This window comes from Astatotilapia calliptera, chromosome 11 (genome assembly GCF_964374335.1).
Source record: "Astatotilapia calliptera chromosome 11, fAstCal68.1, whole genome shotgun sequence".
Lineage (NCBI taxonomy): Eukaryota > Metazoa > Chordata > Actinopteri > Cichliformes > Cichlidae > Astatotilapia > Astatotilapia calliptera.
Window position 1 is genome coordinate 10,611,284 of NC_137432.1, and position 71,507 is coordinate 10,682,790.

The following is a 71,507-nucleotide window of genomic DNA, read 5'->3' on the forward strand; positions in this document are numbered from 1 at the left end:
TTCAAAAGTGAGCAAAATTGTTTTTCCTCTCTTCTAAATGTTTAAACTTCTGTGTGTGAGAAAATAGTGACATGAAGCAATTTTATGGAAAGAAAGAGCATTTTAAATATTTAACTCACTCTCCAAAAAGATCATAGAGATGAAGGTCAAGTTTACTACCAGCATCAGCATTGCGCTGCAAACTTTCTCCTTCTGTTTCCTAACTCTCCTTGCTGACGCAGCCTTGCCTGTCTGGTTACTTTAGGTGTGTAATCAGACGAGTAACTGTTGCCCTAACTTTGAATGTGTCTGAGCATGTTTCAGTAGAATACATTTTGAGCACGAGCTCACTTATTCTGAATATGTCCACTTCAATATTCCATCCTCAAAAGGCTGAAACTCAAAGTGTCCTGACCTAATCTGCTCACTACCAAGTAAGTTAAACGGAAAACATGAGCACAAGCACTTGACATGTCCTGTTACTCAGCAGAGAACACTCTGAGTTCATGCAACAATTTTCCATCTGCAGCATCATGCTGAAACTCCTTGCACGATGCCAAGAGTAATGCTGCATGATACTGAATCATCACCACCAACAAAGAATGGCTGGTTATACCCAGACGCAGACAGATTCCTTATATTTAGTGTGCAGAGTTGGGTGAATTAGTCAGCAAACATCAGGGAAATTTCCCATTAAGAAGAGGAGGAAAAATACCGTCTATAACAAACCCAAACACTGTAAAAACCTGCAGAAACTGTATTTAAAAGTGGTTCCAAGTCTCTGTTAAAGACATATATGTTTAACAGTTCAGGGAAAATGTAAACAAAATAGCTCAAATTAGATAAAAGGTCAAGTATGCAAGAGTTCCACTGAAATTCCTGCAATGTAAAATTACACTCTTTCTGGCTTCTGTCCTAACTGGAGGCCAGGGTACACAGAAAATAACATGTAAAAACTGTGTTAGGGATCTATAGTATAAATGATACACGGCTAACACGTGACCTGACAGCATTTTCCTAAAAGCCTCCTTGACATTCTCCACTGCTCCTGTGTCTGGCAATGAGAAAATGAACCCTGCTTGAGATGAATGATGAAGTTCATCCAACATTACACCTGGATGTCAAAACCTGACCTACTTTCTTAAACAGAAACCCTGAGCTAAGGGGTTTCCAGACTCACACAAATGAGGAAAGGGGATCATGAAAACAAGGGTTAGAGTAGAGCAGCTACCAAGAAGGCTAGAGATGCTAAAGTGGACCAGGATGACTGTGAGTTAAAATTATGTGCAGAGGACTGACAGGCTGACCACACACATCTCAACTATCTGGCTCTTCTCCCATGTAAACATTAACAGAACAAGCACCTTGTGGCAGTGCTCCGCGTATAAACATCTCCAAGCTTAACTGGAGATAAAGAATTTGCAGTCTCTTAATAACAGCAGTCTGCTTTAGGGAGAAATCTGTTTAGTATTGCTATGATATTGAAATGAATGAATTTAAAAGAAAAAAATAACCCTGTATACATATTTTTATACTGTGGTTGGATATTTGTGCCTTAGCACTGCACTCCAAGTGTGGCTGCATTATAAACACAATAGATTTTATGGTTACAATACTATCAGTAAAACTTGTTACCATGCGGAGCACATGCACGCTGTGAGTTAGGAGGATGAGAGAGAGGGTATCGGTGATTGTTCCAGCCTGGACACACAGCCACAAATCCGCTTTTGTATCTTACCCAGAAGCTCTTTTGGGACCTCCGACACTTCCTCGCTCATTTTGCTGAAGATAATATCCAAAACAACGATAAGAACTGGCTCAGCGCATCGAGAAGCCTTAAATTATGAGGGGAAATCGTGAGCGGAAAAAGAGGAAAGAGTCAGGTGGTTCCTCCGCCGCCGCTGCTGCTGCTGGGATTCTCCCGGTTACATGCTCCTCTTCTCTCGCAGTGTCCGGACAATGTATCCGCTTGTGTTTAGGCGCATCCCTTTTCAGTTTGGAGAGTGGTGAGGTAAAGGCTGATGCTAGGGAGGGAAAATCAGCTAGAGTCCTTTTAAAATCATGCTGAAACCCTGCAGCCTGAGCGCCTGGCCGAGATAAAAAAGACCACCGCTTACACGCTCTCACACACACACTCTACCGTAAAGCTGTCGGTAATGGGCTACAGTAGGCTACCAGCCAATGGTGGGAAACGGGGCCCCTCCCCGGTCGGTGATGCGACAGCCTGGGAGCCGATGCGATTCCCAGAACACCGGCATGGCGTGGCAGGAGGGGGCGGCGGCGCTGGTGGTGTCAGACCGATATTAATGAGACTACAGCACCAGCTCCTGGAAGACTGGGACCTCTAGCGGTGCCAATGTTTAACATCTGACACACAAGACTCCCGATGCAGAAGTAGCTAAAGCGCACAGCTTCGTTAGCTTTAGAGATTATGTATATATATCGCTTGGAAGTACATAAAAAATATATTAAAGCTTTGTTTGATGGTTGTTAGAGTCTTTTGAGGAAAAACAGCTATAGCATACGTCAAGAGTGGCAGGCTACATTTTATTGTGTGAAAGATTTAATTTGTAGGAAGTGGTTTTTCCAACAGTAATATAAACGGAGTGAGGGCGACACCATGTGGTAGCTCGTTGACAGTACAGATTGCTGTAGTGGTTGCACTATGTTGGATTCATATATATATATATATATATATATATATATATATATATATATATATATATATATATATATATGAAAGTGGAGTTTTGCAGCACTTTTTTTTAGTAAACTATAGTTGAACTATAGTTGAAATTTGAATATTTCAGCTTTTTGAGATTGTGTCAAACAATTTGGAGAATCAGGTAGAGTGCTGTAAAAAAGTATTTGTCCTCTTTCTGATTTCTTCCACCCTTGCTAAATCATAAGTTACATGTAGTTAACAGTTTTTGGAAGGCTGACCGGTCACAGTTAGACTCTTCATAGCTGCCCATACTTCCTCTTTACTTGCACTTCCTAAATCACTGTCTTTATTTCATCTGTTCTCTCTCATTTGCAACACACTCTTCACTTCTTATCATATATTTATCCTTAACCGTCAAAACCTGCTGCAAATCATTTCCAGCCCAATCTCTCCAGTCCTCTTCTCCTTCATGTGTAGTCTCTCAGTATTCCTGTCTGCTTTCATAATCTTAATCTTTGCAAACCTCTTCCTTCAAATACTTTCCTGAACTTCCTCTTTCCACCACCAAATCTCTGATTCCCAGAAACTATACCATCTGAAGTTAAGTACAGCATATACAAACAGTAGCTTTAGCAATGGAAACTCAAGTTTATAGAGTACATATATACTTATAAAATGACAAACGATACAAAGAACATTCTGCTTTATCACATAACTTTGTAAAACAGGTATACAGTTTTTATAAATGTGTAACGGACTGCAGACTAGAGAGCATTGTTTACTTCATCTATTGTTAAGCTGCAGTTTGGGTTCTGCTGCTTAATCTCATGGAGTCTCTTCTTTAGTTTTTCTGCCATGGAGTTAAGATCTGAAGCTGTTAGCATGTCGGGAATCTTCCTCAGCTTTTCCTCCGGAGCCTTTGCCAGCCAGTCTATGATGTGATCCATGAGAGGCTCTCTCTGTTTGGGGAGACTGCACCTCTCTTCCGACGAGGTAAGAATGTATCTGTTGCAAGGAGACAATGGTTTAATTGGCATCTTTTTTGAATTTAGAGGTGAAGGAGTGCTGGAAAATAATCAAACAGACAAAGAGTGTGCTCACTTGGAAACAAACTTCTTGATTTTTCCTACACGCATCCTGTGTGCATGGAAGAATCCTGAGAGGAATGTCCTGAGAGTCTCACCTGAGAAAGTTTGAAATAACTTTGTAAATTTGGTTGCATTAAAAAATATTTTGTTTTTGGCAGATAACATTAATAACATACCTCCGTTTGCAAGACTCTCACAGGTGCCACACACGGTGTCAGAATAGGCTGAGCCAGTGAGGAGTACGCTCTGCCCGCTGGAGCACTCCTGATGTTTTACACACAAATCCACTGCAGAAGATGAGCTGGAAAAATATCCCTCTGGACACGTTTCACAAACGGTGTTTGTCTGCTGTGTACCTAAGAGAGGACAACAGAGGACTTCAGGTCACTACATTCATTGGAAGTGTAAAGTGAGTTAGACATACTGATGTTTTGGATAAACAGAAGAAGATGGATGGATGGTTTAGTAGTTCATATTTATTAAATGAATACTGTACCTTTAGTTTGAACCCCGTATCCGGGGCCACACTCTGTGTGCCGGATACAGAAGTCATCAGCCGAGTAAAAACCTTCTTTGCACAGACAGATCCTGTTGGTTGTCGGGGAGCACTCTGTTTCCACCTCCAGGTTACCTGTGCAAAGGTCGTTGCAGTACAGACACCTGGGCAGGTAGTTCCACAGATCGGTGAAGTGGCCATTTTTGCACGGCTGACACTGTGTGGGTGTGGTGGCAGTGCAATGAGCAGACATGAACGTGCCCGGTGGACACTTGGGACATTTGAGGATCTCTCCGGTTACCGGGTCTCGGTGGTTAAAGGTGGGAACAGGATCCACCACTGAGGCACCACAGAGTGAACCAGAGAGCAGGAACAGCGCTGGCACGATAAACTGTGAAGAGAAATGACACGTGACATTATGCGAAAAATTAAAAAAACAACAAAAAAGTACGCTCCCAATATTACACCAGAGATAAGACATACTGAGTTCCCAACAAACATGTCGACGATGAACCCGCGTGTCTTGAAGTCTTGATGTCTAGTCTTAGGTTTGTGTTGATGTTTAAATCACGGGAATTCCCCACATCTTTACCGCGATGACGCTATCCACGCTTGGAAAACATTGGCGCACGTACAGACGTTAGGTACGGTTCATATGCGGTCGCTATTCGTTTCGCCTTTAGGTGCACCTCGTAAATTCAGCCATCTCTACTCCCAAGGACATAAGGCTGTTTAAAAGGCTTTTTGGGGTCAATATGTTTCCGTTGTTGGGATAAACACGTGTCTTTAATAACTTTGTTGTTCTTGATGCGTTGTTTTATATAATTCAGTGCTGAAATCATAACAATAAGGTAGCTTCTAAAAGTGAAACATGAAAGCTATCACAAGGGTCTTGGTAATGTGTTAAATAAAAAAAATATTATAGGATTTGTTGAATTACAAAAATAGACTTGTTTTGAGATGAAACTTTCAGAAGTTTTGAATTATATACAACATGGCATCAAAAAGAGTAACAAAGTCATTAAAGGTATGTTTATCCAAACAAAGGAAAATTAATCCAAAACAACAACCTTATGTCTTTGGGTGTACAGATTGATGAACTTACGAGGTGCACCTGAAGGCACCATGAATAGCGACCTCATATTAAACCGTACATAACGCTGTAGATGCGCAATTGTTTTTTCAAGCGTTGATGACATGACTACAAGTGGTTGAAAAACAGTAGTGGTGTGCGGATCGATACTGACATATGGATTCCTCCAATAACAGATATTTATCCTCTGGAATTGATTTTCATATTAAAATATCCTCATTTTATCAATTTAGGGGAAATTTGCAGTTGATTATCAGGACCATTGTGTCGATTGCTGGGAACTACTTCTTCTTCCACCTGTCATAGTTATATGCGAAACACCGCTGTTTAAATACTGAAAAACATTTCATACACAATGCAGTTAGATAATAATTTGCGTCTATAAAATGTTTCTCAGCTATAATATTTTCAGTCATACTAGTTAGTGATTGTTAATTTAATATTTTAAAATTTTGGTATTGACTTTTCAAGTTTTGTATTTATTGTTTGATAATTCTTCATAATTAAACAATAACAACAATTAGTCTGATGACTTTTCATTAGGAAAGTCCTATTCCTATTCATTAGGAAGGTATAATTGGAAATACACTACTTTGTATGGATCCCCGTGGTCAGCCTCCGGACCTGCTCCATCCCTTCCATTGGTCACTTGGCCAGCCACCTGAACCGTTTTGTTTTGCACTCAGTTTCCTTAGATCACGGCCAGCCTTCAGAACTGTTTTTTACCATGTTCTTGGACTTTTGCTCTTGGTTTTTGGACTCGGTGTATTTGTATTCTATTTTTGTGAGTGTTTTGGTATTATTATAATTTAAGTTTAACTAGTTAGTTCTGAGATCATTCTTACTATGTCTCTGAGGTTGCTTGTGATCATTTGTTTCTTAGGTTCCCCTTTGTCCTCTGTGTCCCTCTCTGTGTGTTTGTGTGTGTCCTTGTCTTTTTTTCCCTCTTGTGTTTACGTGTTCCCCTCCTTGTGTTTCCTTCCATGGCTCCCCTGTTTGTCATGTCAGTTCATGTATCTTCACCCCGGTAAGGTTGGCGATATATCGACTATCTGAGTCTATAGGCTGAGGTTATTGTCAATCGTTTTTACAAGGGAGATTTTTTTATTTATTTGCCCATGAGTAATTTTGCTAATAATGTTGGCTGATGACCTCTCCTGGACTGCAAATACCATGGCAGTGGTAAAAAAGGCCCAGCAGCGTCTCCATTTTTTGAGAGTGCTCAGGAGGAACAACCTGGAGGAGAGGCTGCTGGTGACATTCTATAGAGCCACCATAGAGAGCATCCTAACGTACGGCATAACAACATGGTATGCAGGGTGCTCAGTTGCAGATAGGAAAGTACTGCAGAGGCTCATCAACACAGCCCAGAAGATCACTGGCTGCTCTCTGCCCAGCCTGGAGGCCATTGCAAACTCTCGGTACCTCAGCAGAGCTGGCAATATCATTAAGGACTACTCTCACCCTAGTAATCAACTGTTTGAACTATTACCGTCAGGCCGACGGTACAGGTCACATAAAACCAGGACAAACAGATTCAAGGATAGCTTCTTTCCCAGAGCTATCACCGTAGTAAATAAGCACAAAACAATTGAACCTGCTTAACTATACCATACTTGCCACTGTCACTATATTATGCTGCTGTTCATACTATCATTAAATGAATGCTGCTATTCTGTGTATATCGTACTTACTATTGTTTGAGTACTTCGGTACTTTTTATATTTTATGTTTATAGTTATTATTGCATTTTGCACCAAGGGAGTGGCACTCGTTGTACCTTGTACAATGACAATAAAGGCTATTCAATTCAATGAAGTTAACAGAAGCAGATAATAAATAATAATAATAAATAATAGCGCTGTTTTAATGGCACCCTCCTTTAGCTGCGAGCAAATGCACCCTCCTCAGAGTGTGCCCAAATACAGCAGTGATTCATTTACTGAAACTCATAACAGAAAGAAAGAACGGCAGTAGCCTATGTTCAGAAAAAAACCCCAAAAACATTTTATTTAAATAAAAAAACCACAATGGTGGGGAGGGAAACAACGAGAAACTGGCTTCTTTTTTCCACTATAATGGTGTTTACTGGCCGTTCCAGTGTTTATCTGTCTTACACACTCGACCAAACAACAAATAAGTTAAAAATCAAAATGTCTCTTCCAGTGAATATAAAAAAAAAAATTTGTGCGATTTGGCGCATCTCAAATAAATAAATAAATGAATGAATGAAAATATTCCCTACAAACAAAACTTATAAACTCTTTGACAGGAAAACAAGCATGTTTACTTTAACAGGTTTTAGCAGTGATAACAATATTACCAGCAGTGCTGAAAACGTGTTCTGAAGGTGTGCTTGTGGCTTGTATACACAGATATTTCCGTGTCATGTGTGGCATCAATGGGGAACGTTTTTCATGCATTTTCCACCAAACCAGTGGATTGTCTTCTCCGTCTACAACCTCCTCGCTAAGGTAACAGTCCACTTCTATCTATGCCTTCTCCTCCAGTGTACAATTTGGCAATTAGTTCGTCCATGTTTGGACGTCTTCTGTGTTCTAAACGCAATTCAGTTTGTGCATGTTTACACTGCTCCGCCCATCAAAAGTCTCATGCGTGAATACATCGCCTATTGACGGTTATTGGAGTGATGATTTTTGGTTGGAAAATTCTTGCTCCCCGACCCATTATCTCCCTCTATGTCCCTTGTTTCCTCTTTGTCCCTCTCTCCGTGTCCCAGTCATGTCATTGTTTTCGTCTCCCGATTCTGTTCCCATGTCTGTTTCTTCCCTGGTCCCAGTGTCAAGTCCATGTGTCTTAGTCTGCATGTTTCCTGTTTTATTTTGACAGTCTCTACTCTCGTGTTCAGTGTGTTCTCTTTTGCTTCCTCCTGCCTCGTCACGTATTAACTTTTTACAGCTGTAAACTTTTGCAAAACTTTTGCGAGATCCCGAGTTTGTTTTGCGAGATCTCGCAAAACTTTTGAGCTGGACGAAGGCAACGCTTGTTTGCCAATCCTTGCCTTGACATCTGCATCGGTTCAACCTTGCTGGTCGATGATGCTGCCTAGGTAGGTAAAAGAGTGTTCTTCCTCCAGAGGACTCCCACTAAGGTGATTGGGTTGTTATTATTGGACTTGATCTTAAGGATTCTGGTCTTCTCCTTGTTGATGATGAGTCCAACCCTTAGCTTACAATAAGGTCGTCATGTGACATTATTTTTTGCCATATTATGAAAGGGGCTGCGGTAGGCTACCTGCTATTTAAAAGCTGCATGAAATCCTCTGCAGGTTAGCGCAGGATAAACAGGTAAATCTGCACTACTGTGATGAGTTTAAACTAAAGAGCAGTGTGTTGGACTGGTGCACAGGGACGGGTGCACACCTTAACTGCTTCCCTACTTACTTTGCTGTTTAGACGCAAAGAAACCCACTATAATGTAAACAACAGAAGAGTTTTTATTTTCCTTCTTTTTCTCTGCTCATGTTCTACTTCCCTTTTTATCTTTGTTAGAATTCAAATTTAGACTGAAGTAAAGTTTTTATTCCTACAGTGATTATTTTATTATTACATTAATGTAGCACAAGGTTCAGTAAGGTTTGGAAAAAAATAGGTGGTAGAAGGTTGTTCAAGGAGCTAGTTTTTACTTTATTACTTTTCAAAGTACATTTCAGAGCCTGTACTTTTTTGCTTTTATTTGAGTAAAGATCTTTCATTCGAAAATAGAAAATTGAACCCACACTAAAATAAGGAAAAATAAATATACACTTGTTGGGTTATTTAACTTGAGTGGTGCTTAGGGGTCTGCAATATGTTGAGTATACTTGATGTAATGCAAGTTTTTCCACATACAATGGTTAAGAAGGCTTTATTGTAACATTCGAGTATAAGAGATAAGAGATAAGATAAGATAAAACTTTATTAATCCCTTGGGTGGGTTCCTCTGGGAAATTCGATTTCCAAAAGCACAGCACCGACAGAAGTTACAGAGTTACAGAATATTATACACACACACACACACACACACACACACACACACACACACACACACACACACACACACACACACACACACATATATAAATACAGAGACATATATAAATAAAATATACGAAGGGGATAAATAGAATAAATAGGAATAAAAATAAAAATACAAGTGAATTGCACATTTCAAGTATTGAGGTCTATTGCACCATTGACTATTAACAAAAGTATTGCACAGTGAAGTGAAGAGGCACTACAGCTTAGTTGTTCCCCCCTCCTTTGTCCTCCTGTTTCCCCTCCCTCCCTTTAACGCCATCAGTTAAACAGTCTGATGGCGTGTGGGACAAAGGAGTTTTTAAGTCTGTTGGTTCTTGTCTTTGGGAGAAGCAACCTGTCACTGAACAGACTCTTCTGGTTGTTAATGGCCGTGTGCAGAGGATGCCCAGCATTGTCCATAATGTCCAGCAGTTTTTTTTAGTCTCCTTTTCTCTGCCACTGACACCAGAGTGTCCAGCTTCATGCCGACCACAGAGCTAGCCTTCCTGATCAGTTTCTCCAGCCTGGATGAGTCCTTCTTTGCTGTGCGGCTTTCACTGAAATTGACCTAACTTATTCAGTCTTTTCTACCGACTGGTTTACATCTGTAATGCCAATAAATTCCACCAGAGGGCACTGTGGATGCAAACGGTTGGTTCTTCTTATCCCTCTCCCAACCAGGAAGTCAGAAACAAAAAACCATCCAACATATTTTGAGTGTTTTTGATGAAACTAAAGTAGGAAGGTATCATTTTCTGATATAGTGTTAGAGGACTTACAGGTCACATCTGTTTAGTATGTGATCAATTGCTGTTGATAAATCACATTAAGTGTTAGCACAGCAAGAATATGCTGAAATAATTTCCTCAGTAAATAATTTTTGTAACTTTCTGAGTAAAATGTAATCAAGAGTAGCATGTGGAAATCACAAATATCACAACTAATCACCTTTTAACCAATTTACAGTAGCTGGAAAATTAATATTACTAAGTTGTCAAAATTATAATTTCATGTTCAACAAGTACTATATGGCAATTACATGGCTAAAAATCACATGGTCCTGTGGCGGATTCGTGACTGGTGTCTCATGATACCATCCACCTTCAACCACAGTGTGTTTGAGGTCATGGTTTCATATGAAGCCAACAGGGCTGGCACCAGTATATTGCCAACAAACCAGATGAGAAGGGCTTTAAATTGTTCTGCCAACCAAGTTCATCTGGCAACATTCACGACTTGCTGCTGTATCAACGGGGATCTACATTCTTCAATGCTCCCCTCCGTGCAAAGGAACAGAAGCTACCTCTAGGCCAAAGTTGTAAAAAACACTTTTGAAACCCATAAAAGAACCTCAGCTCTTCACAAGTTTAAGCTTGGTCCAGAACTTGAACAATTCCTTTGTGTCAGGTGCATTAGTACTGTGTGATCAAACTGCACTGGTGGAGCTCCCCTGATGAAGAAGGGCAATGGAGCAGTGATTACAGGTCTGATGAAGGTCTGATTGCAGTAAAATGATTTGACAACAAATGTGTCAACCTTCTTAATGCCTGTGGGTTCATGCCTCTTTCATCGGTCAAATGGTGGAGCAAAGAGTCCAATGCAAAGATCACCATTCCATGCCCATCACTCATCCCTGTATATAATTAGCATATGGGAGGAAGAGGTAGAGCTCAATATTTTAAAAACTATAGGGTCTATTGAAAAACAAAATGATTGGTTGTGGTTATTACTTACCCAAGTCAATAAGAAATGCAAGAAAATCATTTTTCCATTGCTGTTTTGGACCTTGAAGGGTTAAAAGCACATTTTTACTTTCACTTGGTTTTTTGTTTGTTTCTTTGTTTTGTCTCATGAATAATTTTTGATGGACTTTTTTGTTGCTATGATCTTTTGGTTGATAAAGGTCTACTACTGACCACAGAAAGAGACTTACTGTGACAGTATTGTCATTTGTGGAAAAACCTCTGTGTGCAACTTACATAAAAAAAAACAAAAACATTTCAGTTCGTTCAGATTTTTCAATTCAAAGTAGAAAAAAATATTGAATGGTCAATTTGAATGAGTATACCAGTGCAATTTGAAGTACTATATAGTTTGGGAGGTTATTTAAACATATCGTGATATATATTGTGTATCGTGATATACCCAAAAATAGATTTTCCTGATATCACTCAGCCATAGTGGTGCTCTTTACCATCTCGTGTCAGCAGTGACATATGTATGCAAATGAATATAATTATAAAAAATAAAAGTGGAAGGACACCTGGAAACATGCAAAAGGTTTCTAGTTATAAAGAAGTCAGTGGGCTGGCAGTAACAGGCTGCGAGCCAGTTCTCTGGAAGGGCTGGTCGTACAGCTCAACACTGTTTCTGTGAAGACTAGGTGCAGTTTGAATGTGGAAGCTTCCCTTTGTTCATGTAAAGTTACTGTCTATTGTGAGAAAATGTGATAATGTTTTGAGGAAAGTTTGTGTTTAGTCGAAATTAGTCTTTATTTACTTTGATTACAGTTTAATAAAGGTTACATAAATAGTAGGGGTGCAACGATATTCGTATCGATATTGAACCGTTCGATACAGTGCTTTCGGTTCGGTACGCATATGTATCGAACAATACAACATTTGTAATTTATTTTATCAACTTTCCTTCTGACGATGCTGTCAGTGTTGAGCGCTCAGTGAATCTGCGTTCGACTACTCCGCCTAGGCTGCACTGTTGAGCGCAGATCCACTGAGCGCTCAACACAGACAGCATCGTCAGAAGGAAGAGCGCAGGGCAAGCTAGCAAGACAGAAGTTAAGCTCTCCTTGCAACATGGACATCCCCCACCCTCATTCAGATCTGGCGTTTGGAATTATTTTGGTTTTCATGTGACGTATGACCCTGAAGGTAAGCGAGTCATGGACTAAAGTAAAACAGTATGTTGGATGTGCCATGCAATGCTCAATTACATGGGTGGGAACTAGTGTGTTAGCGCAGTTAGCTCGTTAACGTGTTGGCCGTCTAGCCCCATGCACGGGGCGATCGGCGGTAGCTCGTTAACGGAGATTTGCCGTGTTGTGGCGTTAAGGTCATTTCAACGAGATTAACCTGAAAGCACTAGTGGGAACACAACAACTATGACTGCACATTTACGCCGACATCATCCTAGTGCAAAGACAAAAACAACAAGCATGCTACTAACTTTAGCCGAGTCATTTAGACAGCTGTTAGCACATGATTCTCCTTATGCTGCTGAGAATATAGCCCAGAAGAAGCGGATAGTATAGCTTTTATTTTGGAAAGAGCCATTTCTCTGTAATAAACTCTCTTTTCCAAAGATGATGATTCCTCAATCAGATACAGGGCTTGCAATATCGCTAGCCCGACGTCCCGGGGCCAGCGATTTTTTTCAGCTACCAGAATCTATCTCTTCCCTGCCCGTCGGGCTATTGTAGGAAGGAAAAATATATGTCAATGCTTTTGCATTCTTTCAGAAATGTAGCTGGGTAATTATGTCATTGGCATCGGTGAGCCACTGTCAATATGTGACATATTGAAATCGCGTTTGAATTTGCGCTTGTTTTTTTGCTTTCACTTTGCAATCGTGCGAACTGTGTATAGAGAGCGACAGCACTGATCTGTGAGTGATGATAATTTGTGCACCAATTCCTCTGACATCGTCTTATTAATCGTTAGCTTACTATGCAAACATGACAAGTGAAATCTCCCGCAGCTTAAACATGTCAGAGGTTGATCGCGCAGAGAATCGCTGAGCTTATGTGAGTGCGTGTGTAAAAGCAGCAGGATTTATATGTCATGGTCCTGGGTCGTGCGACCCAGTGTTTTGTGTTTTAGCCTATTTTGATGTTTATTCTTTGTTTAGGGTCACTAAGGCAGTCCAGCCATTTGTACATACTACCCGTGTATTAAGTCTCCCTTGCCCTTCGTGTGGTTATGTCATCTCCCCTGTACTACGTCTCCCCGGTTCATGTGTCTTGTCTAATCTCCATGTTTCCTGTTTTACTTTGAAAGTCTGTATTCACGGTCAGTGTATTCAGTTTCACTCCTTCTGTCCTGTCGTTAAGTTCATGTGTGTCAGCTGTGTTCCCATGTGTGGCCACTTCCCCTGATCATCCCTCATGTGTATTTAGTCTCTGTGTTTCATACAGTCTGTCTCGCGTCGTCTGTGTTATCTCCCCTACCCCTTGTCATAGTATCCCAGCCATAGTTTGTATTTTGCAGTCTAAATCTCATTAGAGTCATAGTTTCCCAGTCTATGTTCAGGTTTTCCCTCAGTTACTTTGTTGTTCTTTTCCATGAGTTTTCAGCCATAATAAAAGGCTCGTTTTGGTTGGAATCCACTCCTGCATCCTCGTTTGTGTTCGCACCTGGGTCCACCACACACCTTTCCGCACGGTCTGCCTCCGCAGACCTTGACAGTACGACGCGAGCATGCCGGACCCAGTGACACATGACATGGAGATCGTCCGGACAGTGGAGTCGCTATGCGACCGATGGCTGCACTGCCCCAGAGAGGGGGAACGGGAAGAGTTAGCCCGCCAAGTAGGGGTGTGCGTGTCCGTGTTCCCCTGGTTATGGGAGGCGCTGCACCCCCTCGTTAGCGACTTTCTCGTCTCCACTCTCCGACTCCGCCCGCAGCAGCAGCGGCCCGGCGAGCGTGAGTCGTCACCAGAGCCATGCTGTTGCGGTGTTTCCCCGCTACCTCATGAACCAGTGGCGGTCAGAGTCGGAACGGTGAGGCTCACCACCGACACACACACTTCATCGGCTTCCGCATCTTCGCCACCGCCTGTCTGCACGGAGATGCCTGAGGCTATTAACTTCGGTGAGGAGGAGCGGCAGCAGGTGTTGCGGGCTTATCGGGAGGACGAGCTCCGGCGGAAACCCTGGCTCATCCCGGAGGAGGACCTCTCACCTGCTGCACAGCCTACCAGCCGCTCGCCGTCTCCGATCCGCTTAGGCTATTTTTCGCCTGCCTCATTTCTGGCAAGGATGGGGGCGGACGACGGGGAACTCACCACTACGTCACCCTCTGTGTTGGCGCCATCAGCGCCCATCGCGCCAGCTTCCTCTGCTCGAAGGAGGCGGCGCGCCCGCCGCCATAAACCGGACAATGCTAAGACTACAAAACATGAAGTGGACGGCGGGTTCATCTTTGATAGAGCTATTTTTGTCGACCCTGAGCCTGCCATTTCTCGGACAGTTTTTTCTGAGCCTGCTCCTTTTCCTGCTCGTGTTTCTCCTCCCAGGTCAGTTCAGTTAGCTCCCTCGCAGCCACCCTCAGTTCAGTTAGCTCCCTCGCAGCCACCCTCAGTTCAGTTAGCTCCCTCGCAGCCACCCTCAGTTCAGTTAGCTCCCTCGCAGCCACCCTCAGTTCAGTTAGCTCCCTCGCAGCCCTTCACAGCTCAGTCAGCTACCCTCCTGGAAGCCCCCGCTGCCTGGTATTCTCAGCATCGGCATCTTTTCCCGTCAAGATTTATCGCTAAATCATTCGATCCTCCCTTAAGAGAGAGACTGCATCCTCGCTGCCTTCACCCCAGTACACCAGTGTCACCTGGGTCTCCAGTGTCACCCCCAGTTCAGTCTCCAGTAGCTCCAGTGTCACCCCCAGTTCAGTCTCCAGTAGCTCCAGTGTCACCCCCAGTTCAGTCCCCAGTAGCTCCAGTGTCACCCCCAGTTCAGTCTCCAGTAGCTCCTGTAGCCCAGTCCCCGATAGCAGTACGGTCCGCTGGTCAGCTTAACATTCAGCCGGGGGTCTTAAATCTCTCTGGCTCTGCATCAACTCCTGCTGGGAGCTCGGATGAGCTCATCCAGGACTCCGCGGCTCCCACGCCGCCTTCTACCTCGTCAGCTGGAGGGTCCGAGGGGCCCGTTCAGCCTCCTGTCTCCGCTGGAGGGTCCGAGGGGCCCGTTCAGCCTCCTGTCTCCGCTGGAGGGTCCGAGGGGCCCGTTCAGCCGCCTGTCTCCGCTGGAGGGTCCGAGGGGCCCGTTCAGCCGCCTGTCTCCGCTGGAGGGTCCGAGGGGCCCGTTCAGCCTCCTGTCTCCGCTGGAGGGTCCGAGGGGCCCGTTCAGCCGCCTGTCTCCGCTGGAGGGTCCGAGGGGCCCGTTCAGCAACCTTCCTCGTCAGCTGGGGGTTCGGGAGAACCGCACCAGCCTCATGCCACATCAGCTGGAGGGCCCGAGGAGCCCATCCAGCCACCTTCTGCTACGCCGGGTCCAGCCTGTGCTTCGTCAGCTGCAGCCTCAGAGCCTTTGTCAGCTGCAGCCTCAGAGCCTTCGTCAGCTGCAGCCTCAGAGCCTTCGTCAGCTGCAGCCTCAGAGCCTTCGTCAGCTGCAGCCTCAGAGCCTTCGTCAGCTGCAGCCTCAGAGCCTTCGTCAGCTGCAGCCTCAGAGCCTTCGTCAGCTGCAGCCTCAGAGTCTTCAGCCTCGCCTGCCGCAGCTCCGGCCTGTGCTTCGTCCTCGTCTGGCCCAGCCTCGGCGTCTTCAGCCTGTGCTTCGTCTGGCCCAGCCTCGGCGTCTTCAGCCTGTGCTTCGTCTGGCCCAGCCTCGGCGTCTTCAGCCTGTGCTTCGTCTGGCCCAGCCTCGGCGTCTTCAGCCTGTGCTTCGTCTGGCCCAGCCTCGGCGTCTTCAGCCTGTGCTTCGTCTGGCCCAGCCTCGGCGTCTTCAGCCTGTGCTTCGTCTGGTCCAGCCCCAGCGTCTTCAGCCTGTGCTTCGTCTGGTCCTGTGCCCACCAGGCCATGGCCAGCACGCCTGACACTGGAGAGCCGCCGTTGCCTTCCGCACGGCCGGCCTCCTGAACTGCTCCGTCGTCTCCCTCGCCGCCGCCGCTGCCTTCCGCGCGGCCGGCGTCCTGAACTGCTCCGTCGTCTCCCTCGCCGCCGCCGCTGCCTTCCGCGCGGCCGGCCTCCTGAACTGCTCCGTCGTCTCCCTCGCCGCCGCTGCCTTCTGCGCGGCCGGCCTCCGGACCGGCTCTGTCACCTGTGCCGCCCGCCTGGTCGGCCCCCCGACCATGTGACCCGGGTACTCTTGTGCCTGTGGGCTCTGGGTCGGTCCCCTGAGCTTTGTTTTGACTTTGGTCTTGTGCTCCTGTGTGTTCTGTTGTTTGTTTTGTTTCCTGTTCTGGTCCCTCCGTCCTGGTCCCCCGCCTCCCGCCCTGGGTGGGGTTTTTCTGTTTTTGTTTGGGTTCTCGGTTTTGGGCTGTCGGGAGCCAGCCCTTGAGGGGGGGGTATTGTCATGGTCCTGGGTCGTGCGACCCAGTGTTTTGTGTTTTAGCCTATTTTGATGTTTATTCTTTGTTTAGGGTCACTAAGGCAGTCCAGCCATTTGTACATACTACCCGTGTATTAAGTCTCCCTTGCCCTTCGTGTGGTTATGTCATCTCCCCTGTACTACGTCTCCCCGGTTCATGTGTCTTGTCTAATCTCCATGTTTCCTGTTTTACTTTGAAAGTCTGTATTCACGGTCAGTGTATTCAGTTTCACTCCTTCTGTCCTGTCGTTAAGTTCATGTGTGTCAGCTGTGTTCCCATGTGTGGCCACTTCCCCTGATCATCCCTCATGTGTATTTAGTCTCTGTGTTTCATACAGTCTGTCTCGCGTCGTCTGTGTTATCTCCCCTACCCCTTGTCATAGTATCCCAGCCATAGTTTGTATTTTGCAGTCTAAATATCATTAGAGTCATAGTTTCCCAGTCTATGTTCAGGTTTTCCCTCAGTTACTTTGTTGTTCTTTTCCATGAGTTTTCAGCCATAATAAAAGGCTCGTTTTGGTTGGAATCCACTCCTGCATCCTCGTTTGTGTTCGCACCTGGGTCCACCACACACCTTTCCGCACGGTCTGCCTCCGCAGACCTTGACATTATATTTGACTACGATGACCTGGATGACTGAGAACCTTCACAGACAGATATATATTTCAGTTCTGCTGAGCCAAATAAGACAGGTCAGGGTGAAGAAGTGACAGCCAAAGAAAAGCTTACCATAAAACGGAGAAGTTATGACAAATCAGACTATAAGGCAAAAAGAAAGTGCAGCTTTATGGTTTCATGGACAAAATAATTTCTGTGGCTCCCATATGATGAGCTAAATAACCAGGGCTGCACATAAGTGGTCCGCAGGTGCGCATTCGCTGTCAAAATAAAAAACACGCACAAGGGTTAGGGTTAAATTTAAAAACTGTACTTTTGAGTTAAAATATATATTTATAATTTTAATAAATGACAAATTAAAAAGGCATGAACATTTTTTTTGTATCGAAAAAATATCGAACCGTGACACCAAAGTATCGAAACGAACCGAACCGTGAATTTTGTGTATCGTTGCACCCCTAATAAATAGATACCTTTAAAGAAAGGCTTGTATGAATTTCTAATGAACATTTGACACACCAGATGCCCCTAAGCTGAGATGAGTTATTTTGTCCAAAGTGGCTATTGTTTCCTCCTGCACCGAGCTCTGACTCACCTGGAGAAGCCTGGAAGCACTGTGAGGATCATGTTTTTTGATTTCTCCAGTGCTTTTAACACCATCCAGCCACGACTTCTGAGAGACAAGCTGGAGCTATCAGGAGTGGACCACCACATGTCCCAGTGGATACTGGACTACCTCACAGAACGTCCACATTATGTGAGGACACAGGGCTGTGTCTCTGATATGCTGGTCTGCAGTACGGGGGCCCCACAGGGAACTATGCTGGCACCGTTCCTCTTCACCCTCTACACTGCAGACTTCTCCATCAACTCCCCACGCTGCCACCTACAGAAGTTCTCTGACGACTCTGCCATAGTTGGCCTCATCACAGGTGAGGACGACTCAGAGTACAGACAGTGGACTCTGGACTTTGTGGACTGGTGTCAGCAGAACCACCTGCTGATCAACGCCGGGAAAACCAAGGAGTTGGTGGTGGACTTCCGGAGACGCAGACCCACCACACTGACACCGGTGAACATCCAGGGAGTGGACATTGAGATAGTGGACTCTTATAGGTACCTGGGTGTTCACCTGAATAATAAACTGGACTGGAGCCACAACACTGATGCTCTTTACAGGAAGGGCCAGAGCAGACTCTACCTGCTGAGGCGGCTGAGGTCATTTGGAGTCCAGGGAGCGCTTTTAAAGACCTTCTATGACTCTGTGGTGGCATCTGTCATTTTTTACAGTGTTGTATGTTGGAGCAGCAGTTTATCGGCAGCTGAGAGGAAGAGGTTGGATAAACTCATCAGGAAGGCCAGCTCTGTTCTGGGATGCACCCTGGACCCAGTGCAGGTGGTGGGAGACAGAAGGACTCTGGCCAAAATAACATCTCTGATGGAGAGTCTCCCACTCCATGCATGTAAATGTTGCTGAACTGCAGAGCTCCTTCAGTGAGAGACTGCTGCATCCTCGATGCATGAAGGAGCGTTTCCGCAGGTCCTTCCTCCCTGCAGCTGTCAGACTGTACAATCAAAACTGCTCCCAACAAACATAGATGTTTGCATCTGCGCTGTAACTGCAATAATTTAATCAAACGATTCGCACTACAACCTGGTTTGCCTCTTATCTGTAGTTATTTTTATTTAATTTAATAACCGTACAGCACTCTGTTTATAGTAACCATTGTCCTTAATGTAAATATGTAAGAAAAATTGTGTATGTTTCTGTTCTGTGTCCTGTGTACTGTTTGTTTGTATATGTGTCTTTCTGGCTGCTGTTACAACCAAATTTCCCCTTGTCGGACAATTAAAGGATTATTCTATTCTCTTGATAAAGAAATAAGTTTTGGATGGCAGAAATACAAACAGGGTATCGGCACACCTACTTACTTACAGCATCATTTCCTTAGGGACTAATAAAGTATTCTGATTCTGATTCATAAGGACACAATGTCTGTACTTTTGCCACCTCCACTTGTTACTATATCAGGTGTTTACTTAAAGTTGCCACTAGATGGCGCATAACGCTAAGGAGGAACGTAAACCCTCTTACAGGTCAGGGCTGCAGCACAAATCCTGCAGTCAAGTGTAATCGGTGTGATTCTGTGTTGTGTCTGATAAAAAAGGTAAAAGAAAGAAAGACCTCCAAGTAAATAATTTGCCCACTCCAGCTCCTCTCCCACAGGGGAATTGTAGAAAAGGGGAGAGGCAAAAGGGGTACACTGTATTTATAGGATTGCACCAAAGAAGAAGAAGAAAAGAATGAGGAGGGGCTCTAACTGATAATGAACATAACTACAGGCTTGGAGGTCCTGAAAGTCAGGTATAAAAGGAACGGTTTGGGGGTTTAGAACACATTTTGGGTAATTATAACAATGTGATTTATGACCCTGTTACACAAGCACTGAACGAACTTTTGTTTTCTGTCTCTTTGTGTTGATGGACAGTTGCAGGGTTTATGACTACACACCTCCCACCAGAGATGGGCAGTAACGTGTAATCCGATTACTTTTTTCAAGTAACGAGTAAAGTAAGGGATTACTATTGCAAAAACGGTAATTAGATTACCGTTACTTTCCCGTAGGAACGCTGCATTACTGCGTTACTGATTTTTTTGCGAGAATGTCTCACGACAGTGACGTAAGCAAGTGCGACGTTGGTGACAACAGCTGTGTGCAGATCAACAATGGATCACATATCAATTGTGGGAGAGAGTATGAGCGTGCAGTGTTTAAAGCGTGGAAGTACTGACCTTACTTTGAGTTTGATTGCATAAAAAGTGACAAAAACATTAGCGTCCGTTGTGCGTGGGAAGAAAACTTCTTTTTACAGCGAAAAAAAACCCCTAAACTTCCAAGCAAGCACCGAGTAGCTACGACGTGATGGGAAATTCACAGAGAAACTCGCGGATTCTTCCACTGACTGCTGCGGCACACCTGCACCAGGGTAAACCTCCGCCTACCTTACTCCCGCCTTACAGGTGAAAATAGAGCAAAAGGACCGCTAATCTTTGACTTTATTTATTTTCTGCTGTGTTTTACTTGCATCTATTTGAAAGACTGAGTGTAAACACAAAAAATATATATTTTATGTGCTGGAATGTGCAGAAAATAAGTTTAGATATTAAACAAATTTCTTCCAGTCAGAGAATGTTGCATATAATTAAATTTTTGCTTGATGCATAAAGTTTAAAGATTAAAACTAATAAAACAAGTTTTAAAAAGGGACTTTTTCATTTGATTACATTTTGTATGATGGATTGTGTAGAAAAAGTAGAATTGGGCTGAAAGATCTATCACTTTATCACCTATTCAGGTTGTAAATCGTGTTTTTAAAAAGTAACTAAGTAGCTAAGTAATTAATTACTTTTGAAAATAAGTAATCAGTAAAGTAACGGGATTACTTTTTGGGGGAAGTAATTAGTAATTAGTTACTGATTACTTTTTTCAAGTAACTTGACCAACACTGCCTCCCACATCTGCCAATTATCACAAACGCTCGATTGCACTACTTGCTGCAAAGGGTGGCACAAGCAGTTTTAGAGGGAAATACTTTTTCACAGAGGGGCAGGTGTGGATTACGGAAGCGTAGAGCTGCCACCCAGGCAAAAGAAAAATACAAGTGTATCACGTTAAAACGTGAAAAGTTTATTGTTCTAACAAGATACTTTTCCTGTTTGTACAATATACTTTTCACGTTTGAACAACATAATATCACGTTATTACAATATACATAATTATCACGTTCGTACAATATAAATATTATATTGTATTATTATATTGTACGAACGTGATAATTATGTATATCACGCTTCCGTAGTGGATAGCTTTTCTCCCTTAATGAATGAAATGATCATTGGAATACTTCATTTTGAATTTATTCAGGTTATCTTGGTCTAATATTACTGTGACAGGAAGGGGGCAAATACTCAAACAATACTGTATTTTTGTGAGTTTAAAAGGATCCTTTAAAACAGTACATTATTATACTTTAACAAAACTTTGATGAGCAATGCATTCTAAGTTCTCTTGACATTAGGCTGAAATCGCTGCCAATTCTTCATTTTATTGTCAAGTAAATGATCAAATAATTAATGCAGTTATAATTACAATGAATTTACTAATGTGCTTATGCAATGATTAATTCATGAAATTGTCCTATTGTTATATCCACGACTGTTACACTTTGGGAGTGAGAACGTGTTGGATCTCTAACAGTTCCTCACTCTAACTGTAGTACTTTGTAATACAATTACAAAGTATGTGTTTTACTCCAGAATCATGATAAGAAGAAAGACGAGCTACATTTTCACTTGTTTGAAATAGTTCATTCATAGGAAGTTCATAAGGGAGGAGGCGATACAGGAGGTTGTGACTTTAGGTTACAATGTGCGCGATACTTTGTTTGGTTTTTACACTTGGCAGGTAAAATATTTCAGTTTGAATGACATTCACACAATCTTATAAAAATCCTTTTATTTAAAACTTTAAATAACATCACAATGTCATGTTTAAAATATTTTCATATTTCAGTTTTTTTTGTGTGGAATTCCTAGTAGTTGTTGTTGTTTTATTTTCCACCCTTAAGCTCTTAACAATGTTTACAAAAACAGCTGTAGCAATGTGAATATATGTATTTAATAGCTTGTTCATTGTGGCCCTTATTTCATAGGAATAATTCACAACTCTTCTGTAATGGAGTCATGTGTCTTCTAATCAGAAGCCTCAATGTATAAAAATAATATTATTTGTTTTAACATTTGTCTACCTTTATTACAATGCGTGTACGCCAATAAAATGGAGAATGGTGTAAAAATATCCTCTTATAACACTTATAAAAAAATTTTCAATGTGTAACGGACTGCAGACTAGAGAGCATTGTTTACTTCATCTATTGTTAAGCTGCAGTTTGGGTTCTGCTGCTTAATCTCATGGAGTCTCTTCTTTAGTTTTTCTGCCATGGAGTTAAGATCTGAAGCTGTTAGCATGTCGGGAATCTTCCTCAGCTTTTCCTCCGGAGCCTTTGCCAGCCAGTCTATGATGTGATCCATGAGAGGCTCTCTCTGTTTGGGGAGACTGCACCTCTCTTTCGACGAGGTAAGGATGTATCTGTTGCAAGGAGACAATGGTTTAATTGGCATCTTTTTTGAATTTAGAGGTGAAGGAGTGCTGGAGAATAATCAAACAGACAAAGAGTGTGCTCACTTGGAAACAAACTTCTTGATTTTTCCTACACGCATCCTGTGTGCATGGAAGAATCCTGAGAGGAATGTCCTGAGAGTCTCACCTGAGAAAGTTTGAAATAACTTTGTAAATTTGGTTGCATTAAAAAATATTTTGTTTTTGGCAGATAACATTAATAACATACCTCCGTTTGCAAGACTCTCACAGGTGCCACACACGGTGTCAGAATAGGCTGAGCCAGTGAGGAGTACGCTCTGCCCGCTGGAGCACTCCTGATGTTTTACACACAAATCCACTGCAGAAGATGAGCTGGAAAAATATCCCTCTGGACACTTTTCACAAACGGTGTTTGTCTGCTGTGTACCTAAGAGAGGACAACAGAGGACTTCAGGTCACTACATTCATTGGAAGTGTAAAGTGAGTTAGACATACTGATGTTATGGATAAACAGAAGAAGATGGATGGATGGTTTAGTAGTTCACATTTAATAAATGAATACTGTACCTTTAGTTTGAACCCCGTATCCGGGGCCACACTCTGTGTGCCTGATACAGAAGTCATCAGCTGAGTAAAAGCCTTCTTTGCACCGACAGATCCTGTTGGTTGTCGGGGAGCACTCTGTTTCCACCTCCAGGTTACCTGTGCAAAGGTTGCTGCAGTACAGACACCTGGGCAGGTAGTTCCACAGATCGGTGAAGTGGCCATTTTTGCACGGCTGACACTGTGTGGGTGTGGTGGCAGTGCAATGAGCAGACATGAACGTGCCCGGTGGACACTTGGGACATTTGAGGATCTCTCCGGTTACCGGGTCTCGGTGGTCAAAGGTGGGAACAGGATCCACCACTGAGGCACCACAGAGTGAACCCGAGAGCAGGACCAGCGCTGGCACGATAAACTGTAGAGAGAGACGACACCTGATTATAAGTGCTGAAAATACCTCAGAACATGTGATTTGCTATGCCTGTGAGTTATAGCTCCCTCATCCTGTAGCTCTAAAATTTCACCTAAAGTAGTGGAAATATTTACTAGCTTAAATTGCACAACTTGAAAACGCAAGTCAAAAACAGTAACACAGGAACATGCATCAAAAATATGGAAGCATTTGTTTGTTTTTAATCCTCTCACATTAGCTGTGTTTTGTTTTTAAGTTGCCTCTTGTCTGATCTGACCTGATACACTGACTTTTCAGGGGCCAGAATGAAACTAACAAGAGGAAACCTCTTTAACCTCAATGCAGCATCTAATGGATAAACCATCTGTACACTGTAAGCACAAAAGAGTCCACTGTGGCAAACGTCCTCTACAAATCATTGATAAAAGTGATTTAAGTATTTAACTATTTCGCGTTACATAATCAAATGTAATTAAACATAAATGCATATCTCTGTTTATTCTTTTTCTATTGTAAAATATTTCCCCATTTCTAGAATTTGTATACTCTGTAAAATAAACATAAATGAGTTTTAAAATTTTTGAAATGTTAACCTATCACGTATTCCCATTTTAAGCTCTATAGTTGTGTCAAATACTCACCATGTTCATGATGGGATGTCTGTCAAAGAGGATTTGACAGCACTCGGCTTTATAGGGACCATTCCTGCGTGGGTGATGTGGTTTGTCTAATCAGCTGTAAACTTCATCTTAAAGGTCAAAGTACTTCTGTGTAGTAAAGCAATGTTATTGAAAAAAGAAACTGTCAGAAAATGGAAGGAAGTATTTGGAGTAATGTGTGATTTAGTTTCACTCGCTGCCTGTTGCTAACTTTTTATGCGTCATCTTAATCAAGTGTTGTGACAGAGTTTTTTGGTTCCTCCTTGTCTGATAGAAATAATTCACATTTAAGCTCATTTTCAGATTTCACCAACTTGTTGCTGGGAGGCCACTGATATGAGATTACATGAATAGAGCATATAGTTTACTGTTTACTCTTAAAAGACCTTAAATCTTCTGTAAAGTGTAGGGTCAAATATACAGTGTCTTGCAAAAGTATTCACCCCCCTTGAACTTTTCCACATTTTGTCACATTACAGCCACAAACATCAATCAGTTTTATTGGAATTCCACGTGAAATGCATGATTACTTTGTAATGTCATTGAATACACAGTGGATTGTGTAATATTGTATTCAAAAGTCCAAAGCTTGCACAGTTTTAAAAGCTCAGTTGTTTCTTTCATTTGTGGGAATTTGATGAATATAATTTATAGCGAAATAAAGAAGTCTACAATGTTACAGTAATATATCTTATCACACATGAGTCACAGGTTTTTGAGAAATATCTGCCTTTGCACAACTTGAAAAACTTCTAAACTTTCAGGGAAATGTGTCTGTGCTGTCATTTGCATATGATGTGCGGGTTAATACAAATTTTTGATATTTTTTTTCTACGACCTGGTTCTTGAAACAGGCAAAATCATACGTCACTATGTGAGTCCCCCTTTTAATTTGCAGAATACGTCAGTGAGTCACTGATTGGGGTTTACAGTCTGATGACTTAGCAAAACGAACTGGTCAGTGAGTCACAGCAGGATCTTCATTTCTCTGTTCTCTTCCTGTTTCCACAGAATATGAGCATGACTCAGTTGTGGTAGGATGTGTTTCACTGTACTTGTTCATTGTATTTAATAGGTTAATTTGACCAATTTGTGCATTTGAGTTATATATTAAAAAATAAGGATTTTTTCCCCCCCATAATGGTCATGAGCTCATCAGGAGCCTTCATAATATTATTCCTTTTTTATCAATTAAGAGGTGAAGGAGTGTAAGGTACGGAGCCCCTCAAGGGACACGGGAGAAAAAAAATTAAGATGGACTTTTGCGAGATCTCGCAAAACAAACTCGGGATCTCGCAAAAGTTTTAGACGCATTCTTCGGAGGCCGCCAGCTCGAAGCCGACCGGGAGGTCGAGGCACGATGTGCCGGGAGAGTGGTGTTCCTCCTGGCTGTAGTAGGTCTCGACCTCCCGTTAGCTTCGAAATGGTGGGTGTCAGACATCTCCGAAAACGTCGGAGCACTTTTGCAAATATGTGATGTCTTGTAAACCGAGCAGCTATTTGACGTTTACACAGCTACATTCACGCCTCAAAATATCTTAAAAGTTTATTTTGTGACCCAGAAAGAGTAACATTACAACTAAGTAGCTGCCGCCATTGTTGGAATTCAACTTTTGCGAGATCCCGCATTTTTTTTTCTCCTATGTCCCTTGCGGGGCTCCGTAGTAATGGGTAAGTAAGTAAGGAGCAGGCTCACCTGGCAATAAAAGTCCTCCCAGCAGGCATCCTGTGCACGCTGAAGAATCCTGAGAGGAATGTCACGGAAGTCTCACCTGGGAAAGTTCCAACAAAATTTGAATCCACAAACTAAAAACACACCTACACACACCTTTTAGACTCTCACAGGTGACACACACGCAGAGCAGGTAGTTCCACAGGTATTGGGCACTTCTGCATGGCTCGCACTCTCTGTACACAGTGATGATGCAGTAATTGGACACGCGGAGCCTGTGAGTGTTTCTGTGGTTAATGGGTCTTGGTGCTCATAGATGGGATCAGAGTCCTCCACCCTGATGCAGCAGATCTCATCAGAGAGCAGGAACGGCACTAGTACAGAAAGCTGTGGAGACGAACAGTACCTGCTGATAAGTGTAGCTCACATACTACAGTTGTAATCTAGTATAACTATACTTATAGGCAACTAATTATACGATTCTGTAATAGTAATACCTCGATACAGTAGATGGTGTTTTTTTCCTTCGTCTCATAATGATCATCGTCTTGCATTGATGGCGATCCTGCTGAGGTCTGTATCCACTCTGACTCAGAAAGGCCTGAATTCTGAATTTTAAATAGGGGCAGGAATTTTCACTGGGAATAACTGGAAATAAGATCTAGGATATTAAAATCAGCAGCAGGAGGAAGGACAACGTGTCTCCTCCCTATTTGATCCTCCCGAATCTCCAACATTTAAAGTGCTGACGGTTTAGGAACCAGCTGGTTTGGTGTGACTAACTTACAGCATCTCCCTTAAGCTCCTAACGACCAAGGATCCATTAATGCAGTGTTTCTTGTTTCCTGTGTGATGCTGTAAAACAAATGAAACTTGAGTTTTTCACTCAATCCTCAAGTGTGCTGTTTATTTTGGGATGGGCTGGTAAGGAGTTTGAGGGAAAAGGGTTCAAAATTATCCTTTAGAGCAGCGGTCCCCAACCTTTTTTGCGCCATGGCCCGGTTTATGCCTGACAATATTTTCACGGACAGGCTAGTACCGGTACAGAAAAAAATAAGATTTATTCATAACACACGTGAGAAGACCCAGGAAAACCGAGTTAACGATAAAAACGATAACAAAATAACACTAAAAACCAATAAAACCCCTGAAAACCTTTACAGCCTGCAATAAAATGTCACATTTACTGCTTTGTCGGTGCAGGAAATGCTTTGTGCCCACAAGTACGACCTACATTTATCAAATGCCCTTTATTTCTTAGGTTCTAACTGACTTTGTATTGCACGATTCATGGTCCTAATTTTGTTCTTTAAATTATTATTGCAAACATGCCAGAATCCACAGTTTAAAAACGCTGTGTAGTCTAAAAAATGCAAATGATACCATATTTAAATGTGCTGATTTTCATATCTTTTTTCAGCTCTTCCGATGTGGCCATATGACTTTTTCTTTTAGTTGAGTAGCACTTATTGTGAGTCCTTTTAAGATGTTATGTATCGTGCTGGCTTTGCGGAATTTACACGAGGTACACGAGGTTTAGAAGATTGCGTAGGTGTGTCGACTCAAAATCAGGTCAACCTTTCAGTCACATGCTGAAAACTGGCACTCGCTCATGTGAAATATGGGTTTCAAAACCAGATGATCTGAAATGTGACACATCCTCTGTGCGTAATTCAGAATGTATCCTGGCCATAAAAGGTTTTTGCACTCTTCACTTCTATGCCATTCAATCACTGAGTTCTTAAGTCCTCACCGCTACAGAAAAATGATACTGCCTGTGAGATATACATGAAATCAGCATCAAGTTATGATTATAGTACACATTACATGCACCGTGATCCTTTAACTTCAGACATTTGACCCACCATGAAACGTCAGCTGCACTTTCATACTTAGAGAAATCATCAAGGCCTATATCCAAATGTAACTGCAGTGCCTCTGTTTCTAATCCTGGCAGGCTTCATGTGCACTTTGGTGTAAATAGAAGCTACACTGACATCTTGGAAAAGCTGATCTAATGTAGGTGACTCACATCAAAGTGGCTCTGTCAGGAAACTCACTGTACGCCTTGATCGCTAAGCTGGGAAAGACCAAATTCTTCTCAGTCAAGAGATCAGAAGTACAGATTGTTTGATCCAGTCAGCCATTCAGTCCCCTTCCATCTCAGGGAAGGCACCCTTGGAGGATTTTAAAACTAAAAGCATACAATATAGTTGATTTACCAGAAAACAATGTTTTTTGGGGGGGGTTTCTCCAAAATTTAACACTGCTATGAAATCACAAGACTAAAATCGTCTGTCTGTTCATTGCATATTTATAATGAAACAATACATCTTTACACACTGAATTTAGTCAGATCATTTGTTATCAATGTTCACAACTTAAACAAGCTTAAAAAGGACCAGTCAGGCACATATACAACAAAGATCATACACTTATAGTAAAAACGCGATACAACAAAAATATAAAACAAATATCACTTCATTAACTTGCAGCATTTGGAATCCAGTATTTCTAAGAAGTAATAAACATAAGCCTTTACATGTTCAGAAAGTAAAAATTACTTTTTTTAAATAGAAAACAATTGCACTCCTTTGTACATTCATACAAGTAACAACTACAAAATAATAACGATGAGCTTTGCTTGTCAGCAGTCCAGAACAAACACACCAACAAATGAGAAAAAATATTTCATTATGAAACCAAATCCTTCCTCTCAAACAGCGAGAAAGCAACAATAACAACATCTGCCGGACCATTTTCTATAAAATAGTATTAATATTTACATCTTAAATAACATTTTTTTTTTATTTTTCACAGACTCCAGTCATGAAGTTCTAAAAAATCTTTTTTTTTTTCAAAAACCTTTTATTTTACATCCGTATTTAGTACACAGATGTGTGAACACCTCTTTTTTTTGTCAGATTCTTCCTTGCGGACGGTTACCGTGGACTGAGGATGAAGTTATTAGTGCCTCGTTTAGGTCAGAAAAAAATCAGAGAAGGAAAGACAAATTTATTTTTCCATCTTTCCTTCCATGTTAAAGTTAGGAAAACCCATTTTTAGGCAGTATATGCATAGCTTTGATATTATAAAGCCCTCTCACTATTACAAAAAAAATGCACCTCCCTGCTCATTGTGTATCTTTTTAGTGTTCCCTTTTTTGTCAGTGAAATAGTGTTTATTTATGCTTTAGGTTGTATCTATTTCTATTTGTACCTGTGTACTGCTTATTCATTTAATGGCTTATGGGCTTTAAAACACGATCCATCCTGAAGCATACTGACAAACATCTTCTGAAACATCTTTTGTGCCGAGGTGGTTCCAATGATGCGGCTGATCTTCTTCAGGCCTTTGAGCAGATAACGTGGTGCCTGTTGGTTGCGCAGGACCCTGAGACTGTGAGACAGAGCATTTGGTAGGTCCAGGTTGTGGTTTGCTTTTTTCCAGAGGTGAAGAAGCTGCAGAATGTACTGCCTGGGGAGGCAAGAAGAGACCACGGCCTGGACATCCGCCTCCTTAACTTTCACTCCCGGCAAGCTGTTCGTTACCTTCATGAGGTCGTCGAGCGTCAGGTTTTTTAGACTGCTGCAGCGGGAGACCTTCCTCTCACAGTGGTTCACACCTTCAAATAAAGTATGTTTACATTAGTACACCAATGCAAAAATTAAAATAGCAAACAGATATGTTAAACAGGGCAAAATAGCATGTGAGCACAACACTCAGACGCTGCTCATATGTGTGGTCAGTTTGTGCGCTTGATTTAAATATTCTCCTCCCTGTATTTTGCACCTTGAGAAAGAAACTCACAGCAACATATGTGCAACTAGGTCAGTCTCTAAAATCTCTGAGTCTTTTTTCCTTTTTTTTTCTAAACAAAAACCCAGTTTGTGCTGGTGCAGCATTCTTGTAAATCTTATTTTATACCTTGTATGAAGCCATACAGCTTGTCCTGGTCTTTGTTCTGCTCTCTCCACAGTCGCAGAAGGTGGAGAACCTGCTGCTGGGGAGAGCAGGTCTTCTTCAGCCTCTCCAGGCTCTTGCGATCCACCCTCTTCCCAGGAAGACTGTCCAACAGTCGTTCCAGGGGCACCGAGGAAAGTCGCAGCGAGGCTAGCGACTGGAAAACCGCCTCTTCACAAAGAGTCACATCTGGAAAGAGAAGCAAAGTGGGCTTGAAAACACACACATGCACAAAAGTTCTGGATAGTGATGCTTGATATCCATTTGCTTAAACCAGAAGGAATTAACATATGTAACATATGTAATATTTGTAACAACCTGTTACAAATGAGTAAATGTTCACAAGTAATAAAACAACTTTAGTAAATTCCAAACCATTGGCTGTATGTATTCCAGTATGACAAGCGGGCTGGTAGAGTGACACCTGCCCAAACATGGCCCAGCTTTTAGTACAATGCTTGACATCTTAGTGCGATCAGCTATGTTAAACATATTTATGTCTTTTAGATCTTTTATTTTTCACCCCTTGTTTAAATCGGTATCTGTAGATAATGCCAAACTAACCTTAGAGGTTCCCACCTAAGTCCCAATTGCACATTTGTGGAGTGATTCCACGACAGTTTGTGGTGGCACGTTACCGCATGTTTGCACACTTTAAATAGACATCGCTGTGTAACTGACATTACACACTATGTTTACTGACGTAACAGTTTCACTATGTTTTGCTTATTCATCTGTGTCACTGCAACTCTTCAACCATAAAATCAACAGTAAAGACTCCATAGTCTCCACCTTAATAACGTCAATCTGGGAATCTGGGATAACAACATAAAGTAACTTTAATTTCTTTTTTTTTGTTCCTAATTGAAGGCAGTTTAAAATGAGATATAACGGATTTTAACATTTCAATATTTCATCAGTTTACTTCTGCATATTTTTTGTGTTTGCATGTGTTTTGCCTATGTTTAGAGTGTTGCCTTGTAATTTGACCACGAGAGAACCACAGCTGTCTTTTCTTTCTGTTACTCATTGGGATCACTCCTACTAGCCGAGCCAAACTGTAGCCGAGCCTGTTGCGCTACATTTTTTAAGGCAGCCAAGCGAACATTCTTCTTCCTGCTTTCGCTGAGGACACTCCCAACCGGACACACTTCATATAATGTGCAATTTCACATCCTTTTTATTAAAGATGATGTGAAATTACACCAAATTTCATGTTTCATGTTGATCATTTCAGTAATTTATGAGTGATGTAATTGCGGCTCGCACCACAACTAACAGTGACTTCCTGGTGGCTTAATACCGACTTTGGGAATCCCAACTGCTTTCAATTTTACATTTTTTGCTCAGAAACACTGCTAAGCTGTTCCAGGATTTGAAGCAGGCACTCTGCGGTGGTGTAGTTACCAGGAAGGCAATTTGTGAATGAATGTTTGAGGAGAGCATCACCCTCCCAGAGGGACCACAGCTTTGTGTGTTTTCGTCTAAGTGTGGCATATGAGTGCGCCAGGGTCTGTACATCTGCATGTGTGTGTTCTCCAGTGTCTGTGGTTTCTCACGGTCTGGGAATTTAGTGTCATACTTGCGGCTTCTCATCTCAAATTATCCTTCAGCATCTGTCACAGTCAAAGTCTGAGTAACAAAGAGCAACCAGCGTGCCTTGCGTCTCCTTTGACTCAGTTTCCTCTGTTATTGTGTTTGGGGATGTGACAGTTAAAGGGGGTAATTGATCCATCATGGGTCTTTTTGACAACAATGCCATAAACATCCAGCGTTCAACCCTTTGGTTTTCACTGCTGTGTTGGTTTTAAGGCACGCAAGAATTTGCAAAAGATTGGAATCTGGACAGCGAACCTGACCGAGGAAATCCCCTGCCTTTAGGAGTGAAAATGACCACATGTTTGAAATAATTCACTTCAAGTTGATTTTTAAGTTGTTGACAGCTGAGGTTAACTCAACAACACTGGTGCATGTGTGTGTGCGTGCGCGCGCGTTTATGTGTGTGTGTTGGATAAACACTGCGCTAATGATCAACCCAAATTCCAGGATTAGTCCTAAAACGTTCCATATGATCTTTTTCTGCAGCGCCATGCCCAACATGACAGCGCGTATGTTCTCACCAGTCTGGCACAAAGTGTGATGATGAGAGCACTCCAGCGTTGCCTTCTTGTCCGGAGTGCCACACTGGCTGTCTGCAGTGGACGTGCCCCATCTCAGTGTCTTGAGGCCCAATTCTGAGCAGTTCGTGTGAGGCTGGCACGGCTTGGTGGAGGAGCCACCCGGGGAGAAATGACCATCAGGGCAAGGTTCACACACTGTGTCACTCACTGGCGTACCTGGAAGAGATTTACAGAGATAAGTTTTGCAAATGAAAACTGATAGAAGTGACGCTTCTGAGCATGTGAGAAAGCACCTAACCACAGATTTTTTTTCTCATCTAGAGCTTTAACTGAAACTCAGCCATTTTCACCATTTAGTGCAAAAAGAAGCAGATGTGATTCTAAGAACCGCAGAGACATGTGAAAGCTCATCATACTGAGAGCGTGTTTCAGAGAATGACTCATATCAGTCGTAGTCACTACACCGCCCTCATTCTGTATCTTACATGCTCTTACTATGATGTCATGTGACTTAGCTGCAATGTGATTTGTCAGCTGATTTTTTTGCAGCCAAAGCCACTTCTAATAGTAATACGTAGGCATGTTTTGAGAACTTTATTTTACAGTTGATTTACTATAATATGCTGCAACTTTAAAACTATATTTAGATACGTGATCTTTTTTTTTATAATCTCATTTGACAGTTGCCACAATACCATTACAGGAAACCATCACAACTTCTGGTATATGACCATCAGCACGCATGACAGTCCATGAAGTGGAACTAGTAATCACATCCTCATTTTATTTTGATCTTGAAGTGAAAGTGCGTGGGACGACAAGCCATGCTTATTTCAGATTTAACCTTTGATTAGTTTCCCGCTACCATGGTACAATGCGTCCTTTCTTGAAAACATATCGTCAAATAGGAAACCATCGCCTTATATGCATAAAAAACAATCAAAAACGTTTCCTCTGCGAGTCATGACAAAGCATGTACTCTGTCAGATGACAACGTGACAGCCTATAACTTTAGTATGACGGTTATATTTTATTGCTGACTTTAATGTCAATTTCTCAGAATTTCCTCTGCGGAAAAAAATTTAAAGAATGCATGTCAGCACTTTGCTAAAAGAAATTGCTTTAGATCTGATTAATGGTGCACATATTATCGTTAATGTTTATGTAATACAAGGTTTACTAGTTATTGACTAAAGACTCTAGACATGTATAGATGAAACACATTGTATGAATCATTGATTTGTTGTTCATCAAAGTTTTATTATAATGACAGCTTATAATAGTGATAATATTAACTACTACTATTGTTAGTAGTTGTAGTTGTAGTTTTGTGTGCAACTTTCGATGCTGCTTGTTCAGTCTGCTCTAGAAAACTGGTTTCCAAGTTAATTACTGCTGATTTATTTAATCAAGGAAGTCGTCACCTGACTAAATAAATGTTGAACAAAAATAAATCTTGGGTATTTTGGAAATTTTGATGATCTAACACTTGTTTGCCTAACAATATAATGATCAAACAAACATGGAAGAGGCAAAAAAAAAAATTACTCACGAAAACTTGATTTGCACGCTGTTCCCCCCTCCCCCCGTACTGTCTACCATATCGATCGGATTCCAAAAACACAGATGAACCACATAGCAAATCCCATTCGGAGAATGACAAAGAATTCTAACCAGAAACAAACAATCAGGAGATCAAGGGGGAAAGGACGGAGTCATAAAAGGCTTGTGTTGTCAGAAGACTGACCCAGCATCCTGTGGTTTAACCACAGCTCGAGGCATTACATAATAAGTTTTTCAGCTTCAGTGGGGGGGGGAGATCCCCTAAATTGCTGTCTCATGTCTGCTGATTGTGGATTAAGGTCAGTGGAATTTATGGAAAAAAGTATTGCAGGGGTCACATGATAACCACAATCGATGGAAAATGTTGTTTCATCCTTGTGATTTCTGGACTCTGGTCCAAAGTTTAACATGAAGTCATGAGAAGGTTGGTGTTAGTTTATGCTGTGGTTCCAGTACAAATACCAGATTCAGTGCACTGGTATGCTTAAAATCAGACTTTCTCACCAACAGTTCCTACAGACACACTAAGGAAGGAATCTGAAAAAAATATCAGATTGGATATCCACTATGTTATTGGCGCATGGTTATTGTATCAGGTGTTGATGGACACAATACCTCTTAAGCATGAATGATAGTTGCATGGACTCACGCAGCTGCAGAACATTAAAAACTCACCAGCCACTTTATCAGGTCTTTGTCTAACTGCTTGTTAACAGAAATATCTGGTCAGCAAATAACATGGCAACTAGAGTTCAAACTAAACATCAGAAAGGGAAAGAAAGGTGATTTCAATGGCTTTAAACGGTTGGTGCCAGGCAGACTGGTCCAAGTATACAAAAAACTATCTCTAGGGTTTATAGAGAATGGTCAGAGGAGACTGAACAAATGGCTTTGAGCTTTTAGGAAGGCAAGAGGCATATCTGATGCTCTTCTGCATACCTCTTACGCAGCAGAAGACCACACCGGGTGCCACTCTTTTCACCTAAGAGCAGGAAGCAGAGGCTATCACGAATCCATGGATCCGTCCTGCTTTGTATCAGTGGCTCAGATTGTTGTTGGTGCTGTTATGTTGTGGGGATATTTTCTTGGCACAATCTGGCTCCCTTGGTAACAACTGATCATCATTTAAATACCGCAGTTTATTTTTGATGACCATGTCCAGGGTTAGTTGTAGTAAACTGCTACTATGCAGAAGTCCATTTGGAGCCTCATGCCAACCAATAGACCTGCACGGACCAGCGCATATACAGTACATATACACAGAAACTACAGCGTAATTTTAAGTCTTTGTAAGGTCTGAGACATCACACTGACTAAGTTGAAACTGCCGGAGAAACTAGAAACTGTTGCATCACATTATTTCTAAGAGGAAGCACAGGAAGGGCGAAATAAGTTGATGACTCATCGCTCAAGTTTCCTCTTTATGCTTTACAATTTGCATTATCAGGTACAAAAGGAACAAATGAGAAAGTGCTTTCACTCTTTCAAAATGTCACATTATCATCTGTTGCTTACTTTTAAAACCGAAGACAACAATACTGTGCAAATAATAATTTATCTGAGGGTTGTAGACATAGAAGATTCATAACACTCTGATTTAGCTTCTCTGATTTACATAAAAACCTTTCAACACTACAGGATGTGATAAAAAAAAAAGTCACAGATAAAGCTACATGGCTAGCTTTGAAGGCCTGGAATCAAAGGAAATGAGTTATAGCTATTATAATGATATATACATTTGCTGTGGTTCATTTGGCGCACACTGAATGACACAAAGTAACCTGAATTTTCTGAGTGATGCCAGTAGACAGTTTGTTTTCACGGTTTGATGAACTCTGGAATGGACAGGCATTTCTATAACTAGTCTTGCTGACCATTCAAAGGACTTCATATCACTAACAACACAGACTAAAGTGGAAGAGACTGAGTCAGGTCAGACATGCTGTATATCAGTGTTAGAACACTGATATACAGCATGTATCTAATACAGAACGCCAAGTTCTGTATTAGATACATTTTGTGGAGAAAGGCTATAGTTACGTATTTCACACCTTCAGGACATACGTGACTGTTTTATTTGCACAGACACTTTATGATGTCAAGACTAACTTTTCAAGTTTTCCTGTTGACTCAGAAACAAGTTATCAAGTTATTTTGTTTTTTCTCAACATGGACAAATGCATTTATGCGCCAGTTACTCAGCTTAATCGTGCATATGTAGCAATAAAGTTGTTAAGATTGTTCTTAGCTACAACTTAACTGCCCGTTTCACACATCTAGCGCTCTAGTTCACAAGTACAACAAAGCATGCTTTGCATGTTTTAACAGCTACATCAAAAACCCTGATAGCCTCTCACTGCCAGGAAACACAGAGCAGGAGATGGTGAAAATACCTCTGTGAGGAAGAGACACAAACAGAGAAGTAGGACATTTCTAAGAAACACTTTAAAAAGGTTTTTTTCTGTGAAAAGGGAGATGCTCATCAGGAATGGGTTTGGTTCACATATTCGGAAGAAGAGGAAGAAAAACCTGGTGTCTGGTAATATAATTAAGAACATATCTGAATGTGAAAATGTAACTGACGCATCTCTCTGCTTTATCAAAGTTCCTGACAGGCCAGTCCAGTGTAACCCGCCCGGGAAATTGGTGAGATCAAAAGAAGATCAAAGAAAAGATACTTGTTACAGTGACACGCAGACTGAGTGTCCCTTTGAGCACACATACTGCACTTTTCTCATGTTTACTCACTAAGATAAACCACTACAACTGTCTAGTCTACATGCAGACTGAATTTACTCTTGCGCTATTACAGACACCTGATGTCAGCAAAGTCAAATTCCATTGTACACGGTGGGCTTCATGCAGCCCACTTAGATTTTAAATGGGCTGGACCATTGAAAGCCCTTTCCTATCAGTTTAACTATGCATTTGATATGTGAAATAATATAATAATATAAAATCTGATTATTTATTTTTAAAAAGTATAACGGAGTGTTTCCCCCTGATAAAGGAATCCTGCAGTAAATGAAATAAACTGTTTATTTACATGTATTTCCTACTGCCTACACTGTAAGAAATAAAAAGGTTCTGGCAGCTTGTCGCCACAGAAAGTTTTTGTTCATTAAAAAAATGCCTATTTTATTTATTTATTTATTTATTTTACTGTGAAAAAATTCTATAGTAGATCATAAAAAAATGAATTGTTTCTGTCATTGAATTGTTTATCTGTTATTTCATTACTTTTGGTGCCTCTGGGGGAGCGCTTTATCGGCAGGAAAAGCTGTAAAATGTATTAAAAAATACAATTGAAATTAAAAATGTATCTCCTTTTTACACTTTCTAAAGATTTCCAGTGGGCTGGACTGCAGTCTTTGTTGGGGCAAATCTGGCCCGCGAGCCTTATATTTACACTCCTGCTTCTGGTAGCAATCTACTCATTTAAGTCCAATTTACACAAAGGTTTGACGTCACCCTGGAATCTCCTTTCTTTAGGAGGAAAAACACATTTGTTTTATTTGATATGATATGGAAATAGTCAGAAATGTTGTAAATGATTACCCTTAATCATAAATTATTGATTGCTTTTAATATACATAACATCTGCAGAGGCCCATTTTTCCACTTGAGTGGCCTTTTGTACAGCTGGAAACAGTTTCTCTCCCTAATCAAGCAGTGAATTTGGCTACTTGCAGGACCACAGAAATATCTTCACAGACCGCTGCCTTAACAGAAGTAGCCTGAGTTAACCACAAAAAAAGAAAGCAGGAGGCGTCAGTGCAGAATGCCTCCCAGGTCCTTGACTGGCAGCTTCAGGAAACGGTGGTTTGTGAAAGGAACGGTACTCTTGATTTTTTTTGTAAAACAATAAATTTGCAAAATGTTGCACCGGAACAACAGCTGCTGAAAATGGGCCTCAGTAGCAATTTGATTAAAAATCATTATCTATTTATGATTTTATTAATTCTTAACTGCCTTTTGCAGAATTTCTGATCATCATTTTCAGTTAAAAAAAAAAATCAAAGCATTTTGTGCTGCCCAAACCAGCTGTTTTCGTTTTTCAAACAATTCCTATAGAAACTGCTCAGTCTGAATAATATTCTTAATGTGGATGTTACTCTTACCTAAAGCTGCCACTCCATATCCAGGTGAACAGGCCTTGTGTGCGATACAGAACTCTATCACTAGGTGGAAACCTGGAGCACATTCGCACAGCTGATCATGAGTGCTGTTGCACTGCTGCTTCACTAGCTGTCTCTCCTTACACACCTAAACGGGAACACAGAGAGGTCACACATGTGAAGCTGTAAAGCTGCACACGCACAGAAAATGTAGGTAAAAGTTTATTTGCATGTGTTGCTATAAACAACACAGCAGTTCACAGCAACGCAGGTCATAAAGAACATCATGCTTCCGCTCTGCAACTTGTCTCAAATATCATATTAGTCTGTTGGGAAGACGAAAACTGAAATTTAAAAGCATCACAAAGCAGACATGTTAACAATACAAGGATTATCATGAAAAAGTGGTGATTGCGTAATTTATCTGGAGTTGCGGAGGAGAAACATCAAAACTCTGGGGGAAGATCATTCTACCACAATGAGCAAACTGGGACTTTCATTTTTAGTAACAAAAACTGAAGTGGAAATACTGGCTTAAAAAAAAGACAAATGCAGCACCAAAACATAAATAAACAGTAAGGTCATGCATCTTGGGAAAAGACACCAGCAAAGCCACATAAAAGCACCACTGAAAAAAGCTGGAAGACAAAAAACTAAAGGTATGTGCATAATTCCTGACCATACTTTGATTTCAGCTCTGGGAAATTCTTTTAGGTATGAGACGATACATTGATCTTTTTTTACTACAAAATCCAGTAATTGTCACAAAAACCAGTCAGTTACGGTCTGAACACACAACAAAGGAACCATTATCGGCCTCATGAAACATGTAGCCCTAGTTTCTATTAAGAAGAAAAACTAGAACTGAATGTTAGGTTGATGGCCTCATACGTACCGAGGTGCAGTACTGGCATTTCTCCCCCCAGTGCCAGTTCTCGGCGAAATGCCTGTCAGGACAGGGCTGGCACTCTGTGGGCATGTCGGCAGTGCAGTGTCGTTTCACCGCTGTGCCAGGTGGGCACTGGTTACACGTGAGGAACGCGGATGTCGCGGGGTCACGGTGCTGGTACGTTGGTTGTTCAGCTTGCTGCTGAAAGGCCCAGGAGAGAGAAGCTGTCAAAAGCTGCAAGAGAAAGAAAGTAAGTCGCTTCAGGAACTGACTCAACAGCAGTGACAAAATCTCTAATGAAACCCATCTCGTGAACAGCTTCACTTTGGCAAAAGAATCAAATATTTTTATATTTTGGAGCACTCGCCAACCCAAAGATTCCAGTAAGAACGAGTTGACTGTAAGGTCAGAGCAGTAAAGCTCCTGGTGGACATAAGGTCCTGTTCTTTCTGCTGCTCTTCAGAGTGCAGTTCAGAGAATCAGAATAGACTAGTTTCCCTGAAATTGATAAATTGATTACTCTATAGGGACAAATTCTCAGGAATAACACAAGTGTATTTTAAACTTTTGGGGCAGTAACGTCCCTTTTTGTTTTGCCTCAACTCGTCATTATTTTCAGTAAATGCTTTTTGTTGATCTCAACTTTTAGGATTAATAAAGGGATCAAAATGATTTTATTGGCCTTCTGGCATCATTTCTCATCTGTTTGACTTTAATCCAAAGCTTTTTAAATGAATTCAGATGTTTCAGTCATGCCAAAATTTTCTACACATTGAAATAAAAGAAGTGCATGACACAGGATTACAGGCATTAGTTGTGCAGCCTTGTGTTCTCTGCCCTCACTAGCAGTTCCCTACCCATGCCGGCAGCCCCGTAAGCTCGGCTGCTTTGCAGCTGAAAAGCATCTGATGTGATTCAGAGGTGATCTATCGCACTTTAATACTGTCCCAGATTAAGATCCACACCACACCCACACTCTCCTCAGCCACCCAAAACCAGCCCATCGTTATGGATACTCTGTAAAGTGGGTGGTTTTCAGCGAGGCTCTGACAAGCCTGTGTAACTAATGACAAAAACAAGCCCATGTATCATCGCCTAGGCAAAAACTGAAACGCTTGGTTCATTTCTAAAATATGAGATATCAGTTGGTGAGCATGTTTAACATGGAGCCAATCTAGCTGGTCGAGGGCACATGCAGACCAGCTGTCACACATTAGGCTTCTTCCACTCAAAGGCCCTTAGCCATTGGTTCTTTGGACTTTCCCGTTGGCCCGGATACATCCTCACTGCTTGGACGACTAACCAACAATAGACCGTCTTGTATTGTCTGTGAGTGTGTGTTTGCATGTGGTTTCTTGCTTCATATCATGTGTGCATCTTCAAAAATAAATGAATTTGTATGACAAACAACTAAAAAAAAACTCCCATGCATGTGTGTGCAGGGGTGCGAGCATGCAGGAATGCGTGCGCGTGTGAGTGTATATGGGTGTGTGCGTGTTAGTCGATGTTCATGTCCAATTACCATCTTCCTCAGAGCTGGTTTGCGCGCTCTGTGGTCTCCTGGCTGCTGTTCATAAAGAGTACTGTTGGAGGTTACTGGGCTTTCCCCATTCACCACCAGAATACAAAACAGTCACCCACTCTGTTCTACAGATTACCCGCAGCACACCACTGATCTCCTTCCTGCGTGCATGCATTTGTACTTATCCCATTCACCTTAGAACTCGGAGCCACAAAAAACAGTCGACTTTGTGCAAATGAACATGCAACTAAAGAATGGCTGGAAAACCAGAATGTGTGTGTGTGTGTTACATGATGACTGCCTCTGTATCCTTTAATCAATATTGAAGAATAAAAAGAAAAAAGGTCTTTTCACCAGAAATCTACGCGTGTTTATGAGTGGGTGTGAGTTTGGGAGAAACAGTGTGCAGTACAGCTGCGACTTCCCTGTCCTGCCACATGTTACTGAACAAACTGCCCGTTCTACAAATGACTACAAATGACGTGTTTTTCCTAAGCGTCACTGCGTTTACGTCCACACTACTACTTTACGTGCACCCTGCATATACGTGTTTTGTTATTTGTGTCATCTTATTCTGTTTCCCTTTCCAATGGTCATCACCGAGGAAGACGGCAAAAAATAGATGAATGGGTTTCGCACACCATAATAGAAACCTAACATCAAACAGCCTGGAGAGCGCAGTGCTTTTCCCGGCAAAACCTATCGACCTCTTCCACCGAATGTTCAGTGGAAGGCTTTCATCAGCGACTTGCTGAGCAGTAGCATGACTTTGTTTGTAGTCTGGGTGGCCCCAGCAAGATTCAAACCCATAATCATAGTCTTACTCCTTAAATTAAGAAATGTGTATATATATTAAGCCCAGAGACCAAATCCAATTGATTTAGAAACAGGAGAGTGGAGTATGCTGAGTGACTAACAGAGGATCACCTGGATCATCCAGGTGTGGTTTACTGGCAGGACAGTCCAACCCTCGGTCAGAGCCCTTGATAAACGTTTGCCCCTTTTGTTTTAGAAATCCGTCAAATGGCACAATAGCTTGCCATGTGCATGCTTGTCCCTCCCTCTGTCTGTCTATATGTGCTTTCTGCGTCACAGTTAAAGTCATGTCCTGCTTTATTTTAGCAATCTGCTTCATTCTGTATCTTTTTTGTAGTTGCTGTCTTTGCCTTTATTTTACCACCTCTGTAACCGATTTCCACCTCCCTACTAGTTCCACCTGCGTTCTCTCATTTAGTGCTCTTTGCATGTACACTGTATAATCCTGTCTTTCCCCTCTGTATCCCTATCATGCCTTTCATCTTGTTTCAGTTTAGGTTTTGATGTCTAGTGCTTGTACCTAGTTTTGTTGGACTCTCATGCACCTTTTGTTGATTTTAATCTATCAAAGTTCATTTTTTTTATTGTCAGCCAATCTGTCCTTGTTGTCCTGCCTTTAGTACTTTTTGTGAAACAAGTTTGATTTGCCTAAATCTGTGACATGCGAGCACAAAGCAGTGACAGGAAATGTATAAAAGGTAATAAAAATGAATGAGTACAATGATGCTTTTTAGGTTGGGTCTGAGAAATGCCTCGGTTGTGCAGTGTTCGGTGCACATATGCTTTCGTCATCTTCAAAGTGAATGAACCAGAGGCCTGAGAAACAGATGTAGCAGACTTTAAAAAAACAAAAACAAAGTAAAACTCAAGGCCAGCCCTCATAAAGTATAACAAGTGTTTGACAACAAGTAGTGTTGTTCAACAGATGTTTGACTCCATATTGAAAGATTATTGCATATACAGATGTTATCTCTCAGATCATCTGACTGCATGTTTTTCAGAGAAGGTTCTAGACATTATTTAAGGCCCTTCCTGCTTTCTGGTGACTTTCTGATGGGCAGCACTAAATTATCCCAACCACCCAGCACGGTAGCTTTCTGCTACTGAAGAAGAGAAAATGTCAACTTTTTAAAAATTAACTCACTGGGATGGACGTCCTGTGGAGCATGTGACTCCATCTATCAAGAGCTACGAAAGATACTGAACTTTTCACCCGTCTGTCTCCTTAGAAGCTGCCATCTGACGACATCATGGACGACCACGGGAAATCTAAATTACACAGCAGCTAGGGGCCACTGACAGCCATAATTATAATGTTAGCATCATCAGAGGAGTGCTTAGCAAGGGACATATCCTATTTGGAGCTCAGCCAGCTCAGAGGAGAAAATCAAGGGTGAAGGTACGGAGATGGTGATAATTTTCTAGCATTCCTGTGCAAAAGCCCTTGAGCAAGGCAGAGCAGCTGCTACATGTAAATAATTGCAAGCGACGCTGGAAAACGGCTTGCTGGAAAAGGAGGCTCAAAAAGTTCCCACATTTCTGTGGATTAAACTAAAAAGTTTGAATAAAACAGTCTATATTTATACTGGATAAACCCGCTTCATCAGATATAGTTTGCTTATATAACCTGTGCCAGCGAATCCCGTTTGAACTGAGCTGAGCAAAAAGCTTCGTGTTTATGAGGAGAAGTTTCTACCAATGCTTTAACAGAGAACATGTGCTGCTTTAAGAGATGTTTTCTCTTTAATAAAGACAAAACAAACAGCGGGAGTGGGTTCCATGCTGTAGAAGGTGGTGACAGACATGGTTATATTGGATCAATAGCGTCTCAAAAGCGTCTCACTTGTGCTAGCTACCCACAACATTCAACACAAGTGATACCCAATCCAGTGAGCTATTTACTGGCTCTGAGATTAAGCGAGCAGAGGCACACACTTTTCGTTTTGTTTATCTGTCACTGATCTATCACTATGATGACATACTTTGACTGGAACTATGTGCAAATCTATTGCGCTGACATAAAGCAGTTTATTGGGGCCTTTTTTACATCCCCTCTGACTGAATTTGTTTGTGAAGAGGTCAGGTCAAACAGGTCAGCTAGTACGAAAAGGCAAAATATCAGTGTCCTATCGCTAACCGAATGCATTTCATTTGTGTTGATGTGTTCCGAAAGGTTAAACTACAGGATAAAATGATTCAAATGTTTTTATAAAAAGAGCTTGGGAAATTTTAATGCAATTTAGTAATTCACAACTGCATTATGAAACAGAAACACAATACTTTGTGTTGCTCGTGGAAAGATAGAGTTTGGACTATGCTGAAATGCAGCGCAAAAAAACAGACTCCGTGCTCGGTTTGCTTGAGGTCAGCTTTAAATTCATGGCATGAGGAGAAGAGCTGTGGCACAAAGGGATCAAACCACGTTGCACCAGCTTATCCACCAGGCACATGGATTCAGTTAACTGCAGAGCGCAGGTGGTCTGAGGGGGGATTCCAGCCTGTGCGCGTGTGTGTGCGTGTGTGTGCGTGTGTGCGCGTGTGTGCGCGTGCCTGCGCGTGCATGTGTGCCTCCGTGGGTGTGTGCGCAGGTCAATGTCTTTTTTCACTTATGCGACACACGATGCCACACCACATCAAGCAGTCTCTGCTCGGTGCGCTCACACCATGTTCTCACGCTGGAGAAACTTCTAATCTCTAACTGGCTGCTAGAACATTTTACAGATTAACCTAAATTACTGAGTCGTTTATGCACGAGAGCTAATGTTTATTGTGGATTTTGTGTCAAGGCGCACTAACCCAAAAAACGTGCTGCCGTGCAAAAATCTTTCTCAGTCTGAAGGTGCCTTTCTTTGTGATTTTTGCTGGGTTTTTCTCTTTATTGTAAAAATGTTAAACAGAAAATATTTGGGCCGTTGGATAAACACACAAACATGCAAACTGTCCAAGTGATGGAGCTGTTATTTGAGAAAGTGCTTTATAGTTCTTTAGTTAAAACTCTGCAATAACTGAGCTATTTAAGACCAAATCTGATCACTTTTCTGAATTGCTACACCAGCACAACATTTGGATACAAAGAGGAGATCCTGTAGTTTTATGCTGTGATCATATTGAGGGGCCGAAGCTTTACTTCTTCTGCTTCTGTGATCACGCGTCACTGTGATTATCTGGACTGTTTTACTAATTTAAACGTTTGTGGTTGTTTTTATTTCTCTGCTTGCTGAAACCAAACCAAATAAATCAAACTGTTCTCGTGTTGTTACACATCTAATGTCAGGTAATCTTTTACTACAGAAATTTGCATCATATCAGTCATGCTGTTTTTAGAATGAGTCATACAGTAGTAAGAGATAAACAGCAGGCTCTCTTTCTCCTCTTTGTATCCATTAATTGCTCCATCCCACTCGCCCCTCCCTAGCCACCCCAGGCTCCCACACACAAACTTCTGCTATCAATACCTACTGTTGATGGAAACGGGAAGTTAGGTGTATGGAAGTAACCTTTAGAGGCAATTGTTGCTTTCTGAATAAACATTTGTGCTTGTTTGTTTAAAACATGTTGCTGTGATACCTTCCTACCCGACTCTGTCTTTTCCCGCCATTCCTCACCCTTTCTCCAGTGTTTGGCCAAGTGAGCTTTCTGTAGCTTCTTCAGCCTGCATGTGAACCTGCGGCTAGTTTTGAGGAAGTTGCTGTTGCTAATGCCAACGGCCACAAGCAGAGCGTAACGTGGAGGCGGCGTAAAGATAAAGAGAACACAGATAGTAGATCATGGATAATAACAAAGGGGGAGAAAGCATGTCCATGCATGAGGATTAGAGGTAGGATTATCCAACCATGCTGGTTAACAGTCATGTTGACACACTGACAACAACAACTGACTGACTACCTGCTGCTCTGACAGTGGTGCGTTATTTTTGCCCTTTCAAAGAAAATGACTGTTTACATATTGAAACATGTGCCTTCATAAAAGCAGGTTGACAGGATGAACTATTCCACTGGCATCATGCTGGGCAATGACCCAAACAGATTTTTCTGGAGCCAACACAAGCACATGTGTGAGGAGTATGCAGAGCAACAGGAACAGCACACAGGTGCTGGAGGTGTATTTAAGATCCAAAATTGCAGTTTCCATTTACCACAGAATTGTTTTTCAGACAGACTGCAACCAAGCCTGGCTGACAGGCAGACAAACAAGCATATCATGTGGTGGATTCAGAGGAGATGGAGATGTTGGCTGGATGTTGCCAGTCAAGACTGACTGAGTAAACAGTTGCCAGAAAGTTGCCCGTCTTACTCACCAAATGACTGATGTACTGGCCGACTAACTGAACGATGCATAAACAAAAGAGCAGAATATTTGCCTATTTTAGGACAGGCTACACTGAGTTAGAGGAACTAAACTGTACTGAGTATCACATTATATGGTCATATAAACTACTATTTCACAGCCGTGTTCGCTGAATTACGCACAAACAACACGCATCTTCCTGACTGACCGTGCTTGGCAAAAAAAAAAATCTCTCTTTTTCCTGCACTCTCACACAAGGCCAAAAGGATATTAGATCAGTGTTTTGGAGCTACAGAGTTTTATCTGTTTCTGGACTGATACCCATCTTGAGCATACATGAACATATGCAAAACCAGAAAAGGCCCAGACACAGGACGGCATGCAAAACACACCAATGGAAACAACATAAAAAAAAAAAGGAGCAAATTGGTGTAAAGTCAGACACACTGTACCATCTGCTGGGAATTCACCGTGCCACTCTGCTTTTGGAGGATAACATTTCATTCATTTTAATCATGCAGTATTAAAAGCAATGAAATACTACCCAGAGTCAACTTTAATTTATCTGAGAAAACTATAGATCGTGTTTGAAGATGTAGAGGCTGAACAGAGCAGTGAATAAAACGAGCTCCATTCATTACCAAAAGCAAACAAATCCCCAGCATAAACAACACCGGACAATTTACTTGAATAGCTCTTTAAAAAAAAAAAAATCCTAACATAGCTCTAAAACGTACTACTAATATATCTGACTTTCTGCTATTAGTATAAACTAGATACAACACACCATAAAATGATATGCAAACTCGTGCAGCAGATACACAAACTAGATTGTCATCTGTGTCTGATATGGAGAATGGCAGCCGAGTCTGAAAAGCAACTATATGCTCACATATTAATGCATCTATTAAAGCCCGATATAGCAGCATCAAATACCAGGACCGAACAATATTTAGGGGTACGCTTCGATTGTGGCGCACAGCCTAAAGACTGGCCCCTCTCATTAATGGGGGATCATCAAAGTACCTGAACAGAGGCGTGCTGCACAGAGGGAACATGTGGTTGGCAAATATTTAGCTTTTCCTTATCTAGCCCTTAACGACAATACATGCAAGTCACTGTATTCAAATTATGCCAAAGATCTCCAGATTTATTCGCATTTCTGAAATCTATGTATCGCAAAATCCAACTAAGGATCAGTAATTTTATATATAAAACACACACACACACACACACACACAAAAACGAAGGAAAAAGAAGAGATGAAAAAGTCATTCCTTCAGAATAAAGTGCTGCTCTACTGCTGAGCATATCCAAGGAGCGGAGCTGCAAACACTTTGGCTACTCACCACCATCAGTTTCATCGCCGGTTTGGATTTGGCTATCCGTGAGCTCATCTTCTCTGCGTAAAAGCGAACTGCGGTATGATGGAGTCTCCATCAAAGAGCCTTTACTATATACAGGAGAGAGCGAGAGGGAGAGCGAGAGAGAGACCATGCGCCCACCCACGTTTTCCAAGGCACTGCCTTCTTCCCTCCTCATTCTCCGATCCTAAAAATAAAGTGCAGCATCCATCGGAGCTGCGTCGCGATTAACCAAAACAGTGGATGGCGTAGGTGACATCAAAGAAAACAACTTCCAAACGTATCTTGCATGAGGTGGGTTCATCCATCAATTAAGCCAAGTTTGCTGGGTTTCTTAGGGATACAAATATTCCCCAAAAATATGCCACATGTTGTAAATTGAAAGGTCACCCTGCTGCAGCCAGGTTACACCTAGCTAGGCCCAGGACATAATTACATTCTGGAACAAAGGTGCAAAAGTATGTTTCCATATGCACGTTGTGCAGAAGTGTTTACATGTAAAAAAAAAAAAAAAAAAGGTTAAGCACCTAATTTGACAAGCTAAAAAGCACCAAAAAACCCCACATAGCTTTAATCAGTGTGAATAAAGAAGACTCTTCCAGAATAAATGTTTTGACTCCTGGTTTGACATAATGTAAACATGATGATTGACGTGTGTTTATTTGGACCAGCCAAAATCATTTAGCTAGAGCGGTAGCGCTTATTTGAACATCCCACTGTGGAAAAGGACAATTAAACACCAAAAATATTGTTTTTCTCAGAAGGTTAACCATCACAGCTTGTGTAGAGTGAGCAGAAAAGCACAAAGAACTTCAGCTACCCGCTTTAAACTTCATTCTACATAGAAAGCAAAGAGGGAGCTCTTGCAAAAAGATTGTGAATGGATGATGTCACTGGATGACAAACTAGGGAATTAAAGATTTAAAAAAGAAAAGCAAATGAAGTCCTTAACCAGACAGAAGTGCACCCATAATTCAGACAAAATCCATGATGAGTTACGTGTAACTCACGCACATAGTAAACCCAAAAGGCCACACACCCACGCTGTGATCTCCGTGATGCTGAATCGATATCCATCTTCCACTGAAAGTCCCAAAACAGATCTGGTTTTCCATTTGTCATTTTGTATCCGCTTAGCATCCACCCCATGCAGAAGGATGACAAAATGTCCCAGCCCGCTGCCGTGACGTAGAAGCGCAAGGTTTCAACGTAAGCAGAGAAAATACACACGGCACACCCACTGACTGGCGTCCAAGGCATGTGAGCGAAATGTTAGTGGTGAGGTCACGGCTCACCACAATACGACCAACGCGACACACACAAACGCACACTCGCACATTCAAATGCATACTTTAAGAAAAGGATACAAAAATACACATGCTGTGCAACTCTTTCAGCACTGAGGTAAGGGTACACCACAACAATAGTGGAGCAGGAGCTGGACGTCCAACCTCTCGAGCACAAACACACAGGAACGCTTGAACGGCGAGCCTTTCTGACGTGCTAGTTGGCGCTGAGGTGTGCAGTGTATTCGCAGTGTAAACGTGGGTGTTAAGAGGTGAAGTGGAGCATGACCGCTCCACCGACACACATACACACACATCTAAGTCACACAAGTGCAATTCGCTGACTTGTCCTATGCCCATAAATTGCTGGCTGGTTTTGGCCTGTCAACGGTTGTACTACAGTTATTTTTAATAGCCTGTCAAAATGTACTCAAGGCTAGGTCTCACTATGTGTCTGTGTTTCTGCATGCATATATTGCATATGAATGTAGAAAGAGTGCAAATACTTTTTTAAAGGGGGGAAAAAATCAGTGTGTATGCGGATAACAAAGGACAATCTGTACAACACGCACAAAGTTTCAAGTAACTCTAAAGGTGATGCTTGATAAGCACAAACAAAGATGTGGTGATTACTTAACTTTATCATCTTTTTATCAAATCTCTGGCAGGTGATCCACTTCTCACAGCAGCAGTACCACTATTGTTTAGGACCATGGCAACTTCTCTTTAGCAAGTACTGTCTGGGTGCATGGCATACGATGCTGTGTGTGCCTGACCTGACTAACTCCATGGATGTCTGAGTGAGCTGCCCAGTGCTGTACCCATCTCAGACCAACTCATTTCCATAACAGATTTCATAAACGAATGAGTAAAAAAGGGAACTTGTAACTGTTATTGTGTCGGCAGTGTCACCTGAAGGCTGAAAGTTACAAAGAGCTCTTTTAATATGTGCAATGAAAACTTTTCACCTAATCATGCAAATAAAGGATAACTGCAGGTAACCAGAAACAGAAGACAATCAAAACCCTGGAATTAACTGTAGCAAAAACCCCACCTGCAAAAAGTGCACAACACGTTGTTATGGTAGCAACTGAAGGGTAAACTTGCAAAACACCTAAATGCTGATGTAGCAAAAGCTTTGATTTTAATTAGATTTTAATTTTGATTTTATATGTGTGCAGATTTGCACACTAATTGCATGCTCAACCATGCCATTAGAGGCCGAACCACTTTGTGATTAGAGTCCACAAAGTGTCTATATGCAAGACAAATGGATCCCTAATTTGACATGTCAGCTCACTGCTATTGGTGTATGTGTTTGTGTGTCTACGTCCTTGAATAAGAAACACATTTCAAAGCTGTTTTTAAAACCTAGCTACGGCTGAACAAGGGCAATATAAGTCCAAACCATTTTAATAGTCTGTGAAACTATGTATTCAGTCAACCGTGGTAAATTTAGTTCCACACTTCATCATATGGGGGCCCTGGTAAATTAGTTTCACCATGTTCCTCACAATACAACACTCACTCTCAGTTGTTCTGAGCATTTTTCGCTTTCCTCCTTAAATAGAATTTTCCGCTGCTGTGACGAAGTCTGCAAAGCTTCATCCATCCATTCTATTCCACTTATCCTTATCGGGGTAACGGGGGGGCTCTAGCGCATCCTAGCTACCGTGGGGTGAGAGGCGGGGTAAACTCTGGAGAGATTGCTAAAAGAAAGAGACAATCATTTGCACTAACTTTCACACCTACAGGCAACCTAAGTCAGGGGTGGGCAACTCCAGGCCTCGAGGGCCGGTGTCCTGCAGGTTTTAGATGTGTCCTTGATCCAACATAGCTAATTCAAATGGCTAAATTGCCTCCTCAACATGTCTTGTAAGTCATGTCCGAATTCATGAGCTGAATCCTCCTGAGGACCTGGCCTTTGTGGTCTATGTGGGCAGATTCAGAAGGTCGGGTTGGCCGGAAGTAAACGGCTGTGAAATTGGACAGTCTAGCTTTCAGATTTGCGTCACCGCTGTCTCGGTGGAGTTTAATAAACTCGGCCGTCTGCTCCTTGCTATCTAAAATATAACAGGACACTGGCGTAAATTCTCGACCATCTCACACTTCTATTTAATCAGTTTTCTGTTTGACGTTTATTCAGCTGTGTGAAAACCCCGGAGGAACCCTTAATTAATAAAGTTACATTTAATTTAATCTAATCTAATAACTTTAATCTCAGCCAAAAACCGATTTACTCACGAACAAATAAAACACTGAAAAAGCCAAACAATAACATTTTTAAATTATCAAAGTGACTTGTATATCATGTTTAACCCGAGTAGCGAAAGACCGCGGGGGTTTGAAGACGATGTGTCGGTCGGCTGAGATATTTAAGTATACACAGCTACATTCTCTCCTGAAAATATGTTAAAAGTTTTTTTGCGACCCAGAAAGAGAAATAAGAGTAATATTAAAACTAAGTATCTGTCGCCATTGTTGGAAACTGGAATTGGCTTTGGCCGTGCTGTGAATTCTGCGATATGGTTTTTCAATTTTGTTGTCCGGGTGGACAATCGGGAGAAATTCGGGAGAATGGTGGCTCCGGTATTCTCCCGGAAAAATCGAGAGGGTTGGCATGTATGGTTGTGGCAACATCACTAACCTTGTCAAACACCTCAGAGTAAATCATATCACAGAATATGACGAGCGTATGTTGAGGTGAACTGAAGAGGAGGACAGGGACAGGTGCTGCTAGGGCGAGACAGACGTCTCTCACGGAGTCCTTTAGTGCGGCAGGCAGGCAAGGTCTTCAAATAGCGCATAACTTCAGGTTTTTTTTATTTCTGTATGATGAACTCTGCATTATTAAGTGATAAGAACAAGTAATCTGATGTCCTGTAATCGTTATGACGCTATAATTTGAGATACAATAAATAAAATACGTTTTTGTACAAAGTATCGGTATCGGCTCAGTATCGTCGATACCACCCTGAATATTACTTGGTATCGGATCGGAAAGAAAATCAGTGGTATCGCACATCACTATTATCTAAGTGACTTATATATTATGTTTAACCTGAGTAGCGAAAGACTGCGGTGATCTGAAAATGATGTGCCGGGAGTTGTGCCGTTCTCGGCGGCTCTAGTAACCCTCGAGCTCCCGGCTACGTATCGAGCTAGTGGGTAACAGACGTCTCCGAAAACGTCCGAGCACTTTTGCAAATATGTGATATCTTGATAAACCCAGCAGATATTTAAAGTTTACACAACTGCATTCTCACATGAAAATATGTTAAAAGTTCATTTTGTGACCCAGAAAGATTAATAAGAGTAATTTTAAAAATTAGTAACTCCAGAAACTGGAGTTTGGCTGGGCCATGCTATAAATTCTGGGATATGGTGGGCCACGAAGGACACACTGGCCCCATCCTGTAAATTTGGGGAAATGAAGGACGCATTTATCAGCTGCATTCAGAGGAGTCTACGAATTTGGACAGCCTTCGGCACGTCGCTGTGACGTAATCGGTCTACAAATGGGGCCTCAGGAGGATGCAGCCCATGAATTTGGACACCCCCGTAGTTCTGCAGAGGTCTGGTAATGAACTAATCATTTGATTCAGGTGTGTTGACCCAGGGTGATATCTAAAACCTGCAGGACACCAGCCCTCGAGGCCTGGAGTTGCCCACCCCTGCCCTAAGTGCATGTCGTTGGACTGTGGAAGGAAGCTTGAATATCCAGAGAGAACCCACACAGACACGGGGAGAACATGCAAACTCCACAGATGGTGGTTTCCAACAACCATGCCACCGTGCTGCCAAGTCTATAGAGTCGAATTATTGAATTGTGTCACTGAATGTCCTTTTTGACCATTACACATAGTTAGTGAACAACATTCAAATATTTTTAGTGCAAATATTGATTGAATTATGAAAAGAAAATGTTTATTTTTTATAAAAACATCCTTCTTGGTGGTTAATAATAGTAACATGAACGCGTTATAATAATAAGTTTCATTAGTGAAGGTGTGATATGGTTTAGATAAGGTTTGCAGCATCTATTGAACGGTGGTGTTTAGTCATACTGCAGACATCTAAAACTATTCGTTTCACTTGGGTCATCTTAGCTCTGCTCTAAGTTAGTGGGCTAAGGTGATGTTAATGCAAAAGGTTTTCAGGAAAGCCTGGCCACATCACTTTAATCTCTGTTGTTGTACAGACACAAAAGAAGAAGCACGTTGCCCTGTTAAGGATCTTGACCTTCTCATATTCTACCCTCTGCCTTCATGCGGTCCACCTCAAAGTTCTTATTTCAGGACATTTTATACCTCTCACTGCCTGGGCCCCTCAGATGGAAATCACAGTGGACAAGACTTTATTTTACTAACTGATGCAAAAGCCTCAACAGGATACTGAAATCATCAATGTGGAGCAGAAATGCCTACAGAAAATGTGGGTAGCGCAGGGTTGTGAGTCAGGGCACATTATAAATAAGGTCGAGGGGGAGGGGGGAAGGGAGGGTGAGACTGATGTAGCTGGGCTTTCGATGGCTTACAAGCAACACACTGAGTGTCTGTAAAGCGAATGAAAGAAAGCAGTAGCAGAAAAAAACAGCGAGACAGGCATGAAAAAAAGGATGAGGGTTCCAGCAGACTTGTGCCCAGCGTTGGAAGCTTTGCCAGTTAAAGCAGTGAGTCACATGTGACCTTGGGAGAAGAAATAACACTAGAGGGATCCCTGGATTTCCACGGCAGCTGATGTGGTTACCTTGTTTTCTCTGGTGAGGTTTCTGAAAATGATTTAGGGGAAACTCTTTTCTTCTTCTTCTGAACTGCGTAGTGTCAAGATGTGATGCATGCAACGAGGCTTATTTTCGGGAGGTGGCTGCATGCCTTTCTGCCACTTTTAAAGCTCTACTAGGAATCGGTTTCATTCAATAATGGTGAAGAGCCGAATGCATGCAGGTTTTTCTAAACAAACATTACAACAGGTGAATTAGTGGACTAATTTTGGTTTTTATTTATTTCCTAATTTTACACAGTACTGTGGGTGATATTTATACCATAACACACATTAATGCACTCACTATTATTTCACGATAATGCTATAAATTGGTACATTTACATGGTCCAATATGGTATGTCTACAATTCACAAAGACATAGATGATATTTTTACCACCCTAAAATCATCCCTTGCTTATTACTAGCTAAGCATTACCAAATTAGCACTTCCACGTAGCTGGCAGTAGCTGACTAATATTAGCAGGAAGCAATACAATGTAAGTTTCTGCATGCAAAAACCCCATCATGCCTCAACACTCGACACTCCCTAGAACCACAAGCACCACAACCTGCAAATTTAGGGTGCTTGGGGTTCATGTACAGCACCCATTGTAGCATTAAAAATAGTGAAGCTCGCCACTTTGCTCGCTACAAATTACTTTCTGGAGTGCTTACTGCTTTTTTCATATCTTCTGAGACTTCTGAAGATAGCGTGATTCCAACGATGACACCAATGATGATGCCATCTGGTGTCATTATTCTCTTGATCTGCTTTGGAGCATTGGGAAACCAATGTCTTTGCTTTCCGAAACGAATATTTGCAAATGTGAAAAAATCAAAGGAATCTTTATGGGGGCACCACCCACAGTGAAGCTTGCGGTTTAGTTTGAGTCAGTAAGGGAAACCGTGGGATGGCATGACAGATTAATAGATCTTTCTCGAGTCTGTCATGGCTCATGGCCATTTGTAGTTAGTGGAATGATATGTCTGGTTACTACTAGCGCATGCTAACTAGATACCTGAAGCTGTGCCAACTTCTTAGACAATCTGTTTTTGTTGCATAGCTGTCAAGATAAAAGCATAACATACGATCACTCTATGTATTTTCATTTTAGTTGGGTCAGTGGTTTTTGGGAGGCGGAGAAGGACATGAAATTCATCACTATCAGGGCGCAGGTGAGCGCTAATTAGCTAGCATGTAGCCAGTGTTTATAGGCAGGAGTGATACAGCAGTAATATTTTGGTTAGGTTAACGCAATCCTTTTAAATGTGCCAATGACCACCTGGGTTTCCATCAAAAAGGACAGTTTCGTGTGGTGTAGCCACTGCTCTTGTGTGACAGTTTTTGGATTTAAGATATACAAATCATAGACCATAGATCGCAGCCACCTGCTATACTCTACTCTGTGAAAGCCAGCTTAGCGGATATTTTTAGTCGCATCCCATTTAACTGTTTATTAGAAATATGGCTCAACAAAGCTGGTAACAATTAAGACTTGTTTTGAAAGCAAAAACAAGTTACAGTGCCCAAATAGTTATTCAAGATTCAAAGAACAATGTGACCACCTTTTAAAAAAAAATTTAGTGGTTCCTTCCATGTTCGCTGGCACACTCTGACATGCATAACTGCTACCAGGAAAACTTCCCAATAGGGGTCAAAACGTAGGTCATATGAGTCATGTCTATGAGTCATAACTAGTTACTATAATTTATCGTAATTTCCATGTTCTAAATATGCCTCACTGTTAGAGGCTTCTCTCTAAATGCAGAATTTATACAGAATCTTGAAATGGTATCGTGTTCCTTTTTTGTTAGGCTGACTTTGTGTTCCCTGGTAAACGGGCCTGAGCAAAATACAAAAGTATTTCATGTCCTCACTACTGGTCGAGAAGCTAATAAGGGCTTTCTGGCAGTACACTTTATTAGGCTATCTGATTGCCAACGTGTTTCAGAACCAGATCTCATCCGACACAAGAGCTTCAGATACACAGAAAGGAGATCGTGTAATTACAGAAGACTGATGTTGATGTCACTGAAAACAACACTTGCATTGTTTTCAGTGTAAAATATGATACTGCATTTCATGGTCATTAGAGCTTTTCTGTGAACTAGACTATGGACCATGTACCAGTGGGAATGTAGACTCTAGAAATACAGAAAAGCACAGCATTAATTTTAAGAATGAATGAACCAGTTTACAGGTGATTCTTTGTTGAGAAACTGCCGGATCCTGTAAAACGAATCTCAAATACACTCACAGTTGAATTAAAAGCACACATTATACGGCTTTTTAATTATTTTGCCGTCAGCAAAAGAGAAGTGATGGCTAGGGAAAGTCAACAGACAAGAGGCAGCTGCCTGCTTTCTTGTTTGTCTAATTTTGGTTCATGAAAGGAATTCTCAATGTGTGTACTTGTACCTAATGTTTACCATCTAAAATGAGCTCGTGGCAGAGAAGGTCTTACTCATCGGCCACAATCTACAGTGGCGCAGACCCAGAGTAAAGATGCCCTTACTGTGCAACTACTGTACTTACACTGTACCTTGTTGGGCTTCACCCCTGTCACACCTCCATAAAAGGGTAAAAATAAAACACACGGGAGGTTTCATTAAGAACTATTAATAGTGGCCACGGCCAAACCAGAGTTTCCTCAGGGCGGAAATGTGACTGTAGGATTTTTTGTAGTCTTTTGTGGTATTATAAACCATAAATATTTTTATTACCTTAACCTCCTAAGACCCGAAGTCTTTCATGGCATGCATTTTTAATTTCTCTTTGCTATTTGAGCTGATTGTACGGTGGCCCTGAGAGGCCAAATGGACTGCAACTTAAGAAAACACCAGCAATAAGAAAAACGCTGCAAAAGCACACAAAACACAACGGAAATAGGAAAAACGACAACGGAAATAGGAAAACACTAAACAGAAATAGGATAAATGATAACATAAATAGGAAAAAAGAAATCCAAAAGCACAAGGGAAGTGTTTCTGGGGAGACAATAACCCAACTGACCAGTTGCAGGAACCAAAATATGCTGAGAATTGTGCCTCCACTTAAAAGAAGTGGAAGATCTATTGGTTTTGTGAAGAGAGAAAAGATGAGAGGTAAGTGTGTTAGCCTAACTATTAGCCTAAAATCCGTCATCAGTATTATATGAATCATGATAAAACACACCTACCACGTTTTGGGTTCCTGCAACTGGTCCGTCGGGTTATTGTCTCCCCAGAAACACTTCCTTTGTGTTTTTGGAAATCTGTTTTTTCCTATTTCTGTTTTCATTTTTCCAATTTCCGTTGTGTTTTGTGTGCTTTTTCAGCGTTTTTCTTATTGCTGTTTTCTTAAGTTGCAGTCCATTTGGCCTCTCAGGACCACTGTATGATTGGGACCTGATGAATGTAAAAATAAAGAATTACGTAATTTTTTTTTTTATTTTACCTGATTTTTGTTTCTGAGAAAAATGAGATCCAAATATGAGGACATTTGCTTTAAATTTCAATAGGACAGTGGTAGCATAATGTCCTATAAGTGGATATCAGGCCCTTAAAGTAGCCAGTGACAAGGTGATACCTTTCTATAAAATTTTACAAACTGCTGAATCTTATGATTATTATCCGGATTTTTCAGATCCGAAATTGTCATGTAGTGTATACTGAAAGCGTTGCATTTTTGTGAAAAACATTTGTCCTCAAAAGCCATACTGTGAAAAAAATTATCTTGATACGAAGCAATGATGAGCTGGTCCTAATATTTCTAAACAAGAAAAGGAAGAAAGTTCATCCAGTTCTCACAAGAAGCAGCAACAGGGAGAATTTGATGAACTGAATAGTGATGGGTCGGTCGCGAACGAAATGGCTCTTAGAGCCGGTTCTTTGACGTGACCAACGCGAGCCGACTCCTTATCGCGAGCCTTGGGGGTTTTTTTTTCTTTCTCTCACCCTCTCTCTCGCACTTTTTTTCCGCTTCACTCAGCATGCGAGCCTTGTGCTTTACGCTGGGAAGAGGGGGTAGGGGCGGTAGTTACACTCAGTAGCACAGGAACAAAGCAGGAGGGAGAGAGAGAGAAAGAGAGCCAGGGACAACAACGTCACATTAGAAAGGTATAGTAATCATCCACAACTATTTTCAGTTGCAGATGATAAAGGATTGAGAAAGTTTATTCATGCAGGTCCATATGACAGAGAATATGCATCTTCTTTTTGTTTTCATATTATAATTTATATTTAATTGTGTTGTGGTTTGCAGTGTTTTGTGTTGTTTCACTTTAAATTTGTAAAAGGAAAAAGCTGAAAATTTAAATAGTTAAAAGTTGAAATGTGAATAGTTGATTTCTGTATTATATGATTTATTTATTACATTACATACATTACATATTACATTTTATGTGAAGTGAATAAATAAAAGTATATTTACGGTGGCCTACAGACAAAGCGCATACAAACTTCAAATCACGTACGAACCCTGAAGCACGTACAAACTCCAAAACACGTAAAAACTCCAAAACACGTAAAAACTCAGAAGCACATAAAAACTCAAAACACGTACAAAAGACAACAGAAGTGCTCCAGGATGCTAGGCACAGGGTTGAACTTTTGTTACCTAGTGGCTACACAAGCCAGCAAGTGTGGTAATAACAGGTAAATGAACTTTTTTTTATTTTATTATTTGACTATATATGAATGCTTGTGTATAAATACACAAACAATACACATATGCTTTCATGCTTTCAATTGTGTAATTTAAGTGATCTAGGTAGCTCTGTTTTGGAAGTTCATATATAAACATATATAAATAAAACCACTTTTTTTTAATATTAGTAATTCCTTTTGTGCATAATTTTATATTATTGTTAATAATAAATTAATTAAAGCAACAAAACAACCTGAAGAGCCGGTTCGGAGCCGAAACAGCCGGCTCTTTTTAGTGAGCCGAACCGAAACAGCCGGTTCTCTAAAAAGATCCGGAAATCCCATCACTAGAACTGAAGATGTATCATGGCTTTTGTACGCTTTCGGATATATCTCAGGATGTCAGTAGGGAAGTTTGAGCTCTAGTTGGGACTAAGCAGGTAGAGAAAATGTTTCAGAGAGCAGTGTCTAAGGTAAAATAGTATTATTTAAAATTACTGTATATTGAGTACCTGTGTGCTTTTTGAGCTACAAACACACTCTTCACCACGTGCATTTTGATTGGTCAGATCTGTGTACTCGGATGGGAAGGATCAGAAAAGTAAAACTTGATCCCAAAAATAAACAATTTGTCACAAATTAAGAAGTTAAGAATAGTTGAGTCCAAAAACCCATTTTTTACATGTGTGCAATGTTAAAAATGTTCGTCACTGTCTTAGATTTGCTATCAGTAATTTTTGACTCAGATATGACATAATGAAGACGACAGTGTTTCCATGTAAGTTTCCATTTAAATTGAACATTTTTGCATTGTTGAATTTTTCCATCATTATCTCTGCAAGTATTTTCCACAGCAGTAATCTCCTGCAGTCTGTCTTTACCTCGGAAAAGATGACAAACAAACCAGCAGAGTCTGAAACAGCAGTGTGTTTTCCTGCTCTCACACCAGGACGCCACTGGCATGCAGTCCAGTAGGCTTTCCCAGCACCGGGCACTTAGCTTGGCTCAAAGGAATGGCCTGTCTGCCTGTCTGTCTGCATTCTGTTGGCAGCGCGTGGATGGGCGTGTGTCCCGTGTGTGTAAAGTGCGATAAAGAAAATTTCCAGAATGTTCTGCTATAGTGTCTGGTGTTTGTCAGTGTGTGGAACAGACATCATCTTGAGTTCAAACATATTGGCTGTTGGCCCTTATTTTTGTTCTGTTATAATTTTCACCTCTTGTAAAATACTGTTTTTAAAAATAAAGTCAAGGTTATTCCTACATCCATTTGCATGTCTTCCTGAATAAACATAAGAATATGACATTATTCCATACTCAACCCAGTCCAAGGCTTGATATTCCCGTAATCACCGTGATGACAGGATGCAGGATACTGAGGTGAAGATAGTTAAATAGCACTTTTTAAAATTTATGTTGGTGAAATAAGAGTTTTTGGTTCATTTCAGCTGCCAGAAGCCACAAGTAAAGCAACCAAAAGACTGTGTGTTTTGGTTTAAAAGTGTTTTTAAAAATGTGAGCGATTTTATTTAATCTGGAGAAGCGATTCAGAACGAGTGATGCAGCTGTTGCACTTCGCATGCTTATGCTTCATATCTGAAACGACACATTCAAAGGAAAATAAGGTATCAGACACTGCAACAGAAGGATAACAATGCACGCACTTTCAGTGGAGTGAGTCACACACCTAATGAAAACCTATGTGGAAAATCTAATGACTGCAATTATCATGATGTCATAGCAATAACATGGCCTCCAAATAAATGACTGTGTGCATCTTTTGTAAACAAAAACATATTTGTTAACATAAAAAAAAACATGAAAAAGCTTTTAAAATGTTACATTTAGTGTAATAAATAAAAAAGTATTTGCCCTCCCTCCCCCTTGTTAAATCACATGTTTGGGGGAAACCTGAGTTCAGTTTGACAAAACAATACATCCTGGTGCGATGTAAATGCCCGGCCATCAAACTCAAGAACATCTGAGAAACAAAGTTAATGACATCTCTCAGTGTTGAAAGGGTTACAGATTCATTTCTAAGGCTTTGAGACTCCAGCAAACCACTGTGAGAGACATTATTCAGAAATGAAGAAAACTTGGAACAGTGGTGAATCTTTCCAGCAGTGGGAGACCAACCAAATACCAAAAGAGCGCACCAACAACTCAACCAGGAGGTCACAAAAGAACCCAGAACAGCATGTAAAGAACTGCAGGCCTCACTTGCCTCTGTTAAGGTCAGAGTTCACTTTTCAGCTGGGCAAAAATGACATCCATGGGAGCGCTCTAAGGTTAAAACCACTGCTGACCAAAAGTAACAAAGGCTTATCTCACATTTGTGAAAAAAAATTGAAATAAGCCATGAACGCCTTGACTAATCCTTTGAACCTCTACTCATCTACAGTTATGCACTAAACACAAGGGATATTTTAACATCTGGAAAACAAGATCTTTCTCTGTCTTTTGTTTTCTTTTGACACTTTAACTTTTATACTCACTCATAAACCTCTGAAACTTGTGTGAATCATGTAGTTACTTGAAATGTACACCAATCAGCAATGACTGTAAACTCTGAGCAGTTGGTGAGTAAAATAGTTTCACATACGCACAAAAATCCCCCGCAAAAGATGAAGCCTTTGTTAAATTTAATTTAATTTTTGGTCAGGATTTACATGTTTTTAATGCTCTGCGTTTGGCTTACAGTTTCAACTCAACCATAGATGGTAAAAAAAAGTCTATTTATTACTAATTTATTAATATATTTAAACGTATTTAGATGACAGTGATGAGTCGTGGTTGTGTACACTGAAAACACTACTAGATTGTACTGAAATGCGCAAAGAGACAGAGTCTGACAGACACATGCTTTCATTCTTTTTATATCTGTTTAAAAGCCAGCCATTAAGGAGTGCGAACTATATCCACTGATGGGTTCACTGCCAGTAAAAAGGCGCTGAAAACTATTCTTGTCTGACCTGGGGTTTGACTGACTGGAAATGGCACGGAGGAAACTGTTTAGGAAATCGAGAGGTGCAGTGATGGAAGAGTGCCACGAAAATACGAGAGGGAAAAAGGCAAAGAAAGTGCAGCAAATATAAGAAAAATGAATCCCATGTTACGACCTCGACTCAGCAGTGACAAATTAGGAATAAGAGATAGGTGAAGACAGGGGAGTGAGTAAATATTCATGTTCTGGGGTCTTTTGGGTCGTCCACACAGAGGGCCATATTTGTTTAACTTAAGGAGGATTTCATTAAGCTTCATCCAATCCATCCGTGGAAGGTTTTCTTTTCAGGAAGGTCTCCCTTTCTGACCACAGCAGCAGAGCTGATGGTCTTCCCGCAGGCAAACTGTGAGGCTGCTCGGCTTTCTTGGAATCTTCATCACGACCACATGAAGAGAAAAAAGGAAACGCTGTGCCGTTCTTTTAATAGAAGAGGAGGACCTGTAAGCACATTCACACGGCAATTGGGAAGTACACACAAAAAGAGATGTATGTGATTTTCTCTGACAGTTTTATTTTTGTCGGTTGTGTTTCTGATTGCTGTTGTTTCCCACTAAACACTCAACCCAACATAGGCAGCTCTCTTGTACTGAGCAGCTCTGAATAGCTCCAATTGTACAAGCAACTTTTAGCTTAAGCAGCTTAATTCTTTTTTTTACATTAGTTAAATATCACATGTAATTTATACACACAACTGTAAAAATACACAGTTTCATGATGGTGTAGTTATTTCAATACTATACATACCAGAGTTTTAAACCAAACACAATAAAAATAAGTCTACAGTGGGAAATAACCAGTGTGATTCTTGCGTAATGAGAGGTATAGAAGAAAATGGGAAGTAATGATAAAAGAAATGAAAACAAGGTTTTCATATATTTGATTTCCAGTTTGTGTGATGTGTGACAGCAACACGAATGCTAGGGGAACACTGGGAGCTCCGAAATGACGGGACTGTGGGAACCACAGAAAACAGTCACCACAGTAAACAGTAACGGGAACAGTACAGGAATAGGACGACACGACAAGGAACTGAAACAAGCTGAGGGAATAAATATCCAAGTGAGAATGAGAGAAAAGAAAGGAGGCACCTTAGGAACTGCACACAGATGAACTGAATCTCATAATGAAACATGGGGAAGTTAATGAAGAACACACAAGGAGAGATAACTAACAAACTGATACAGGAAGAAACCAAACAAAGACAACAGACTCTCAGCTACAAACTTGACAGAGAGGCACAAACAGAAGACTCAGACGGCAACGAAAGACTGAACAGAGACAACAGAGTGAAATAGTAATGACAAGCATGCTAACCGAAATAAAGAACTCGGGATACGAAGGGGAGTGATGAACAACTGTAACAATATCATTTATGTATTAAGGAAAATTAAATTCAAGATCCACAAACTCAAAACTATGTCCAAAACCCGAGACCAAACCATATTCTGAATATAATTTCTGCATGAGCCTATCACCTTTACAACAAAATTACAACACCCATTCAAAAAAAGCTGTGATGCAGTGATTGTCAGATGTCATGAATCTGTATTTAATCACCAAAGAGCATAAAAAGCAAATCGAATATTTAAATGGAAAAAAACGGAAAAAAAGTTTCTTCTTCGCTCGTGTCTTTTCACTCTTTCCTTTTATTGAAATAGTAACAAAATAGCGACACCATCATTAAACTGTCTATGTTGTTATTGTTAACCTCTGGCTCTCATCCACACTGTGTCTTGGTCAACGGTGCACTTCCAGGCCTTGCAATCTCTGGCCTTGACCTTTGCTTGCTCGAAGGTTAGACGTCGTTGTTTAAGATCGTCTTCAGTTTGATTGATCCAAGTCTTCTTGGGCGCATCACGCTTGATTCTCCAGTGGGCGGGGCACTGCTGCAGCAGAAGGCGATATGACAGGCGAGACTTTACAATATAAAGTGTCATGAGGCAATTATTGTTGTGAATTGGCACTATATCAATAAAACTGAATTGAAAAAAGTTAGGACGGCCATATTTGCCACAGTGTATCTTCCCCTCTTAACAGTCTTTACATATCTGGGAAATGAGGAGACCAGCTGCTGGACTGCTGGGAATATTGTGCTATTCTTGTCTGACATAGGATTCTGGCTCCTTTATTAATCCTGGGTCTTCTTTCTTCTCTTTTTTCTTGATGAGCCTAATGTCTTCAGTTGTTGAAAGGTCTGCTCAGCAAGGAAGCCAGTTCAGCACCAGTACTCTTCTACTATGAAACCATGCTGTTGTAATAGATGCAGTTTGTTGGTTTAATCGTTGTCTACCGCAAATATGCAAGGCCTTCCAAGGCCGTCATCATTGACGAGAGCACATGTCGCTCTAACATCTATGTACACCTTTCAGCACTGTGTGAATAACAAGCAGGATGCTTCTTTTTTGATGCAGCGGCAGCAGCATCCATGTTTTCAAAAAGTAATTTCAAATTTTGATTCATCTGTTCACAGACCAGTTTTCGACTTCAGTCAATTTTGAATGAGCTTTGGAGCAGAGAGGACAGCAACATTTCGGGATAATTTTCATATGTGGCTTCTTCTCTGTATGGTAGAGCTTTAACCTGCATTTGTGGATGGCACAGTAAACTGTGTTCACAGACAGACATTTCTGGAAGTGCTCCTGAGCCCTTGTTGCGATTTCCATGACAGATTTATGTTTGTTTTTAATGATGCATGAGGGCCAAAATTCATGGGCACCCGTATATGTGCACAGATTTCCCCAGATTCTCTGAATCTTTGAGGATGAGATAAACCTTTGGAATGTATTGGATCACTATTTTGCAGACTGGCGAACCTCTGCCCATTTTCTGTGAAAGTCTGCCTCTATAAGCTGCTCATTTTACACTCGGTCACATTACTGACTTGTTCACAGTTAATCTAAGAACTTGCTAGATGTTCCTCCAGCTGTGATTTTTTTCCTTAAAATTGAATTTTAAATGTTGCACTTTCTTAGGTTTAAATATTTAATATGTTTGTAGTGGAAATAAGATGTGGGCTTATGAGTTTTGAAAATGACTGCATTCTATTTTTACATTTTACACCACCTCCCAACTTTTGTGGTATTGCATTTGTACTTTTAAAATGGATTTCTGTGAAGGGAGAACAAAGAAGTAATTCACAGTCGTTCATAAAAGAGCTCAAATCTTTTTGTTAATAGCATCTCATTACATACATCCCTCTGAGCTTTTTCTCTCTGTTTGAGTTCCAAAATATTATTTTGTTGTAAGTGCAGATTATGGGTATAAAGCAGTCTATCGTGCTGTGTCAGTTAAGACAAGCTCCATACTTTTGTTTTATTGAGAAATGTCTTCAAGGTGAATAATCGTCTGAGTTTTGAGCTGGGTTATGAACACTGTGTAATTTGACAGCTGTAATAGCTGCAATGTATCTTTTTTTAGTCGAAACGATACTGCCAGCGTGTTTGTTTCCAGACTTGCACACAGGCAACTTAAAAAATAGTTATTTATTTATTTTAGGACATCTGGTTCAAATTACTGGTCACATGCTTAATACTAAAGATAATCAAAAACACATGTTTGAACTGAATGGAGGTACTGTTATCTTACAGCACTGCGTCTTGCTTTTCAAAGTTTAATCTAAAAAAAAATCTAATACATAAATTGAACACTGTCTATAGCTATATAGCATTTTTTTTATTTTAAAGATAACTCATATAATTTATAAACCTTTTCCATTTTGACATTTTAAAGAAGAAAAGGTTCAAATGAAGTGAAAGACAGCTGAATTGAGCCACTTCACAATCAGAGACCGGGTATTTTGCATGCGGTCTGCCTTGGTAAACCGTGCACATAAAAACTCTTTTGCTTTTGTTGACTTAATCTAGAATAAACTGACATTATTAAAGGTCTAAGAAGTGACCACAGCTAATAAACTCCTTTTTTCAGTTGAAAACTGTTGCTCAAACAGAATTAAAACCATGTGCCCCACTGCTCTTTTATTGCATCCTACATTGGATATTTTGAAGTCAACCCTGTTGAGTGGATCTGATCCGTACACTATCACACAATTTTACTAAGCCTTCAACACGTAGCTCATCAACTGTTTATGTTTTTAAGACCTTCATAGAGTCAAACAGCTGTTTCCCTTCTTTCTCCAGGTTTGGATTATTATTAATGGCTCAAATTACAGGCCACTATTCTGGGTATTTCCCTAAACATTACATGACCATTCTGACTAAGTGCTCAAGGGAAAACCCATCGTAACATACAGTGGGTCAGACATTTCATTTTATGGCGTCAGAGACAGTTTGTGGTTTATCAGTGCATTCCAGTTGTGGCAAATGAGTCTTATCTTATTGTTTTACCATCCACGCTGTCATCTCCCTAAACCCCAGACAGAGTACAGCGGACGCTGGGGAAAAACAAAGTGCTGTGCACATGTGTAATATGAGATGCTTATGAAATTTCTCTGTATTTTCAAATGATTTACTGTATAAGTTTCAAGTTTAAGGATAGCTTAGACATTTTTTTCCTTACAGTTCTCCAGAAGTAATGTGCAGGAAGAAATGATGAGGAAATTAGGAATAGGCTTCTTTGTCCATTTATTTTGTTAATACATTTTGTAACATTATCTAACTGTGCAATAAACTGTTCAAAATGAGATCTTTTTTACCTGTTTAAATGCAGCTTTAGAAGCCATAATCAGCAACGCTCCAGTGATGCCTCTAAACACAGCTGAACTATCCATCTCTGGTCAGAAATTATTTATTTCCACGTTTAAAAAGCAATAGGAAACATAAATAAAAGGAATGGAATGACACAATGGCTCAGTGCTGGGAAGGCAGTGTGATCCAGCCAGGAGAACAGACTCATTGTGAATCGGTGTGTGGGCCAGCCGTGCCCCTCCTGACAATGTTAAGCAACGGGTGGTAGAAGTGCTGGGGAGCACTTTATAAGTCAGGGGTGCTGCTGTAATGGTTGGCAGAGGTTCTCACAGGTAGTCATTTTAATTAGCGGTAATGCATCACACATAAGCTAGATTTCTGTGGGATGTAGACACTGTAAGTAGCTGTTAATTATTTTTTTGGTTGCAAAGGGCTGCGTGCATTTTCACTGGCATGAAAATGGGAAACTGTCTTCATTAACACAGCGGTCTGTGGGTAAAATTATTGTTTAAGACCTACTCCTTATTCTCTGCAGTCTTGTGTTTTTAGCCAGTTGCAATGTACATTCACCAGCCGTTGTATTAGGCAATGGGTGACCCCCTGATGTCTTCAAAATTGCTCTAATTCATGGTGGCATAGATTCAACAAGGTGCTGGAAAAATTCCTCAGAGATTTTGCTCCATATTAACTTGAAAGAATCACACAGTTGCTGCAGATTTGTCAGCTGCACATTCATGTTGCAAATCTCCTGGTCCCTCATATGCCAAAGGTGCTCTATTTGATTAAGATCTGGTGACCATGGTGATCGTTTGAGCACACTAAACTCGCTGTCATGTTAAAGAAACCAGTCTGTGATTATTTAAGCTTTTAGACACAATGCATTATTCTGCTGGAAGCAGTCATTAGAAGATTTACCCTGTGGTCATTAAGGGATTTGCATATTCTTTTAATCTGGACGTAACGTTTTCGGAATAGTTTTGTCTCTCAACCAAGTGACTTTTTCAGTCTAAGATAACTGCAGGTTTCCCCAACCTTGTAAACGGAACATTTGCATAATGACTGAAACTAGCACCACTGGTAAACAATGGGCTGTGAGGTCAGTTTCATGACAATTAATATGCAAATTGTGTCATGCCTGTGGGTGTCGACCAGATCACTGACATTTCTAGGTGGTGCTCTTGGACTCTGTGCCAGCCTGTCTTCACCTGCAACCCATCTCTGTTAATCAAGGGCAGCAGCGTTGAGGAACAGTGCAGACCGTCTTTCTTCACCAATCTACGGCGGTAAATTGGCCTTCACGTTCGGACTTCACACTCTCCATTCCTGCTGAAGAAAGAATGGAACTCACCTGCCTGCGCTCCAGAACTCTGCCACCAATCACCACACCTCTCACCTGCAAACCCACCAACTCCCACTTTCCCACCCCTCCGTTGCTGCTCTCATCCGCAAACCAAGTAAGACAATCTCTGCTATCATCTCACACACACCCCGCCTTAAGCTTATTTCGGTGACAGTGTCTCTGCCGTTTCAGAAGAACCTGCCTCCGTGAAGCTCTCCCAATATCCCGCTTTTGTCTGTCAGATAAACCAGCGTTCCTCCTTGTCCAGGATGTGTACATCCTCATCATTGAAAGAGTGTCCACTGGCCTGTAGGTGGGATCAAACTGCAGAGTCCTGGCCTGACGAGTTAGCTCTTTCACTTTGCCAGAGGTTGTTTGGTTTCCCCGACGCATATGGGTCAGTATTTAAGGTTTGACTCTCATCATCCACTGGAGCACAAACTGAGTGTCATAAGGATGCTACAACGCAGAGCGAGCACCATCCTCACAGATACAACGACCAGGAAAGCAGAAGAACATCACATTAAGAAGGCCCTGAGTAAATGTGGTTATCCCAGCTAGACATTTGTCAAATCTGGGAAGGCACCTAAAGAAGGTTCCAGCTGATCCAGGAGAGAAGGACAACTGCTGCCAAATCAAAAATCCGAAGTGATCCCGTATGTTTCAGGAGTATCGGAACAGTTGAGATGCATGTTTTCTCAACACTGCGTCTCTGTGGCTTTTAAACCCCAAAACACATTGCGCCAAAAATTGGTCCACCCCAAGGATCAGGTCCCCCGACACAAACAGAGTAATGTAGTTTACACTGTTAATTGCCACAAGGATTGCCATGATTTATACATCGGGGAAACTAAACAACATTTGGCTAAGCAGATGACACAACACAGAAGAGCTAACTCGTCAGGCCAGGACTCCGCAGTCTATTCACACCTTTAGGCCAGTGGACACTCTTTCTGTGACGAGGATGTGCACATCCTGGGCAGGGAGGAGGGCTGGTTTGAGCGCGGAGTCAAGGAGGCCATTTATGTGAAAAGGGAAAGACCATCTCTGAATCAAGGAGGGGGCCTAAGGGTACATCTGTCACCATCTTACAATGCTGTGATTGCAGCCATTCCCCAACTCTCTGTTTATACAAGGCAGGATGGACCCACACATTCATGTTTCATGTTGTATCCTCAGTTTTTTGTTCTTAGCTTAAATGAATTTCACCTGGTATTGTCTTCTGCACAGTGGCTCAATGTAATTCTGCTGTCTTTAATTTTATTTGAATCTTTTCTTTAACAAAATGTCAAAGTAGAATTCAAGGTTCCACGAAGGTAAGGTAATTTACCTTGGCTGTAACAAGTTATTTGAGCTACTATTACCGTCCTATCAGCATGAAGCAGTCTGGTCATTCTCTTCTGACCTCTGACATAAGCTAGGCATCTGACATCTAGTGAGAACTGACACTCACTAAACGTTTTCTCTTTCTTAGGCTACATCCACACTAGCGTTTTCAGTCGTTTTCAAAGAGTTGTGTGTCCCCATAAAACGACCGAAAACGCTGACATTGCAGTTCTGCGCATGTGTGAAACGCAAGACGACTCGACCTGCGTCATTTCCCTCTGCCGTTTAGTTATATTCTGGCTCTTTGAAACGTGTTGCTAAATGGCAAGACAAAGCACCAAATTTTTCAACTGGACTGATAATGAGGTGGATTTGTTGCTCCAAGCCACCAACGAGTACAAGGTTTCCAAAGCATCGACTGGGAGATAGGGCTACCAAAATTGTGAGCAAACAAATGTGATGGTGATGTGGTACGATAAGGTCCGCTATCTTGGTTTAAGTGGTCACATGACTGCATCATATGACCAACATGCGTCATTGTTTTCGAAAGTCTGCATTTGCGAATGTCCACACTGCGGCGGGACAGCTCCGTTTTGAAATGCATGTGCTTTCGAGAGCGTTTTCAAAATGCTGCCTTTTTCCTTGGGGAAAACCGCATCTCAGTGTGGATGGAAGGCCAAAACGTTGAGAAACCGATGCGTTTTCAAACGAAAACGCATTAGTGTGGACGTAGCCTTAGACCATCCACTGTAAACACCAGAGATGGCTATGTGGGAAAATGCGGGTAGATGGGTAGTTTCTAAAACACTTGGACAAGCTCGTCTAACACACAACAGTGCCACATTTAAAGTAATTAAAAAAAACTTTCTTCTCCTCTCTGATGCTCTGATGAGCCATTCATTTATTAGATTAAATAAAAGGGTACAGAAGACACTCTTTCCTTTCAAAGACCTACAATCTCCCTCTTGCCTTCCATACCTTAAAGTTTTCAGGTGAGGTCTGCTTTAAACTGTGCTCAACTGAGATGTTGACAACATATCACAAGTATTATTATTATCATTATTATAGAGAGACACCCTGATGTTAGCATCTAGCTCAAAACAGCCCTGTGTTGATACACCTTAGAGCTAAATACCTGGCTGTAGGTAGCAGTTATTTACAAAACTCAATTCAATACCTGTGCATAATCTCTATCATCCCTTCTCTTTCTCTTTTTAATCATCTTTCTGTTTCAACTATTTGTTATCTTTGGTTAGGTGATGTATTTTTGTCAAGTGAAAGATACCTGGAAGAAAATATAGATGCTTAGTTTAACATACAAACACGTCACATGATTATTTACAGGTAAATACTAACTTGCTGATGCAGTCTTAAAATAATGCCTAAGTAAAGTGACTCAGCTTTAATAGTAGGTAGCCCGTAAAGCACAGTATGGGTACTAGCTGGCATGACAGCTTGTAACTTTCAAAACAGTGGTAGGGAAAGCTTTTGTAATAGATGATTAAACGAGGGGTTGCTATTGTAAAAGCAGGCTGTGCTGTGTGGCCAGGATCATATAATGGCAGCTCTGTGTGTCAAACCTACAAACATATAAAACAACACCGCAGGGTATTCATTTTCACTCCAACAGAAGACAAACTGTGGTCTTATTTTCTAGAGCAGAATTTCTCAAATTAGCAGCTCTCTGTACATTTTAGAAGTTGTTTGCTTTTTTTATTCCCCAAGATGCTCTGCAGACCTCTGTAATTAGTATTAGGCCAGAGTGGACAACTCAAGATCAGAGTAATGGTGGCCAGCTGCAACAGATGGAGAACAGCGTTTGACGTAACAAACTGGGTGATGACTGCAGTGCTAACAGATCCAATTTCAGTACAAGGTACTACCAAGGGCCTTCCTTGGTAGTACCTTGGTAGTCTTGAGCTAAACAACTCAAGCTAAACAGTATTATGGGAAATATGAAGCACTGTAAATGCAAGTCAAGCACCGACCAAATACTGAACTTTTAGTTTGATTCAGTTTACCTAGTGCCAAATAACAGCAACAGTTGCCTCAAGATGCTTTATTGTAAGGTAGAGCTCTTACGGTAATACAGAGAAAACCTCAACAATCAGATGACCCAAGTATGAGCCAGCACTTGAACGGGAAGAAACCTCCTCAGACCTCCAGCAGAACCAGGCTGACTGAGGGTCAGCCATCTGCCAACTGGTTGGGGGTGAGAAGAGGAAGACAGGACAGAGACAGTTTGTGGAAGAGAGCCAGAGCTTTATAATATTGATTACGTGCAGAGTGGTGTATAAACACATGATGAGTGAAAAAAGCTGAGTGAAGCACTCATGCAACATGGGAAGCCCCCAGTAGCCTCAGCGTATTGCAGCATAACTAAGGGATGATTCAGGGTCATCTGATCCAGCTCTAACTATATGCTTTGTCAATAAGGAAAGTTTTCAGCCTAGTCTTAAAAGTAGAGAGGGTATCTGTCTCCCGAATCCAAACTGGCAACTGGTTCTACAGAAGAGGGGCTTGAAAGCTGAAGGATCTGCTTCCCATTCTACTTTTAAAAGCCCTAGTGACTATAGTGACTGATTTTCAGGGAGTTTTTAGGACCCACTGAAAATAACGATTTACAGTAGTAAAGTCTAGAAGTAATAAATGCATACACTAGTTTTTCTGCATTACTCTGAGACAGGATTTTCCTAATTTTAGAGAAATTGCACAAATAGAAGAAATATGCACATTAAAGGACAAATTCTGGTCAAAAATTACTCCAAGGTTCCTCACAGTGATACTAGAGGCCAAGGTAATGCCATCCAGAGTAGGTATCTGGTCAGATACCATATTTCTAAGAATTTTAGGGCCAAGAACAATAACCTCATTTTTAACTGAAGTTAGAAGCAGAAAGCTAATTGTAATCTTCATATCTTTAAGACATTTTGCAGTTTAACTAACTGATAAGTGTTATCTGGTTTCATTGATAGATGAAGAAGATGGGTATCATCTGCATAGCGTTGAAAATGTATGCTATGGCTTCTAATGATACTGCCTAAAGGAAGTATGCATAATGTAAACAGAATTGGTCCTAGCACGGAACCCTGTGGAACTCCATAATTTACCTTAGCGTGTGAGGCCAACTCTCCATTTACATACAAATTAAAATATAGCATGTAGATACAGGTCAAACCACTGCAGTGCAGTACTTTCAATACATAAATCTTTATAACGAAATATTATGGTCAACAGTATTGAGGTCTAGCAGGTAAGATCAGAGATGAGTCCACTGTTAGAGGCCAAAAGAAAATCATTCATAACTTTCACTGATGCTATTTCACTAATGAAGGCTGAAGGTTAGTGTGTTGCAGCCCTTTGTGTGGTCAACTACATGCCAGAATGCATTTTCAGTCTGCTAAAACTCTCCTCTGCAGCACACCAGTCCTTGCCACTCCTGATAAGCATAACATACGTTTTCACTGCTATGCAGATGACACCCAACTTTATCTATCCATGAAGCCAGCAATTAGTTAAAATTGCAGGAATGTCTTTAAGACATAAAGACCTGGATCATTTTTGACCAGGATATGTCCTTCCATGCACATATTAAATAAATATGTAGGACTGCTTTCTTCCATTTGTGCAACATCTCTAAAATTAGAAATATCCTGTCTCAGAATAACGCTGAAAAACTAGTTCATGCATTTATTACTTCTAGGCTGGACTACTGCAATTCATTATAATCAGGATGTCCTAAAAACTCCCTGGAAAGCCTTCAATTAATTCAAAATGCTGCAGCAAGGACTAGAAAGAGGGAGCCTATTTCTCCTGTATTGGCTTCCCTGTTAAATCCCTGTTAAATACCCTTTTAAATTCAAAATCCTGCTCCTGACATACAAGGTCTTAAATAATCAGGCCCATCTTATCTTAATGACCTTATCATACCATATCACCCTATTAGAGCACTTCGCTCTCACACTGCAGGCCTACTTGTTGTTCCTAGACTATTTAAACGTAGAATGGGTGGGAGGGCCTTCAGTTTTCAGGCCCCTCTTCTGTGGAACCAGCTTCCAGTTTGGATTCGGGAGACAGACACTATCTATATTTTAAGATTATGCTTAAAACTTTCCTTTTTGCTAAAGCATATAGTTCTGGCTGGACCAGGTGACCCTGAATCCTCCCTTAGTTATGCTGCAATAGGCGTAGGCTGCCGGGGGATTCCCATGATGCATAACCAA

At 41.2% G+C, this 71,507-nt stretch overlaps 4 protein-coding genes across 8 annotated transcripts in view; all 4 read right to left on the reverse strand.

Moving 5' to 3' along the window:
* The window catches only part of LOC113032052 (F-actin-uncapping protein LRRC16A-like), an 86,590-nt gene extending 84,272 nt beyond the window's left edge, over positions 1–2,318 (reverse strand). The window contains exon 1 of one of the 2 annotated variants that reach the window (XM_080307795.1): positions 1,718–2,318. In XM_080307795.1, coding sequence (XP_080163921.1) covers positions 1,718–1,757 — 40 coding nt within the window. In that variant the 5' untranslated portion in view covers positions 1,758–2,318. The remainder of the gene's footprint in view (positions 1–1,717) is intronic. The other variant, XM_080307796.1, reaches the window with a different exon arrangement.
* A 954-nt stretch (positions 2,319–3,272) lies between these two features.
* LOC113032116 (tumor necrosis factor receptor superfamily member 11B-like) lies at positions 3,273–4,951 on the reverse strand. Of its 2 annotated transcripts, none has more exons than XM_080307797.1 (5): positions 4,821–4,951; positions 4,229–4,619; positions 3,909–4,088; positions 3,746–3,827; positions 3,273–3,649 (listed from the first exon to the last, which is right to left on the reverse strand). In XM_080307797.1, exons 2-5 carry the CDS (start codon positions 4,479–4,481, stop codon positions 3,409–3,411), a joined length of 756 nt encoding a protein of 251 aa, XP_080163923.1. In that variant the 5' UTR covers positions 4,482–4,619; positions 4,821–4,951; the 3' UTR covers positions 3,273–3,408. The 2 variants fall into 2 exon arrangements, with proteins under 2 accessions (XP_080163923.1, XP_026040572.2); XM_026184787.2 differs by having other exon boundaries at positions 4,712–4,909.
* Positions 4,952–21,708: 16,757 nt separating this feature from the next.
* Positions 21,709–25,697, reverse strand: LOC113032053 (tumor necrosis factor receptor superfamily member 11B-like). 2 transcript variants are annotated; one of them, XM_080307798.1, is made up of 6 exons: positions 25,681–25,697; positions 23,967–24,092; positions 22,938–23,328; positions 22,618–22,797; positions 22,455–22,536; positions 21,709–22,358 (listed from the first exon to the last, which is right to left on the reverse strand). In XM_080307798.1, exons 2-6 carry the CDS (start codon positions 23,973–23,975, stop codon positions 22,118–22,120), a joined length of 903 nt encoding a protein of 300 aa, XP_080163924.1. In that variant the 5' UTR covers positions 23,976–24,092; positions 25,681–25,697; the 3' UTR covers positions 21,709–22,117. The 2 variants fall into 2 exon arrangements, with proteins under 2 accessions (XP_080163924.1, XP_080163925.1); XM_080307799.1 differs by lacking the exon at positions 25,681–25,697 and having other exon boundaries at positions 23,967–24,108.
* Positions 25,698–27,952: 2,255 nt separating this feature from the next.
* Positions 27,953–47,573, reverse strand: LOC113032709 (tumor necrosis factor receptor superfamily member 11B-like). 2 transcript variants are annotated; one of them, XM_080307794.1, is made up of 6 exons: positions 47,313–47,573; positions 38,316–38,543; positions 37,424–37,568; positions 31,740–31,955; positions 29,584–29,808; positions 27,953–29,281 (listed from the first exon to the last, which is right to left on the reverse strand). In XM_080307794.1, exons 1-6 carry the CDS (start codon positions 47,556–47,558, stop codon positions 28,887–28,889), a joined length of 1,455 nt encoding a protein of 484 aa, XP_080163920.1. In that variant the 5' UTR covers positions 47,559–47,573; the 3' UTR covers positions 27,953–28,886. The 2 variants fall into 2 exon arrangements, with proteins under 2 accessions (XP_080163920.1, XP_026041537.1); XM_026185752.2 differs by lacking the exon at positions 47,313–47,573 and adding an exon at positions 46,284–46,457.
* Between the last annotated feature and the right edge of the window lie 23,934 nt (positions 47,574–71,507).

Coding starts and splice junctions, on each gene's coding strand:
- LOC113032116 (XM_026184787.2), bottom strand. Junction 3,828..3,908: donor TGAGAGTCTTGCAAACGGAG/GTATGTTATTAA, acceptor AAACTTTCTCAG/GTGAGACTCTCAGGACATTC. Junction 3,650..3,745: donor ATCAAGAAGTTTGTTTCCAA/GTGAGCACACTC, acceptor TCCTTGCAACAG/ATACATTCTTACCTCGTCGG.
- LOC113032053 (XM_080307798.1), bottom strand. Junction 22,537..22,617: donor TGAGAGTCTTGCAAACGGAG/GTATGTTATTAA, acceptor AAACTTTCTCAG/GTGAGACTCTCAGGACATTC. Junction 22,359..22,454: donor ATCAAGAAGTTTGTTTCCAA/GTGAGCACACTC, acceptor TCCTTGCAACAG/ATACATCCTTACCTCGTCGA.
- LOC113032709 (XM_080307794.1), bottom strand. CDS start 47,558: ATGCCTTGGACGCCAGTCAGTGGGTGTGCCGTGTGTATTTTCTCTGCT. Junction 38,544..47,312: donor TGGCCTTTTGGGTTTACTAT/GTGCGTGAGTTA, acceptor TTTCTCTTGCAG/CTTTTGACAGCTTCTCTCTC. Junction 29,809..31,739: donor TCACACTTTGTGCCAGACTG/GTGAGAACATAC, acceptor TTCTCTTTCCAG/ATGTGACTCTTTGTGAAGAG.